The sequence below is a fragment of the Hibiscus syriacus genome, unplaced genomic scaffold (assembly GCF_006381635.1).
Source record: "Hibiscus syriacus cultivar Baekdansim isolate YM2019G1 unplaced genomic scaffold, ASM638163v2 tig00110548_pilon, whole genome shotgun sequence".
NCBI classification, from domain to species: domain Eukaryota; kingdom Viridiplantae; phylum Streptophyta; class Magnoliopsida; order Malvales; family Malvaceae; genus Hibiscus; species Hibiscus syriacus.
Window position 1 is genome coordinate 2,008,477 of NW_024062775.1, and position 72,089 is coordinate 2,080,565.

The following is a 72,089-nucleotide window of genomic DNA, read 5'->3' on the forward strand; positions in this document are numbered from 1 at the left end:
ATCCGATCGTGAATGAGCCATATGCCTTTCCGTTATTTTCAAGTTATCAATAGTAAATTTATTTTTAAATAATGTTTTCGATTATTATAGAATGACATATATATTGAATAGGTGGTCAAGTAATAGGAAAAATCATCGTGATATCCCACAAGAATTACAAGATATTCGATTACTCATTGGCCAGAAAGTTGTTGTAGAAGTACATTTTTTTATTTTTATTTTTTATTTAATTGTATTTGTATAATTTGAATCTCTTTTTAATTTTGATAAGAAATATATATTTTTGTTTTAGTTCAAATGGTTGCCACATTTGGATGGTGAATTGAGGGTTTGCATCACACTTAACCTAAGTGAGATATTGGATGTATAGGTGGCAGTTGTGCCCCATATTTGTTATGCTATTGTTGAGTGACATCTGACTGATCGTGTGTTTCGTCAGTTTGGGTTTACACAATTTATTTCAGAAGCACCAAGGAACCTAAAAAATATGCATAACATCTATATACAGTGCAAAAAAGAGGTGAATTGGTTGGTGAAGAATAAAGAGTGGTTGGCGATATGGGAGAACCGACATCAACACTTGTTCCATCGATAGTATATAACATAAACTGGTTCGATGGTTTTAGATGGCTATATTAAATGGTTCAGCGTAAACGAAAATCCATTCTTACTTTCAGCAGAAACACAATGGGTGTCAATTCATCGTCGCCGAAAAAAACGTCTGAAGTCACAACATCATCACATCCCACTACTGGACGAAGAGCATGTGCTTCCGGGGCATCCTCAGCTATGTCACCGAAACCATCACTCCAGCAACACCGGTTTACATCCCTAAAATTCTAAATCATATAGGGATACCACTTTACTTTAGACGCCACCGTAATCGGTTTAGATGCTACATCCGCAAGTCCAGATGTCATATTTGTCCGTTCAAATGCCACCACCGTTTGGTTATGCACAAAGCCCACAGGGTTTTGTGACACCCACTGGCAGATATTTTTCAACTATGCTTATGAATCCAACATTTAGTTCCTACGTGAATTATGTTGTGGGTGGTCCTCCACCACAAACACCTCAACCGCAGTATACGTCACAGACATCGATGTCCATTTTTTTTCACAATTTTTGCAGTTCTCAACGAGTGGTGGGATTGTCAGTAATACACCTCTAGGGTCCTTATTCTATAGAGGTCATATATCTGCATTCAGCCCTTATCGAGATAATATTGCTGAAAGTGATGATAACGATGAAAACGAGGAGGAGGAGGAGGACGACGACAACGACGAGGAGGAGGAAGAGGAAGATAACGACGATAAGGATGACAAGGAATAACATATAAGAAGAACCCTCTTAGAAGTAGACGACCACCACTATGTGGAACACATTCCAGGATACATCGACGAATCTGAAAACCATGTCAATCTTTTTATTTATTGTGTGTTTATTATGTATTTGCCTCTTATTTTTCCTTATAATTGGTTTTTACCTCTTATTTTGTTTCCTTATTATGTATTTATATAAAATAAGTTTTTGTATGATGTTTAATGTCTTTTTACGAACAAGGAAAAACAAGACACAATAATTTGGGTAGGCTCATTTTATAAAATTGTTTCCTAAGACCTATATATATGTGCGAGGTGAAATCTAATTTTAATCTATTCAGGCAAAAGCTTTAGTTGTTTAGCTAGGATGACTACTATTCAAGCAAATGTTTTTTATTGCAAATATTTAAGCATGTCTTTCAACAACAAAATCTTTCAGTTGAGGAGTTGAAGCTTAAAATAGAAAGAAAAGTTAAACTCGGGAGGAAAAGAAGAATCTTTTTGCTATATTGTAGATTTCTAATATCATTTAAGAGGTTTTTTCTAAGCGATGATATCGACCTTTGTGGTATGATTGAGACATACTACTCTCATTTTGTATCTTATGTGGATTTGTTTGTAGAGTTTGAGGATATTGATGATGCTTCGAGTTTGACTACCCAACAAATTAAGCATAATGAGTTTGGAAACACGGAGATAGATGATGAACACCCTGAAGCATGGTTCAAACGTAATTTGGCATCATAATATCATTAAGAAAAGTTTATTTTAGGTGTTTCTGTATTATTTTATTTACTGTTTAAGGTCTGTGAAAGATGTGTGGTATTTCTGGTTCGTTGGTTTGGTATGCTTCATGTCATGTTTAATAATTTGTTGTTTAATGTAATGTTTATAGTTTGTTGTTTTTATAGTTCATATCTATAACAAATCTCATATTGAATTTAATTAGTCCTACTAAGAACAAAATCCATTACAATATTGCTTTCACGGTTCCAGAAACATCAAAAGCAACATCTAAATGTGTCATCATATGAGCAATATGTTTGTAGAATCTTTTCGATGTACGAAACAGATAAACGTCTGGCAATAGTTGAGATAGTCATGCTTTTTGGTTTAGGCTGGACAACACTTGATATCCTTCTTGTAGCTTTTATTTTATGTGAAGAAATCATATGCCTAAAGCGTAAGTTGCTTCGATGAAACCCATGGTAGAGGCTTGCTTCAAGATATGACAACCAACTTCAACATTGGCACAATATTTGGAAAAACACTGAACTATACCCTCCCTAAACAATGCATCTGGATTTCTGGAAACATAAGCCTTTCGTACGAGCAATCATTTAGAAAATCCAAAGGTTTCAAAGCATACTGATGAAGTCAAACATTTGTAGATATAAATCTATAATTTGATGCCAAGAAAAAGTCTCATCAAGTTAAACAAAGGTGGAGAAAGTTCTCAATAGAATTAGAAGCAGCGCAACGTAGAATCTCAACTAATATATCATTTAGGAGATAATATAATGAATATTTAGTTGCATTGAAAACGATGGAAAAGTCTATGAAATTGATAGATAACATAATCAGAAAGATACACAGAAGGCAAAGTATTGAGGACCACTTGCTTCATCTCTCATATATATAGTGTATGACGCTGGATAAGATAAAATCTAAAGAAAAAGAAAGGCACATTTCAATATAAACACTTTCCCCATTTTCATATAATCTTTGCCATGCCATTTTATTATTATTATTATTCAGAGAATCTATGTCATGTCATGGTGTTTCATCTTATTCGAAATGAAAGGCGCATTCCTTGGGAAACGTTTTCCATTATTATTCAGAGAATCTCTACCATGTCATAGTGTTTCATCCCATCTGAAATAAAAGGCGCGTTCTAAGGGAAACGTTTCCATTATTATTTAGAGAATCTCTGCCATGTTATAGTGTTACATCCTATCTGAAATGTAAGACGCGTTCCAAGGGAAACATTTTCCATTATTATTCAGCCCATCCGAAAAGAAAGACGCGTTCCAGGTGAAGCATTTTCTATTATTATTTAGATAATCTCTGCCATGTCATAATGTTCTATCCCATCAGAAATGAAAGGCGTGTTCCAGGGGAAGCGTTTTTCATTATTATTCAAAGAATCTCTACCATGTCATAGTATTTTATCCCATCCGAAATAAAAGGCGCGTTCTAGGGGAAGTGTTTTCTATTATTATTCATCCCATCTGAAATGAAAGGCGCGTTCCAGGGGAAGCATTTTCCATTATTATTCAGAGAATCTTTGTCATGTCATAGTGTTCCATCCCATCCGAAATGAAAAGCACGTTCCAGGTGAAGCATTTTCCATTATTATTCAGAGAATCTCTACCATGTCATAGTATTCCATCCCATCTGAAATGAAAAACACGTGTTACATTACTATTCAGATAATCTCTGTCATTTCACATAATTGACATGAATTGTTCTCCGACCTTCAATATCTTAAACTCTTCAATCCTGAAACTATGTATCTTTGAAATCTCAAACTCTCAAACGTGTAAACTTTCAAACTTTGAAACACTCAAACTAAGAAAATGGCTTATATTTCAGTTGTTGTCTACTATGATAGAGAAATTGGGGAAGATGAATATGAGGTTATTTTTAGATCAGATCATTATATCCTTCTATCTTTCAGGAGAAACATCACTCTTCATGATTTAATCATAAAAATCTCAATAAAAGCTTGTGTTGGAAACAGTTGAAGATTGGCTAAACTTCAATACATATTTCTGACTGAAATTTTCCACTAATATATACATCATTCAATCTCTCAAATGACGACGATGTTACTATGATGGTTGATGCTTCCAGTCAAAATTTGAACTCTATTATAGAAATGTATGCCACTTTTGTTAACGTGCATCCAGTTCAGGGTATGTTCTTATCCTCCCACTATGCCTTGCCTGAACCAGTTGATCAAATTGACATTCCAACTGAAACAATATGTAATGATTTCCCGTCATTAATGGCTAACCCACCTCTTGTTATCATACCATCAAGTTCTAGGGGAAGGTATTCATCTGCCACTTTTTCCAACCTCAATATAGAGATGCCTTCTAGTTCCCGGGAGAGACATTCATCTCCCAGCACCTTCGACCTCGATATGGCAATACCTTCTACGCAACGTGGTGCTTTTGGTGACGTCGTAAAAAAGTTACTCTTTGACACGAGCTCAGTGGCTGAAGGAAACATTCTAGAGCAATGTGGTCATTTGCAGCGGGAAATTGTTTTGGCAGTGGTGAATACGCCAGTTGGTGTGGGACCTCGCACTGTTTCCCCTGATTTTGGCAGCGACCTCTTGTGGGTGTTTATAAAATTAATGTTGATGGAGCTCGAAGGGATGCGACAGGTTTTGCAACGGGCGGGGGTGTCATTCGAGATGCTGGAGGGAATTGGATTCGGGGTTTCTCTAAACCTATTGGTAAATGTTCGATTATTAACGCAGAACTTTGGGGTTATTTTGAAGGTATTTCTCTAGCTTGGAGCCTAGGTTTGACGTCGTTTATAGTGGATTCAAATAGCCGAAAAGCTATCAGTGAGGTTAATGCTAAGCCGGGCACGAGATATGTGCCCACACCTAGTAATATGGTTGTGTTTGCCCCTAGGGAAAGGAATATGGTTGCAGATTGCATGGCTCGGTTAGTATGGAGTCTGACTCCTGGTCTTCACGTGTTTCAGGAACCCCTGCAGCTGCTATAGTTTTTCTCCACAATGATGATGCTGTGTAGAAATGTTTAGACCCTTGGTCGTTCCTTTTATTCCCAAAAAAAAAATAAAAGTTTACTAAGTTATTTGATTCATCATTGTGTCTATTTTTAATAATGTATTACTTCAACACAATTATGTTATTTGATGATAATAACAATAGTAATAAATTTTGATTTTTTTCAAAAAAAAAATTCATGGATATATCTTATTGATATAATATTTTAAATTGTTTTAAATAATTATAATAAACGTTAGATATAATCACTTGAATATTTATTTCTATAAAAAGATAATTTATTTTAATACATTTTTAAAAAATAAAATGAATAAATTTGACGTTTTCAAAAATAGTTACAATAGAATTTTTTAAATTAATATTTGATAAATTAATAAATTTTTAAAAATAATAATTTTTCTTAACCTTGATTTGGGTCGAATGTCTAAATTAATAATTTTGATAAATTAATAGGATAATAATTTTTTGAAAGACCCTTATATAAATTTATGATCCTTTAATATATAAATTAATAATTATATAAAATTACAAATATAACTATGACAACTTAGTAAAATATGATTCTACTGTTGTTTGCTTCTTAAAATTTAAATCTAGTTGTATTTTATCTCAAGAATTACAAATGTTTGATATTATTTATATAGTGGTTGATTTCCCTATCATACATAAATTTGCATTAAGTTTTAACTAGTACTATGTAGTATAATGAATTTTTTTAGGTGTATGTATTGTATTTAATTAGTCATACTGTACATGAACATCATTCAATTAGTCAATACAACGTATATGTTTTATTCATGGAGATTAATGTAAGTTCATTGAATCATAAAAAATATCTTTAAATGAATAAATTATTAATTTATCGACTAATTAATACATTTTTAAATTAATAAAATTGTATGATCATGATATTATTAATTTATAGAGGTTTTATTGTATCTCCTTATTGTAACAATACTTTTTGAGTAAAGTACATAAATGACCCCTCAACTATTAAAATTTACAAAATAGTCATCAACTATTTATATGTTCTAAACTTGTCCTTTTCCATTAAAAAATGATATCAATTTGAGTTAGATGTTAACCTATTAATTGAGATATGATAACATATCATCCCAAAATTTCAAACGACTATCATATCACAGTCAGCAAGTTAACGTCTAGCTTAAATTACCATTAATTTTAACGAAAAAGGACGAGTTTAAAACATATAAATAATTGGGTGATTATTTTTTTAATTTTTAATACTCAATAGACTCAACAAAGTAACATCCTATAGTTAGAGGATTGTTTTATAATTTTTAATAGTTAGAAAATTGAACAAAGTAACACTTATACTCGGGGGACTGTTTGTGTACTTTACCCATTTTTTAGTTAAAGTTTCAAAACTTAATAAATAATTATTACATATTATAGTTAAATACTAAAATTTTAAATTTATTAAATTATTATAAATAATTTTTAAAAAAAGTTATTTTATAACATACAATGATATTTTAATATTTTGATAATTTTAATAATTATTCTACAGTTTTGAAATTATATATTTTTTATTATTTTAACAAAATTGAATGACTATATAGATACTTTATCAACTCTTGAATCGAATTCATAATAACATGCATGGACCCCACACATATGAGATTCGCCACGTGTTAAAATATATCACACTTGTCATGAAAGACACCTCCTCCGCATACCTGTTTGACCGATCCTAGTTATTACCGAGAATAAAAACATCAATAATAACATGTAGGGTAAATTACAAATTTCATCCTTTATTTTATTCTCTATTGTATTTTTTTACTTAACTTTACAATTATTCAATTCCATCATTAAACTTAATACATTGAATTTTTTTCACTCATCCATTAAATAGTTAATGGTGTTAAAATGATGTCGTTTTAAAAAATATAAAATTATCATCAAAATGTCGTGTTTTGCATCTATAAAAGCTCATTTATAACGTCGTTAGGAAAATGACTGAGTGATAAAAATTTTAATATATTAAGCTTAATGAGGAGATTGAAAAAAAATTAAAATATAATGAGTGAAATAAGATAGATAATAAAATTTAGTTACCAAATTTATAATTTACACTAGCATGTAACACGTACAATTTATATAGTACTATAAAACATAATAAATAGGATATGAATCAAATTATTTTAGTAATTAAAAAATTTGTTATTATTTTTAAAAATTACGAGTTCAATATTTTAGATTGTAAGATTGATTGAATATTCATCGTTAAATGATTAATAGTATTTAAAATAAATATTATTTTTTAATGATCTTTATTTAATAAAAAAATTAAAATAACATTTATTTATTATTATATTAGTGATCGATTGTTTGATTTAATAAAAAGTATTTAATTTAAAGAAATTTGAAACAATCCACACAGGGTGACGGGTACCTTCATATTAGATATTTCCTCTATAAATAAGGTTCATACTGCCCAGCTATGTATTTTTTTTTTAAAAAAAAGAAGGGCAAATATCTAGTTTGAGTTTCATTATCGATCTCACATCTCACATCTCAGTTAAATTTATTTTTCTTTATTTGGAGATTTTTAGAAAATCATCGCCGAAAGGAAAATGTTTATCGAGAGCTTTAAAGTAGAAAGTCCAAATGTGAAATACACTGACAAAGAGATTCAGTCTGTGTACAACTATGAGACCACTGAGCTGGTTCATGAGATCAGGGATGGAACCTATCAATGGGTTGTCAAACCCAAGACTCTCAAATATGAATTCAAGACTGATACCATCGTCCCCAAATTAGGGTTTGAATCTGAACTTCCCATCATTTCATTTCTTTTGTTTTTTTTTTTGTTTTTGTTTTCTGGGTTTGTTTTAAATCTTTGTTAATGTTCCAGGGTGATGATTGTGGGATGGGGAGGAAACAATGGTGCAACCATGACTGGTGGTGTTATAGCCAATCGAGAGTAAGATTCTTCCCACCCCCCCCCCTTTAGTTTTACCGATTTTGGTTATATTTTTCGATCTGCTTGATTTATGAGATTTCGTTAATGGATGTTCACAGGGGAATCTCCTGGGTTACCAAGGACAAGGTGCAACAAGCTAATTACCTTGGCTCTCTGACTTAGGCATCGACGATCCGAATTGGATCTTACAATGGAGAGGAGATTTATGCCCCATTTAAGAGCCTTCTCCCCATGGTATGCACCTGATGAACTGAGATTTCGTTTTGATTCTATATTCTGCTGTCTGTTTTAATCAGGGAATTCTGAATAAATACAGGTGAAACCAGAGGATATTGTGTTTGGAGGATGGGACATAAGTGACATGAATCTAGCTGATGCAATGGCTAGGGCCAAGGTCTTCGACATTGATCTGCAAAAGCAGCTCAGGCCCTACATGGAATCCATGGTCCCACTCCCAGGGATTTACGACCCAGATTTCATTGCTGCAAACCAAGGTGATCGTGCCAATAACATCATCAAGGGGACCAAGAAAGAACAAGTTCAGCAAATCATCAAAGACATTAGGTACCGTATTCAACTCTCCATTTTGTTCTGTTTAGAAAAAGGAATGTTCTTGCTGTACTTTTTCAACATTTTAACATTATCTTGTGTTGTATCAGGGAATTCAAGGAGAAAAACAAGGTGGTTGTACTCTGGACTGCAAACACCGAGAGGTACGGCAATATCATTGTGGGACTAAACGACTCCATGGAGAGCCTCATGGGTTCTTTGGAGAAGAATGTAGCAGAGATTTCTCCTTCCACTTTGTATGCTATTGCTTGTGTTCTTGCGAATGTTGCTTTTGTCAATGGAAGCCCTCAAAACACCTTTGTTCCTGGTATGTTCCCATTTCTTTTGAAATGTCATAAGGAAATATAATAACCCTTTAGAAGTGAGTATTTATTTGGGTTTTCCATTTGTTGTTGTCCAGGGCTTATTGATTTGGCTATTCAGAGGAACTCTCTGATTGGAGGAGATGACTTCAAGAGTGGCCAGACAAAGATGAAATCTGTCCTAGTGGATTTCCTTGTTGGGGCTGGTATCAAGGTGCAAATCTTTTGAACTTTATAAAGCTTTCACCTTAATTTGTTATATTGGCAGAACTTAGCAGCATGATCGATGCGATTTCATAGCTTATCTTCCAATAAAGATGATACTATGACATTGATGGATAGCTGTACTAATGATGATGATAAGTTAACACTTTGACAGCCGACATCAATAGTGAGCTACAATCATCTAGGAAACAATGATGGCATGAATCTATCAGCTCCGCAGACCTTCCGGTCGAAAGAGATATCAAAGAGCAATGTTGTTGACGACATGGTTTCAAGCAATGGAATCATCTATGAGCCTGGTGAACATCCTGACCATGTTGTCGTCATCAAGGTAATTAACTTCACCTATCATGTTGTCATCTCCAAGACCTTTGTCTGAGAATTAAATGTGGACTTCTGTCTGTTTTGTACTGTAGTACGTGCCTTATGTGGGAGATAGTAAGAGAGCCATGGATGAGTACACATCAGAGATATTCATGGGAGGCAAGAACACCATTGTGTTGCACAACACATGTGAGGACTCCCTTTTGGCTGCTCCCATCATCCTAGATTTGGTTCTTCTTGCTGAGCTTAGCACCAGGATCCAGATCAAAGCTGAAGGAGAGGTATGTTTGATGTCATTTACTATAACGCCCGAGCTGATGTTTTAAGTGATTAACATTGTGTTGACCTTTACATTTTTTATACATTCGATTAATATGAAATTTCATTTTGCAGGGAAAGTTCCACTCTTTCCACCCTGTGTCTACTATCCTCAGTTACCTCACCAAGGCCCCTCTTGTGAGTCCAAAAAGATGCTATTGTCTTTTCCTTTAGCAAATTAAGTTGGTATTAAATTACTGCTTGGACATAATGGGGACAGAATTGAGTAAACTTGATGTCATCTTTAATACAAGGATGTGAATAGAATGGTGGGAATTCAGTATAATCATAAGTTAGTGAATAAGAACTATTTACACCTTGATATCGATTGCATTCTTTTGGGAAAAACAGGTTCCACCAGGCACACCAGTGATAAATGCACTGTCAAAGCAGCGAGCAATGCTGGAGAACATACTGAGAGCATGCATCGGTTTGGCTCCTGAAAACAACATGATCTTGGAATTCAAGTGAAGAAGCTTTTGGTTCTTAGGAACTTTAGGATCATTTCCCGTTTCTGTTTCATAAAAGCTGTGGTTCATTCTTGTCACAGATTGTAATGGTTTATGGTTGGTGTATTATGGTGTTTTCCTCCCTCTTTCGGATGGCGCTTTTGTGGAATTAGATATGATAACATGAAACACTTTTTAAGTGTTTAAAATGCACCATGTCTAATGATACGACTTAACCAATCTTCCATGTTCTAGTACATGCATGTAGAGGTGCACAAAAAATTCGAATATCTGATTTTACGTAAAAAATATCCGAAACCGGATTTGGGAAAAATCGGATCGGATATTTTAAAACTGGATAGTATAACCGGTTTGGGAAAAAATTGGACGACCGGATTTTTTATCGGATTAAAAACCGGTTTGAAAAAATCGGATAAAAAACTAGTTTTTTATCCGGAAAAATATCCGGTTTGGGGTTTAAAAATCCGGTTTGGGGTTTAAAATATTGGATGATCGGATTTTTTACCGGATTTTTTTCAAACCGAAACCGGTTACATCATCTGGCCCTCCAAACAGGTTATGATCCGAATCGGTTTTTTTATAAATCGGTTTTTTGGTTTGGTGAAAAAACCGGATCGGTTTTTATTCTATCCGGATCGGATTTAAATCCGACTATGTGCATCTCTACATGCATGTATTGGATGTACTATGTTTGATGCATATTTAAGTTCACTTGTATCATTTTTTATACATACTATATCTATATGACCATAATTGACACCATAATTGTCTGACGATTTTGAAAAAACACATAGTTGAGTGACCAAAATGAAACTGCAAGAATAATTAACTCACTAAATACTTATTTTACCCAAAAAATCAAGATGCGAATTGAATCCATAATTCATAATATAAATTGGCCGACTCGTACTAACATGAAAGTCATAGTAAAAAAAAAAAACTTTTACCAATTCAGCAGCGGCGTTATTACTTTTGAAAAATCCCAAAATTAATTTTTTGAAACAGTACTCTGAAATTGCACTGCTCGCGTGATAATCACGAGTAAAATCCTCCCATTATATGGGCGAAAATATTTTTCAAAAAATATAATTTAATATTTTAGTTAATGATTCATGTTACATAAAACGTGAGGTCCCCGAAATAATAAAACGTCTCAAGAAATTTATCGCATATGATATTTAACATATCTCACGTTATATAAAACACGAGGTACGTAGTTTTTTTGTCCAATCGTAAGTGCTTATAGGCATCTTCAAGGGGTATTTACGGGCATTTAATCTCAAACTTTTCGTAATTTATAATATTAGAGGTGTAGTATTGACATTTATCTTTCAGTTGAGGTCAATATCAAGACATATTAGATATTGTAAGCGGGTTATAAATCGAGTTGAAAATGGTTCCAAAGTTTGTTTTGTGTATGAAGAAAATGCTAAAAATGGTTTGATAGCCATATTCGAGGGATTTTTTCGAGTAGTTAATATGAAATTTTTCATAATTTATAAGATTAGAGACATAGTATTGTAACTTATCTTTCAATTCATGGGAATATCAACACATATGAGACATTATAAGCGGAGTAAAATTTGCGTAACACGGCTTGATAGGCATGTTCGAGGCGGGGTAAAAAATCATATTGTTGAATGATAACTTAAACAAATTATAATTAAAATTTAATTAATAATTAAACAAAATTTAACATTATATTTGATTTGATGATATATTTAAAACATAAAATTGTCTTCATTTAAAACAAATTCCTACAAATACTGCATAGCTTTGGCTGTGGTTCATTCTCAATGTTTGACCAAATTCTCGTCACAGTAAATCCTTATTGATCGTAGATGGTCCTTTTTTCACGTCGTAGTACAAAATATGGTCGTATTGGGGATTCATTTCCAATGGGAGGAAACTTGTATTGATACACATTGAATATAGTTTCAAGTAAGTATACAATATCAATGAATTGCATGTAGTCAAATTGTATAGAAGAACAAGTATACAAGATCATTGAATATATTTTGCAATCGTATGTTTTGTCACGTAGATTAAGACGTATGTGTTGTGTTGTATGCCTTCCAATGGCCTCAAATATTCTGAAACATGGAATTTATTTTGTTCGCGAGAGATGCATGTCGCATTCATCGCGTTTGAGTGCTGCAAAAAGGTTTGCAATTTTGTGTGGAGGTCTGGGTGGATTGCGTGGTCAACTACATTCCAGTCAACTACTTGCTTTCCCAAGGTTGTAAATAGGGTTGCTAACTAGATGTTACTTTGACAATGGAAGTGATATGCAAATGTCACACTCCCTTCAGTGATGAATTGATCACCCCAACCAAGTTAGTTGTCATGTAACCATATCATCTACCCTCATCAAATGATCGAAGCAATTTCTCCCTCGAGACTTTAGCAAGATAGTTGTAGTCTTATTGATTCTCGTGTCTCAATTCTTGAAACAAGTCCTCAACCTCGTATACAGAATACAAGTGGCCTATCCATTAAAAATGCAACATTTAATTATAAATAATAAATGAAAAGATATCTGAAACCCAAAAGAGTGAAAGATGTACCCATTCAAAGAACCATTACGTGTTCATCTTAGTTCCTAAACTTTTGTAAATAATTTGCAGCAATATGACATAAACAATACTAGTGATAAAATGGGGAGGCTGCCAAGACGGTCCCATATGCTCGATTGCGTATTTGATCCTCTTACCTCTGTTAGAAATAAGATATATCCCACCAAAATGCTCACGCAAAACATGTGATAGAATATATTTGCTCAAGTACTTAATGAAGAATTCTCAATAGTCTATGTCTTCTTTTTTGACTATTGCGAAGGAGATGGGAGCAATTTCCTATTACCATCTTGTGCAACTATCAACAATAGTATTTATGTGTATCTGTCGTATAACCAAGTACCGTCGATCTGAACTATTGGTTTGTAGTGGCGGAATGAATTAACACACTACGGATATGTCCAAAATAACCTGTGGAATTGGCACATATCTTGTATGACAAGATCATTTTTATGCGCCCACTTAGTTTCCAATTTCACAACCATTCCTGGTATGTTTCTTCATCAATTTCAACCATGGTCGCAACTCTTTGTACGATTATTCCCATTGTTCATACACTTTTTGTTGAGCCTGAAATTCATTGTTATGATGTCAAAATAAATAGCCTTGATCCCAATAAAATGAATAATAATAAGTAGAATAGTAAGAAAAATAAAGTAACTTGAAAAATAAAAAAAGAAATTTTTTTTATAAATCTAAAGAAAGAAATAAACAAGAGAGTTTGAAAATGATTGAATGTTCAAGTGATGAGTTGAATATGCTTTGAGGCTTACCCCAATAGGGTATTTATAGTCCTAAAAACTCCTAGAAAATAATATTCAAAACAAAAGATAATTCCTAAAAATAAAAATAAGATAAATCCTAATTTAAAATAAAAAATTCGGCTAAGTATCATTCTCCACGCCACTACTGATTGGATCTTCTAGAAGCAACTGATTGGGCCTTTCAGAAGCTGTTGACTAGGTGCCACATCAGTTGCCATGTCATTGCCACATCAACTACCACATCATCGCCACGTAAACTACCACATTAGCTTCCATATCAATCGCTGACTAGACATCATGTCGGGTGTGTCATGTCCCAAGTTGTGCCCACTAATCCGGCCATGAATCCAAAAAAATAAAAAATTGCACGATTCGTTGTTCTTAGCATAATTTCTAGAATTCAATTTCCTGCATCAAAAATGAATGAAAAGGCCCAAGTTAGCAACTAAAATTATCTAATCAAAGAGTAATTAATCATAAAATAATGTATAATTTAAACTCTAATCAAAAGCCTGATACCTAGCATACTATGCTTTATGGCATGTAACTGTATAGCTGTATTGACATGTAATTGTAGCAATATTACTGGAAACTATTATACGTGGATTTGCTTTGACTAGTGGTATTAAGGCATCACAAAGCATGTGAACGTCTAAGTTTGGATGATCATGAGTTAGCCTACTGGCGGTGCATGTATGAGATTGGTCGTATTTTGTCAGCTTCCATAGGTTGTTCATCATCTTCAAGTGTGATATACGAACCCTCTAATTACATTCCTCGTACTTGTGGACACATTCAGCCATGTACTTGTCTGTGTATTTTTTTTTCATAATTGACGTAACCGAGTGATGTATATTATAGTTCTTAATGGCAGCCACATCGAGTTCTTTTGTTCTGAACGTCATTATAATATAGAGCTCACAGTCACCACGTTGGTTGTATTGATCAAGCTGTGGGAGTTGCGAAAATTTATGGAGCGTTGAAAGGTTCCATATCAACCGTTGTGAAGTGGGATGGTGGATGGTAATAAGAAACATGAGGTACAACATGTGGAATGTCATCATCATTCGCTCCCACTGGTATGTCAAGGTTCTCTGGTTCTTCATTAAAGGGGCCTACCTCATCATCATCAGGGCTGATCTCCCTTACCGATTCTTTGTCAGAAATATCACCGTTCAAATTGAAATAGTTCAGCGTCGTCAACTGCTGGGATAACAGGAGTAGCAATTATGCATCGATCACAAGACTGCTCACGACAACGCTCATGAACCATATTAGATCAAAGTTGACAACACCAACACAAGAATGTCTCCCCATAGATGTTGAGAAATCGTCAAATGGGTTAAACGCTTCATGTTCTTACAACCTCATTTCCTGTTGAAAAGATGATGCAGCCACACTAATACTATATGGATTGTACATTGCACTTACGTTGGTGATATATTCAAGTCAGAGTCCAAGCTAGCTACGCAATAATGCCTTGGAATCGAAGACGATGATGCACCCAAGTCATTGCCTAAACTTTGTGTACTTAATAAGTTAAAGTCGTTACGTAAATTAACTTTCGGACTAAGAACATTAGGCTTGAAGTTAAAATATGCCCGTCTCCAATTTGGAACACTGGTAGCATCATTATCATCAGAAAAATTTGCATATAGCTCAAAAGGTTCTCCTAATGAATATTGCATGTGGAAATCAAGCATCACGTCCACATCATCATCATCTTCAACGTTGTATATTGAGTATGTTAGTGGTTCCAACGACATCAGTAGTCAATACTTCATTGGTTTAAGTTTTTCTCTCGACCATTTGGAACATTATTCTTAACTTCTTTCATCAACTTCTTATACATTAATTTCTTCAACAACATTATCGTCACAATATGTGTAGTTTGAAATATGATGCTAAGAGATGCATCACGCATCATTTTTCCATTATAGTATACAAAAGTAGTAACACTTCCTCTTCGATATGTTTTGAAAATATCTATGAATCATGCAAAGTGAAGAAAAAATATTAGCAAAATTATAATGACTTCAAACTATGTATAATCGAGAAACGTCAAATAAACTTACTATTAAAATAGTTGCTAATCAATTAACTTATCCTTGCCTTCACTTCAGTTTTGTATGGTTTGTTTGTTATCTTCACTTGCTTGAAATAAGGATTCGAATGGAAGTCTCATTTTTTTCAAAAGAATATATTTTTGACTTGATTTGGAAGGGACATGTCCCTAAAAATATTCTTGAGGTGAAGTGGCAAGAAACTCGCGTTTTGCATAACACGAGTTCTGCAAAGATTCCTGATGTGGAAGCAACTGATTTGACATGACAATTTGTTGTAAAATAAAATTGACTTCACGTTTTGCAAGGCACGAGTTCACTGCCACATCATGTCGAGGTTCTTGGCCTATTTAAATTTTCTTTTGTTCCACCGAACCTAACCATTTTTGCGAAACCTTTTTCTTCCTTCATAAATGATTTATCCCTTCTCAGAAAACTTCTAGTCTAAAAAAGGTATACTCTTCTGGTGGTATCATTTCTTTATTCGCGCGAAGATAGGCACCATGAGTTCCTTTACAACATCAGATATAATCGATATTGTTCTTTTTGGTCAAGACAAATCTTCATGACGCATTGTGCAAGGCATCCTCTTCTAAGCCGCTTGGGCCTCTAGAGAAATTTCTTGATCCATCAATTAGGTCCAACCGAACACCGTTTGAGAAACATTGTTGACCTTTGTTCTATGCGTTTTGTACCGACGAGTTTCCTTTACATTTCTCTATCATGTTGATATTCCTTTATTATTAAAGACATCATCTTCTAGTGGCAACATCTACTAGTCTCGTGTGCTAAGATATTTTTGGAGATGTTTAGGCCACAACAAGTTATTTACAAAAATATGTTCATTAATTTTCAATCTCTTTTCATTTGAAAGCATTTTGAACACGATTTGTACCCTATTTACAATTTCTCATATGTGTCCATATCAATTTCAACTGAAATATAAGTTACAATACTACGCCTTTAAGCTTAAACATTACACAAATATTTTTATTAACTTTCCAAAAATACTCAACGAACATGTCTATCAATCCATTTTTGCTTGTTCTTCATGCACAAACCAAGCTTTGTTACCATTTTGAACGAGATTTTTACCCCACTTATAATGTCTCGTATGTGCTGATATTGGACTAAACTGAAAGATAAGTTCAAATATTACACACTAATCTTATAAATTACAAGAATTTTACAATTTAATATTTCGTGTTTTGCAACCAGCGAGGTTAATTCTGTCACGTTAGATTTTATTTGATTCAAATTCAACATACCTCCTGTCTTGTGTAACACGAGTTCCTTTCTAACACGTTGGATATTATTTGATTTAAAGCCTTACGCCTTTTCAAAGTACCTCGCGTCCTAAAAAACGTGAGTTGCATCGATTCCTCGCTTCAGGATGGGTGCGAGGGCTATTATAAATAGGAGCCCATTTTGGAAGGTTTCCTAAACATATTTCAAAGAAAAATGATAAATAAAATATGTTTTAATATTATAGAGTTATTCCCGAGGGAAGTATTATTAAATTTTTTGTGCATGTGTCTTCCAATTCTATTGTCAATTTCGTCATCGCGTAGTTGAGTTGCAAGACTTTTCATGAAGTTGCGGATCACAATTATATTTTTATAACGTTTCAATTAAAAATTTCGATGTCATGCCGTGGAATCAAGCTGAGAAAACGTTTCATGAAATATGTCGTGGTGCTAATAATCATAAAGTTTTATATAGAGATGGCATGTATAATTATTTTAATGGAAGGAACTCGAAATTAGGTCTGAATTGTTGAAGAAAGCAACCGATTAAGGTAATATCAATGTCATATATGTTTATGGTTTTATTCTAATTTGTTCTGGTGGCGAATTAAGAGATGAAAGACTTCGAATCGTGAAAGCTCTCGATCTCGCCAATTTAGAAGTTATTCATTCGAAGATGAATCCATTTCTAGGCTTAATGTCGTGGAGTCGTCACACCATTGCCTTTCCAGAAAAAAATCGAAGCATGCCCTAACAACTGTCCACGTAATTCATACCACCAAGTTTGGCAAATAGACTATAACAATCTATGTAATTGTTATGATTCTTGCTTTTGGAACCATGAAGCAATTTTGTTTTGTGACATTTTACATAGATATTGAATTTTAATTTTAATTAGTGTTGTTTATTTATAACGATATAGTTTTTCTATTATTTTATAATAAAATATACAATAAAAATATAATGATTAAATTAAATTCAAAAATAATGAAGGACCTCATGTTCGCAAACAACACTTGAAATTTATCGGGATGTTTCAGTATCTTGCGGACCTCACTTTTTTTGTAACTTGAGGTCATTAATTAAAATATTAATTTGCGTTCTTTGAAAAGTATTTCTACGTTGGAGAAAACTCACATCCTGTATAACACAAGACCTTTAGGACGTAGGGTAGTCCTACGTGTGCAGCTTGAGAGATATTTTTCTAACAAAACTGGTTTAAGGCACTGTTCCAAAAAATTACTTTCTTTTTTAACTGATAACGCCTCTAGCAGCTATCTGTTTTATTTTGTGCATGCCATAGCAGTAAGTACAGTAACAGCGACTAATACTCTTAGACAAAACAACAATCTAATAACCAAACACTATTGCCATACAACTTCCTTATCTTAACCAGTTAGTGCAGTTTTCGAAGTTTCCTGACATCATGTGAGCATGTGGCAGCACTTGGTAATTAAGGCAGTTAAAATCAAAGACATCTAACAGACAGCTTCATGTTTCACTCGGTTATTAGTCCCTTTTTTACTCTGCTTCTTTAATCTCATCATCTTTCCCTTTCACTGTCTCCCAGTCGTGCAGTGAATGAACATTAAAAGAGAGTGCATCCGGGATTTATCGACATTGAAAAACAACAGCAAGTGAAGAACAAAGAGGGAGGTGAAGGAAGAAAGAAAGAAACATGGATTTAACAAGTAGAAGAAGTAGAGAAATCAGCCATTGCATGCGGCCGAAGGTGCTGAAGCCCATCAGAAAAGTTCAAGTTGTTTACTATCTCACTCGAAATGGGCAGCTGGAGCACCCTTATTACATGGAAGTCACCCATTTGCTTAATCAACCGCTTTGTTTGAGAGGTAACATAAACTAAAAGCCTCTCTTATGTCTGTAATAGGCTTCGCCTTTGCATCATTTTTTTTTGTTGTTTTCCGTAGATGTAATGGAAAGACTCACTGCTCTTAGAGGCAAAGGAATGCCCTCTCTTTACGCTTGGTCTTGCAAAAGGTACATGGTCATTGCATTGCCATTAAATCATCATTTTCTGGTTTTGATTTGTTATATTGAGTTTAGTGTTTGGTTACTAGGAGTTGCAAGAATAGCTATGTATGGAATGATTTAGCAGACAATGACATTATTCCTCAATCAGATGGTGCTGAATATATACTCAGGCTCAGAACTAATTCCAGGTTGCTCTGGTTAGTGGTCATCCACTAAATTTACCTTGAAAGTAGTGCTTTTTACGCTTTTTTTTAAACAGAAACCAAGGATAATTTGAATGTTGCAGAAAGAATAGAGCAACTCCAAATCAGCAACAGGGTTGATTATTCTCAGGAACCAAGCCTAAGCCTTCACACCAAACAAAAATCACCAACTTCCACCTTGACTGGACACAGGGCTCCAGCGTATGGAGAGCAAGATTTCGATGAAGAGAAAGAGGATGAATACCTGTTAGACGAGGAGAAAACATGCTACACAAGCTCAATAACTCCTCACTCTCGCTGCTCCATTGGGGTTTCTACCGATGAACTTGACGACCAACAAGAGCCCCACAAAACAGTCTCCGAGTCAGCTCAACAACACTCTTAACTTTTATCCTCCATCGACAAAAAGAATCAAAGCAAAAACAGCACTTCCAATAGGTTCGAAGATGGTGAACCAGTCGGGACTGAATCAGCAGCACCGAGTCGAAGCTAGGTTCTGCTTCAACTAATTGCCTGTGGGAACCTAGCTGTTAATAAAGCAAAGAACGAGGCCATTATGAAGCAACCCCTGGTGCAAAACAAAGCGGTGGTGAAGAAGGGAGAGAATTTGCATCGAGGGGGTTCTTTGCAAGTGTGCGGTGAAAAAGGTTGTTGAAGACGAAGAGATGATAATAAAGCACATGTATGAGAATCCAAGGTTTGGTACTGAAGAGGAGTATTTCAGTGGCAGCATCGTGGAGTCCATAGGTTAGAGTATGCCCAAAAACTAATCATATGATGATTGTAATAATATATTTATTTACCGATTTTATTGAATAAAGGCATTGTCACTATTATTTTCAGTTATGTGTCTGTTTTTAATATAAACTGAAAGATAATAAAGTACATATAATAACATTATCAAAAGATCAATAGTCAAGTATTATTATGGGCATGGACAATAATAATACGCTTAAGACTAACATGTTATTGATTGATGACAAGGAGTTGTCATTGACATATAGATGTCAGAATTGATACAAGATTATATTGTTAGAGAACAATGTAATGGATTGACCCATCATGAGCATATGTCTTGGATTATTATGTAACGGGCATAACATTACTCATGGTGATGACTATATGTATGATCCTCAGACTTGAGATCAATGTCATCTCAACATATATTGTTATATGTTTTGATACAGTTAAACATGCTCCGTAACTGGTTGCAATATAAAGATTGTCATTGAATATATTTCGATATATGTAGTGGGGTGTATATGGTTAAGATAGGATTTGTCCTTCCTACACAATAGGAAATATATCATAGGCCACTTGATTGAGTGAGACTAGAAATGCATAGCAATGCTAGAATAAGTTGATATGTGATATCATATTCGTTAATTATAGTCTACTCTAGATATCAAGAAACAGTAGATGAGCTATACAAGTGTGATTATTCTAAGAATTATGCCTATTCTAGATATAAAGGACAAAAGGATGTAATACATAAAAGAGTTAATCACGAAGATGATATGTCCAATCATAATTTCTTGTAACTTAGGTGACAATGATATATTGCTAGATGTCATTCATTATATGTAATATTAGAATTGTTCTAATAATTACTACTAAAGTTACAAGAACATACAAGGTCACACCCTAGGATTGAAATGAGCAAAAATGTACAATTTGTTATATATTACTAAAATATATCTAGAGTTATGATATGTATACTTGATATACATATGATTTTAATTATCCTGAATATAGTAAGTAAGCATTAAAAGAATGTAATTTAGATTACAACTCTTTTAATTGGTATATATAATTCGGAATAATTAAATAAGTTTTAAATAAACATTAAATATTATAATTTAGATTATAAGTCTTTAATGTATATTTAATTGAATTAATTAAATAATATTTTATTGTTAATTCAAAAAAAACTTTGAAAACCATAAGATGTTAGGATAATGGATATAAAAGGGTGTGTTAGGTCTAGCAGCCGTTTTGAACAGACACACATAAACCTTCAACCATTTTCTCTTAAAACAGTTTTGGGGAAAACAAATATTTCTCTCAATCGGGTGAACTGAGTAGAGGCCGAGACGTGATTTCATGGAGGCTTACGATTCGAATCGATCTACACCACCAGTATTCAATGTTGTTCTTGCTATTTTTCAAGGAACTCGTTGTAAGTATTTGCATCCCTTCCTCCCGATTTCGGTTTTATGTACTTGGATCGCTGGTGAGACCGTCGAGTTTTGTTTCTGCTGCGCCGTGGGGTGCACCGATGGTCCCAACAGTTGTGTCAGAGCCACTTGTACGATCCGAATTCGGGTTAAATTCTTGGATGATACGATATGTATGAGATGCATATTCTAGTTTTATCGATTTCGGTAAATATGTTGATATCATTGTTCGAATCGATAACTGCAACGATTAATATGTTAATTTGTTAATATGTTTTTCAATCGATTTATTGCTGCAAGGATTTTACAAAATTCATATGTCAATCGTTGACATGATGATCCGTGGGAGTGCGATAGCAGATCGCGTTTGGCAGGGGAACAAAGGTTGTTCCGATGCAGGAAACCTTCGGGATTGAAAATCCCAAAAGCACGATTCTGTTGATAAATGCTATCAAATCGTGAGGTTTTTTCTATAGAAACGTAAATACTATTTTTCAAAAAATCCCACCGCATCAGCAGTACAAATTGAAGGCTTATATTAATTTTTTTTAAGAAATGAGTAAGAACGTGTATATATATATGATATGTTTGTTTTTCATGGTGTTTGACATGCATGGTTATAGCCCTTGTTCACTTTATAATGGTTTAATTTGAAATACGGTCTGCAAGCCGTGTCTTTCTACATCTATGTTGTATTTCTCTTCTTATCTTACTCCCTCGTATGTAAAACGAGTTTCTTTTAAAATTGTAAACCTATGAAGAGTCCAAAGGAGCAGAAGAATGGCAAGAAGATACTTAGAGAGCAGTCTTAGGCTTTAGGGTTCTTGGTTCTCCCATTGGCTTGGGATGGGCCACTTTAGTCATTATTTTTGGGCTACAAACATTGCATCTTATTTATTGCTATATTTTTTATGTATGCAATGCATCAAATGATAAAATAAGAATGAATATTGATGAGATCAATAAGGGCCTAATATTAAAACGAACAATGATGAGATAATTACGCAAATCCCTCTTTATAATCTAAGTTAACTTAACCGTCCAATATTTACCCTCGTTAAGGCTTCGATCGATATTGTGTGGGCTTTGCCAAAGCATTGACACATAAATCTATCTTGGTTCAATGCGAAGAATAAGCAAATGATATTCACCGGTTGAAATATTGGTAATAACTTAGCTATGTCATTTTAATATGATTAGAAACCTAGAGGTTAAATATTTGGATTAGTCATGAGATGACTTGAACAAAAGTTGTTCACCAAAATGAGGAGTTACATGAGATGTAACTAATAAAGTATTACTTACCTAAATAATCACTATCCTAAAAGAAAAGCCAAAACTGATTTAGGAAATTGATGTATTATTGATCCTCACCCACTAGAAAAATTTCATTGAATTTTTCCGAAATTAAAACAGAGAGGGTTTTTAATTTTGAATAAAATAGCGGGAGTAATTTGTAAATAAAGTCCTATTTATAAATTTTAATTCGGTAAATTTACTTACTTTAAAATTTCCATTGTTGTAGATTTAATGGAAACAACACTTTATCATTGCGATCATTCCTTGGGAAGGATAAACTTAATGACATAAACTTTCTTGACTGGTTTCGTAATTTGAGAATTGTTCTCAAACAAGAAAGGAAGGAATATGTCATTGAGAAACATGTTCCTGATGAACCGACAACTAATGCTTCAAGAGATGGCAAAGATAAATTCAAGAAACATATGGATGATATGTTAGATGTTGGATGTCTAATGCTTGCCACCATGACTCATGAGCTTCATAAGCAACATGAGGACATGGTTGCATATGAGATGATTCAACATCTCAAAGAAATATGTGAAGGGCAAGCACGTAAAGAGATATATGAGACCTCTAAAGCTCTATTTCAATGCAAAATGGCAGAGAGAACTCCTGTAGGAGCTCATGTCATCAAGATGATGGACTACATCCAAACGTTGGAAAAATTGGGATTTCTTCTCAAAGATGATTTGGCTATCGAAGTTATCCTGCAATCACTGTCAGATAGCTTTAGCCAATTTGTCCTTAATTTTAACATGAATGAAATTAACAAGACTTTGCCACAGTTTCTTGGCATGTTACGAACTGCTGAAAGTAACATGAAAAAGGTTGGACCTAAGCCCATTCTGATGGTCCACAAGGACAAAGGAAAGGGAAAGAAAAAGGTAGTGGCAAAGTCTAAGGGAAATAATAAGACCAAACTAAAAGGGAAAATTGCATTGAAACCTAAAGGGGGAGTTAGCAAGGAAGGAAAATGTTTCTATTGTGATAAGACCGGACACTGGAAGAAAAACTTCCATGTTTACATTGAAGAGGTCAAGAAGGCAAAAGCAAACGGAACGTTTGTTTCAGGTATTTATGTTATTGATGTTAATTTGTCAACATCTACTTCTTGGGTATTAGATACCGGTTGTAGTTCTCATATTTGTACTTTTGTACAGGGACTGCAAAAGAGAAGGAATCTGGCTAAAGAAGACGTGAACCTACGAGTGGGAAATGGAGCAAGAGTTGTTGCATTATCTATAGGGACATATGTTTTATCTTTGCCTAGTAGACTTGATTTAAATTTATAGGATTGTTATTATGTGCCTAGTTTGACTAAGAACATTATTTCTATTTATTGTTTGGACAAGATTGGCTTTGAGATTATTATTAAGAATAATTGTTGTTCTTTTTATCTCGATAGTGTTTTTTATGGTTCGACACAATTGGTTAATGGTCTCTATATTTTGGATCAAGAAAACATCATTTATAACATAAATACTAAGAGATCAAAAACAAATGACTCGAATCAAACTTATCTTTGGCATTGTCGTTTAGGCCATATAAGTGAGAAACACATATCAAAACTCTATAAAGATAGATTCTTAGATTCATTTGTTTTCGAACAATATGATGTATGCGAATCTTACTTGTTGGGAAAAATGACTAAAGATCCTTTTAATAGTAAAGGTGAACGATCAAGTGATTTATTGGGGTTAATACATAGTGATGTATGTGGACCAATGAATACACAAGCCAGAGGTGGATTCCATTACTTCATTACTTTCACCGATGACTTCAGTCGGTATGGGTATATTTATTTTATGCACCATAAATCTGAAGCCCTTGAAAAGTTTAAGGAATTTAAAAATGAAGTAAAAAATCAACTAGGCAAGAGTATTAAGGCACTTCGATCAGATTGAGGTGGAGAATACTTAAGCATAGAGTTTGATGAACTCCTAAAAGAACGTGGGATTATCTCACATCTTATACCACCTGGTACACCACAGTGGAATGGAGTTTCTGTAAGAATAAATCGAACACTATTAGACATGGTTCGATCGATGATGAGTCATAGTGATCTTTTGACTTCTTTTTGGGGACATGCACTTGAAATAGCCGTTTTCACACTAAATTGTGTTCCATCTAAATCGGTTCAAAAGACACCATACGAGATATGGACTGGAAAACGTCCTAATATGTCTTTTATGAAGATTTAGGGTTGTGAAGCTTATGTAAAACATCAGATGTCTACAAAGCTTGAACCTAAATCTCATAAGTGTATATTTGTTGGATATACTAAAGAAACTAAGGGATATTATTTCTTCAACCTTAACGAGAACAAAGTGTTTGTTGCTCAAACAGGAGTTTTTCTCGAAAGAGAATTTCTCTCAAAGAAAGGGAAGGGTAGAAATATTGAACTTGGAGAAGTTCAAGAACAACAGATAAATGAACCTTGTGTTTATAAGAAGGCTAGTGGGAGCATCGTTTCTTTCCTAATCTTGTATGTAGACGACATACTCATCATAGGAAATGACATAACTACTTTACAGTCTGTTAAGACTTGGTTAGCTAGTTGTTTTTCTATGAAATATTTAGGTGAGGCAGCGTATATCTTAGGAGTTAAGGTCTATAGATATAGATCAAGACAACTTCTAGGATTGAGTCAAAGTACATATATAGACAAAGTGTTGAAAAGGTTCAGTATGAAAGAATTCAAGAAAGGATTTTTGCCTATAAGACATGACATTTATCTTTCGAATGAAATGTGTCCTTCAACTCTACAAGAAAGAGAAAGGATGAATAAGATTCCATATGCTTCGACTATTGGTTCTATCATGTATTCCATGATATGTACTCGACCAGATGTATCGTATGCTTTAAGCATAAAGAGTCGGTATCAAGCGAACCCTGGTGAAAATCATTGGGTCACGGTTAAAAATATCCTTAAGTACTTAAGAAGAACTAAGGATAAAATTATTATCTATGGAGGGGAGGAAGAGCTTAGTATAAAATGTTATACCGATGCCAGCTTCCAAACTGACAAGGATGACTCACGATCGCAATCGGGTTTTGTGTTTTGTCTTAATGAAGCTGGAAAAGTTCGAAGTAAGACATAGTAACTGATTCTACAACAGAGTCTGAATACATTGCAGCCAGTGAAGCAGCAAAAGAGGATGTTTGGATCAAGAAGTTCATATTAGAATTAGCGGTTTTTCCTAACATATCAGATGTTGTAGAACTCCGTTGTGACAATAATGGAGCTATTGCACAAGCAAAGGAACCTAGATCTCATCAACAATCCAAACATATTCTTAGGCGTTTTCATCTCATTCGAGAGATCATAAATCAAGGAGATGTGGAAAATATGCAGAGTACACACTGATGACAACATTGTTGATCCCTTGACGAAGCCTCTTACAAAGCAGAGGCATGATCGTCACACTGAGTCACTCGATATTAGATATATGAGTGATTAGTCTTAGTGCTAGTGGGAGATTATTAGAGTATGCCCAAAGACCAATCATATGATGATTGTAATAATATATTTATTTACAAATTTTATTGAATAAAGGCATTGCCACTATTATTTTCAGTTATAACTGAAAGATAATAAAGTACATATAATAACATTATTAAAAGATCTATAGTCAAATATTATTATGGGCATGGACAATAATAATACGCTTAAAACTAACATGTTATTGATTGATGACAAGGAGTTTTCATTGACATAGAGATGTCAGAATTGATACATGATTATATTATTAGATAACAATGTAATGGATTGACCCATCATGAGCATATGTCTTATATTATTATGTAACGGTCATAACATTGCTCATGGTGATGACTATATGTATGATCCTCAGACTTGAGATCAATGTCATCCCAACATATATTGTTGTATTTTTTGATACAGTTAAAAATGCTCTGTAACTGGTTGCAATATAAAGACCATTATTGAATATATTTTGATATATGTAGTGGGGTGTATATGGTTAAGATAGGATTTGTCCTTCCTACATAATAGGAAATATATCACAGGCCACTTGATTGAGTGACACTAGAAATGCATGGTCATGCTCAAAATAAGTTGATATGTGATATCATATTCGTTAATTATAGTCTACTCTAGATATCAAGAAACAATAGATGGGCTATACAAGTGTGACTATTCTAAGACTTGTGCCTATTCTAGATATAAAGGACAAAAGAATGTAATACATAAAAGAGTTAATCACGAAGATGATATGTTGAATCATAATTTCTTGTAACTTAGGTGGCAATGATATATTGCTAGATGTTACTCATTGTATATAATTAGAGAATTGTTCTAATAATTACTACTAACGTTACAAGAACCTATAGGGTCACGCCCTGGGATTGAAATGAGCAAAAATGTACAATTTGTTGTATGTTACTTAAATATATCTAGAGTTATGATATGTATATTTGATATACATATGATTTTAATTATCCCGAATATAGTAAGTAAGCATTAATATAATGTAATATAGATTACAACTCTTTTAATTAGTATATATAATTTGGAATAATTAAATAAGTTTTTAAATAAACATTAAATATTATAATTTAAATTATAAGTCTTTAATGTATATTTAATTGAATTAATTAAATAATATTTTATTGTTAATTTGAAAAAACTTTGAAAACCCTAAGATGTTAGGGTAATGGATATAAAAGGGTGTGTTAGGTCTAGCAGCCGTATTGAACAGACACACATAAACCTTTAGCCGTTTTCTCTCAAACCAGTTTTGGGGAAAACAAATATTGCTCTCAATCGGGTGAACTGAGTAGAGGCTGAGACGTGATTTCGTGGAGGCTTACAATTCGAATCGATCTACACCACCAGTATTCACTTTGTTATTGTTGTTTTTCAAGGAACCCGCTTTTAGTATTCGCATCCCTTCCTCCGATTTCGATTTTACGTACTAGAATTGCTGGTGAGACCGTTAAGTTTTATTTTCGCTGCGTCGTGGGGTGCGACGACGGTCCCAACACCATAAACTCTGAGAAACCAGAACCATTGCTCAAGAAATCCAATTCTTGCAATGAAAGAAAGGTGATATTCGTTTTATTCATGTTTAACTAAAAAAATCAGATATGTTATGATATTGATGAAGTTTATATTGATTGAACAGGAGGTACAAGCTGGTGGGTGAAACTGTGGAAGAGAAGGAAAATGTATTACCAGGAAGAAATCATCAAAGCAAAACCAGAAAAATGAGGATTGACTAGACACAAAGACAGACTATTAACTGTTAAGCTTCAAAAATTTGTTTCAAGTAAAGGGTAAAATCTTGGGGATGCTATGTTATGTAATATAATGTAATGGTGAAACTGAAAAGATGCTATCATATTTAGCTAAATTTATAACTTTTAATAAAAAGTGTTCAACCCAATAAAAATTGTTTGGAAATTAGATTATTTAATAATATTTATCTTTATAACATCGAAATAATCTGATTCTAAACATTTTAATATTTTAAATTAAAATTAAAGTATTGTCTTGAAAAATCACAAGTTGCTTGAGGAAGTTCATTTTAAAAAGGTATAATGACACAATTACTCCAAATATTTTTATAAATGATCACTTTATCTCTTATTTTTTATTATTTTTACCATTTAATGTTTTAATTTTTGGTCAAAAACAGGCTCTGTTGAATAAAAATCATAGTTAACTAACGATCAATACATGTTATTGACATAACATTTTTATATGTGATCAATTGATGATGTTGGGAGGTGCAATGGTCCAAAAAAAAGAATAGAGGGCAAAGTGATCATTTGTACTAACATTGGCGGTAATTGTGTCATTGTGCCTTTTGAAAATGATATCCTTTTAAAAAATAAATGACAATTTTAAACAATTATTACCTAGGGGAAGGAAAGGAGAATTTTATTCTTAGTGAATATTGAACCTACAATATAAGAAAAAGGATATGTGTTAACTTAGAATTTTTAACCAATTGCTCTAGATATTAGAAGTTTTTGACAAAAAAAATAACAATTTTAAGAATTAAATTGTAAAGAAGATAAATTAGAGTTATGAGGGATAACTTTTGTAACTCCTTGAATCTCGGGTCAGAAGTTTAGGGTTAACCTGAGTGGGCCTTAGAATAAATCCCATTTTTTTTCCCATTAGTTTCGGCTTGTTTCCCAACATTTGAAAAAGTGTGTTTTTAAACTAAACTATATCAAGCTTCATTTCAGGCCCTTAATCTTTATATTTCATCAAGGTATCCTAAAGTGGGTTTAGTGGGGTTTTAGAAACCTAAGTCATTTTATCTTATTTTTAAGAGATTTAGGTCTCTAGAAATGTTCTAAACTCATTTCTAAACTCTCGAGCAATGTTAGTAATCTGTATACTTGAGTTTTGTCTAGTGAGAGATGTTGGAGAAAGCTCCAAGGTTAAAGGAAATGAGAAGCTAGTGCTTGGTTGAGCCTTGGATACTTCCACCAACTTTGGAAATCAAGTTAACTCACTTATAACTCAACTCTACCACATGAAGGTCATTAGATGTGGTTTGGTACGTTGCATGAGATATGAAGTATATTCATGGTAGGAATCAGAAATCAATGTTTTCCAGCATGTTTATGAATGGACTCCTTCTGTTCCCAAAAATCATACATAACACTCTAATAACCTTTGGGGACCTCATTATGACAGTTGGAAGTACTGGAGAGGCATTTTCATGTTCACAATAAGGTATTTTTGGGCACATGTATCGGTATTAGAAGAATAATATCGATAATGTTCTTTAAGTGTTAAAAACAAAGGGGTTTTGGGCTAAAAGTATCGATACTCATGCAATAGGTATCAATATTGTAGGTGAGGTATCGATACTCGCAAGGTGATATCGATATCGAGATCACTTAGTATACATATTAGCCAAATTCGTATTGATACTCATGGGAGTATCGATACCAATGGTATAATACCGACACTCCCAATAGAAGTATCGATAGTTAGGTATTTTTTCAAAACACTGAAGCTAGATTTGGTATCAATACTTAGGAAAGTATTGCTACCATATACTAGAAGTATCAATACTCAAGAAGGAGTATCGATACCAGCCCTTTGTTATCAGTCTTTAATAAATCAATAGTATCGATACCCATAGGATAGTATCGATACCCATAGGTTAGTATCGATACCTAAAGGATAGTATCGATACTGAGGAGATTAGTATTGGTATCCACAAACAATTTTGGGTAATAAACCCAAGGGTTTTTAAGGGATAGAATTGAGGGAGCCAATAACACCAGAATACCATAAAATAAAACTACAAGTGAGAATTATAATAATATCTGAATAGTTAGAAATAATAACAACTAAGGTCACATAAAACTAGACTTATTTGACGCTCGGTGCACATTCAGGACACCAAAGTTACTCTAGCAGTTACGATTATACAATTAGATATCTCAGTCAGTGCTAACACGCTTCAGTCGTCAGCTGGACGCATATGCCCCAAGACTCGACGGAGTAAGTTGGTTGGGTGTACATTTCTGATGCAGCTTCGGATCTCAGCCAAATACCCAACGGTATTTTAGAAAGGCTAGAGGGGTGTGTGAGCTTTGAGATACAAAACCCTCAACCATACCATGATGCCTACTACAACATGTTAAATCAATATTCACATGTCTTTAAACATGTTCCACTAGCATGCGCATTTAGTGAATGCATATAGTATATTACAGTTATTAATGAAGAATTGAGCTTGTAAACTTAACATTCAGAATGTGTTTCTGTGCCAGGTTCTTAGGAGACCGACCAAGGACCATTATCATCGCTAGCAGTTCTAGCTCAGTAGAGACTTCAGAGTACATATTTATTATTATTAGAGGGCATGTACTATTGTAAAACCTTTGTATTCAATCATAACTATATTTGGTTTTAAACCCAGTGTATTATTTTTGGATGTTTTGGAAGTTCCCCCGTACCTGTTAAACATATTTATTATGTTTTATTTACATGTCTATGGATGACATTTTATATAATGGTTTACAATGTTTTAAAAGAAAATTTTTTGGGTTAGCCACTTCGATGATCACATATGACATCATGATTATGTGATCTTTGGGTCAGACTAGATTAGGGTGTCACATTTAGTGGTATCAGAGTTTCAAGTTTAGTCATTCCTAAGATTTTTGGGTTAGAGTCAGTCAGCTTCTACAAGTACACATGCCTCTAAAAAGTCTAAAGTACTTTAAAGGCTGGAATGATGATAATAACCTCATTTTCTTTCTAACATCAGAGAAAAATCTAACGGTAGATGACCTGACTTTTAGTCAGAATGGTAGCATGCCTCATTAGTAGTTGGCACTGGTGACAAGTTTGTCTTGGATAAGACCAGCAAGAGGTACCCGTAGATGTAGGGGTTGAGGAGATGACCTTCTTTAGGGACATCATCTCAGCTCTTAGGGAGATCATTAGGGCCACACTTCAGGCCTCTACTGCACTGCCTCCCCTACCAGCATCACCAACCCAGTCTACAGTAATACCTCAAGAGTCCCCAATAGAAAGACCCTACAAATATAACCATTGAGTTCTTCGATTCTGGGGATGATGATCCCATAGCAGCATACCATTGCATAGGGAGACTCTTCGTACCCTCCGAAAATTACACCTTACCCCATAGGGTAAGCTTGAGTGCTTTATGACCCTACTTAAGGGTGATAATATAGACTAATGAAAGACTATAGAGTTGGTGCTAGAGCCAATTAAGCCATCTTGAGAGCAGTTCCTAGAAGAGTTCTGTCAAAAATACATCGGTGAGGCTCACACTGATGACTTGAGGGAGTAGTTCATGCACTTGACTTAGGGGACATGACTGTGATAGAGTATGAGAGGGAGTTTCTCAGGCTGATCAATTACACCCTAGAGTTAGTATCAAAAGAGGAGCACCACTGCAATAATTTCAGGGAGAGCCTGATTTTCGACATTATTTCATACCTTACAGCCGACCCTTCCAAGGTGTTCGTCTAGTTGTTGCATTCTACGTAGGTAGTAGAGATGGTCTTAAGTATAAGGGCCCCATAATCGAGCTAGGTTATTGGAAAGTATAAGAGGGTTACCGAGATAGCGGGGTCATACTAAACTCTGGCCAAGAGGACCAGAGATAGTCAAGGTTCGTGGAGACCCCCAATAGCGTTATCGATGATGATTGGGAAGAGTTTGGACTGAAGGGATATATCTGAAGTTAGGAAAAGACCTCTGACCTTAGTCTCAAAAACTAGTGCCAGCAATTTAGCGATATTCTTCACTCACCCTATTTATGCTCAGTACGGGAGAAGACACCCGGGGGGACATGTAAATAGGGATTTAGGGGTTGCTTTAGTTACGACTCCTTAGACCACTTTGTTCGAGACTGTCAAGGGACTTAGGAAGTGACTCCAGTGACGAAACAGAGGTTAACACTGTCCTTACAGAGAGGTTGAAGACCGATGAGAGTTGGTAGTACCGTATCTGGACAGCAGAGTAGAGGGGAAGTTAGGTCAGTAGCCGGTACAGAGCCAAGAGTGGCATCCAGATAGTACGTAGTGAGAGCCCACGAGGAGTGTGATGTAGTCGATGCGATCTCAGGTACTTTCACATTATTTTCCCTTTCAGTTACTTCTTTGATAGATCTCGGTTCCACCCACTCCTATATCTACTCCGACATATTTCAAAAGATAAAAATCCCAACAAAAGACTTAGAGATAGGAGTTTGAGTATCGAGCCCTCTAGATCTAAATGTCCTAGTAGATAGAATTCATAAAACATGTCTAGTAGAAATTCAAAGTCAAATATTCTTAGCTGAATTAATTGAGTTACCTTTTTGAGAGTTCAAAATGATCTTAAGTGTGGATTGGCTAACCTAGCACGATACCACTTCAAAGTGTAAATTTAGGCATCTTAAGCTTAGGACAGATGATGAAACCAAGTTGGTGATGACTAGCGAGAAGTCGGGTCAGTCGAGGATATTGTCACTATAAAAGCTCAATAAATGATTGATCAGGGTTGTCAGGCCTTCTTGGCCCATGTGGTTAACACCCAAACCGTAATTCCAACACTCGAGGATATTCGAGCAGTGAGTGATTTTCCCGATGTGTTTCTTGAGGAGTTGTCAGGTTTACCACCTGGCCATGAACTAGAGTTTAGCATCGAGGTAATGTTGGGTTCATCTCCGGTGTATATTGTTCTCTACTAAATAGCACCGACAAAATTGAAATAGTTAAAGTCTCAGATTCATGAGTTTTTGGAGAAGGGCTTCATCCGACCAAACATTTCTCTATGAGGAGCGCTGATCTTATTTGTCAAAAAGAATGATAGGTCAATGAGGTTGTGCATCGACTACATGAGTTGAACAAGTTAACCATTAAGAATCGTTGCCCACTTCCTAGTGGAGCATGTGTGTTCTCCAAGATCAACTTGATGTTAGGCTATTACCAACTGAAGGTAAAGGATGTTGATGTGGCAAAGATAACTTATAAGACGATATACAGTCATTATGAGTTCCTAGTAATGTTGTTTGGACTCACCAACGCCCTGGCGGCATTCATGAACTTGATGAACCGAGTCTTTTAACCATATATATATATTAGTTAGAGTGGTGTTTATAGATGATATCTTAGTGTACTCCCGATCAGATGAAGAGCATGATCAGCATCTCCGCATCGTTCTTCAGACACTTTGAGACTGTCAGTTGTATGTCAAGTTTTGGAAGTATGAGTTTTGGTTACCAGAGGTTTTTTTTTCTAGATTATATCGTTTCAACATACGACATCTAAGTAGACCCTCAAAAGATTCAGGATATAGTTGAGTGACAGCCACCTAAGAATATATCAATGGTATACAGATTTCTAGGTCTAGTCGGGTATTACTATCAATTCCTTTAAGGCTTCTCGATGATAGCTACCCACTGACTAAATTGCTTCAAAAATAAGTCCACTTTTTGTTGGATGAGAAACGACAGTAGAGCTTCGAACGGTTAAAGACCATCTTAATTCAAGCCCTAGTTTTGACTCAACCGGAGTTGGGTAAAGACTTCACAGTTTTTAGGCTTCATTGAATAGTCTTAGGTTCATCTTGATGCAAGAAGTAAAGGTTGTAACTTACACATCTCGCCAGCTTAAACCTCATGAGTGCAACTACCCTACCCATGACAATTGAGCTAGCATCAGTTGTGTTTTCCTTGAAGATTTGGTGACACTACATTTTTGGTGAGAAATTTCACATCTTCACCGATCACAAGAGTCTTAAGTATCTACTCATATAGAAGGATTTAAACTTGAGACAATATAGGTGGGTTGAGTTACTCAAGGACTACGACTGCGTGATAAACTTTTATTCAGGTAAAGAAAACATTGTAGTAGACGCCTCGAGCAGAAAGTCGATATCAGAGTTGCAAGCTCTAGGACTATGACTGCGTGATAGACTACCATTCGGGTAAGGCAAACATTGTAGTAGACGCCTTTAGTAGAAAGTCGATATCAGAGTTATGAGCTCTCTTAGCATGGTTGAGCTTGTCTAGTAAAGATAGATTATTAGCTGAGTTTTGAGTCAAGCCAAAATTGGTAGGTGAAACCAAGAGACTACATAGTTCAGCAGATCGGCTAAGGGCCAAGGTTCAACAGGCTTACAAATGTGAGGCACTAAGCTTTAAGTTATGTGATGAAGGGGTATTATACTTTAGAGGTCGGTTGTACATACCCACAGACGCTTAGTTACGTAGTAAAATCCTCCATCAGGCATATTACAGCCCACTCTCGGTTCATCCCGACAGTAACAAGATGTAGCAGGAGATTTGGCAGTTGTACTGATGGTTGGGCATGAAAAAAAAAGTATTAGAGTTTGTCGCTGGATATCTAGTGTGTCAATAGGTTAAAAAAGAATACCAGGTTCCTTCAGCCCATTCAAATTCCTCAATGGAAATGGGATAAAGTAACCATGAACTTCATGACCGAGTTACCCAATACTAAGTAGAGACACAATGCAGTTTAGTAGATCATTTGACTAAATCAGCTCATTTTCTCCAAGTTAGGATGGATTATACCTTAAAGAGGTTAGCTCAATTGTACATCCATGAGATAGTGAGATTGCACGAGTACCAATTTCCATCATATCTTAAAAGGATCCTCGATTCACTTCCCATTTTTAGAAACCCTTCATGAATCCTTAGGTACTAAAATAAACTCTAGTACCATTTTTGACCCTCAGGTAGATAGTTAATCAGAACATGTCATTCAGATCTTAGAGGATATGCTAAGGTGCACCATCATATACCTCGAGGGTATTTGGGAGGATCACCTGCCATTAGCAGAGTTTGCATACAACAATATTTTTCAGTCAAGCATCCAGATGTCTCTATAGGAGGCATTGTATAGGTGCAAATATAGAACTTCACTATGTTGGTAGAGCATAATGAGGGTTGGATAGAGCTTAATGAAGATAAAATAGTGGGTTTAGACTTGATCAGAGAAACTGAAGAAAAATTTTAATTAATTTAGAGCCAGTTGAGAAAAGCCTTAGATAGGTAGAGAGATCCTACGTAGAAAGAAAGTTGACCTTGCACTTCATAGGACCTTACGAGGTAATAGAGAAAATTGGACCAGTGGGTTACTGATTAGCCTTACCACCAGAGTTAGGGCGTATCCATAATGTGTTTTATGTATCCAGGCATATGAGATATTGATCTGATTCATCTCACGTCATACCTCTAGAATTGATTGAGGTAATCTCAAACATAACGTACAAGGAGGAGTCGATCAGAGTCTTAGCCAGAGATGCAAATGAGCTAAGGAACAAGAGAATCCCTTTAGTGAATATGTTGTGGAAGAACCATGGCATTGAGGAAGTGACTTGGGAAGTCGAGGAGGACATGTGGCTTTAGTATCCTCACCTCTTTTATCCAGGTAAATTTTGAAGATTAAATTTCTAATTAGGAGGTTAGAGTTGTAACGCCCCAAATCTTGGGTTAGCAATTTCAGGTTAACTAGAGTGGGCCTTAGAATAAATCCATAAACATTTTAGTAAGTCTTAGACCAAGTGGGATTGGTTTGGGCCCAATAGTTGAGAAAAATGGGTGTTTTAAACTAAAACCAAAGTTAAAGTGACCAAGGGAGTTATTATATCATTTTATCTTTGAAAGGATGAAAATCCTTAATTGTTGGATGATCTCACATTTTCCTCCCTTCTCTTTTCCACCACTATTCTTTATTATCTTCTTCTCCCAAAAGCCTTCATCTTCCTCTTTAATAACCTAGACAAAGGTGGAAACTTGGTAAATAAACAAGCTTAGATTGAAATTTTAAAGGTAAGAATCATATCATACTCATCTCAAGCTTCATTTCAAGTCATTAATCTCTACATTCCATTAAGGTAGCCAAAAGTGGGTTTAGTGGTAGTTTTAGAAACATAAGTGATTTCAATTGGTTTTTTAGAGATTCAAACCTCTAGAAATGTTCTAAACTCCTTTCTAAACTATCTTGCAATATTGATTTTTGTCTTGTGAGAGAAGTTGGAGAAAGCTCCAAGGTTAGAGGAAAGGAGAAGCTAGTGCTTGTTTGAGCTTTGGACACTTCCACCATATAATGAAATCAAGGTAACTCAATTCTAACTCAAGTCTACCACATATAGGTCATTAGATGTGTTTTGGTAAGTTACATGAGTAATGAAGCATGTTCATGGTAGGGTTCAGAAATTATTGTTTTTTCAGCATTTTTATAGACTCTTTATGACCCCAAAAATCATACATAACACTCTAATAACCTTTGGGGACTTCAATAAGAAAGTTGGGAGTGTTTAAAAGGCATTTTTTTGCTCAAAACAATATATTTCTAGGAATGAGTATCGGTACTAGAAGAATAATACATATATTGTTCTCCAGGTGTTAAAAACAAAGAGGTTTTGTGTTAGAAGTACTGATACTCATGCAATGGGTATCGATATTATAGGTGAGGTATCGATACTCGCAGGGTGGTATTGATACCCGAGTTCACTTAACAAAGATCAGTAGCCAAATTCGAATTATGGGAGTATCGATACCAAGGATAGGGTATCGATACTCCCCAATAGGAGTATCAATAGGCCTTTTTTCATAACATCGAAGCCAAATTTGGTATTGGTACTCAGGAAAGTATCGATACCACAAACCAGAAGTATCGATACTCAATAAGGAGTATCGATACCGACCCTTTGTTATCATCCTTTAATAAGTTAGTAGTATCATTACCCAAATATTAGTATCGATACCCAAAGGCTAGTATTGATACTGATGACCTTAGTATCGATACCCACGAACAGTTTTGGGTAAAAAAACCAAGGGTTTTTAAGGGATAGAATTGAGGGACCAAAAAACACCAAAATACCATGAAATAAAACTACAAGTGAGAATATTTAGAAACAAAAACAACTAGGATGGCATAAAACTATCCTTGTTTGATGCTCGGGACACAGTTAGAACACCCGAGTTACTCTAGCAGTTACGATTGTATAGTTGGATATCGTAGTCAGTGCCAAGGCACTTCAATCATCAACTGGGCGTAGATGTCCCAAGACTCAATGAAATAAGTTGGTCGTGTGTACATTTTAGATACAACTCCGGATTTTACCCAAATACCCAAGGGTATTTTAGAAAGGCTAGAGGGGTGTGTGAGCTCCGAGATGTAGAACCCTCAGCCACACCATGATGCCTACTTTAGCATGTTAAATCAGTATTCCCATGTCTTTACCGGTTCCATTAGCATGCATATTTAGTGAATGCATGTAGTGTAATACAGTTATTAATGAGGCATTAAGCTCGTAAGTTCAGCGTTCAGAATGTATTTTCGTGTGTAGGTTCTCAGGAGACCAGTCGATGAGCATTATCGTCGCCAACAGTTTTAGCTCAGTAGAGAATTCAGAGTATGTCTTGATTATTATTAGAGGGCATATTATATTGTAGACCATTTTTGTATTCAGTCGTAACTATATTTTGTTTTAAACCCAGTGTATTATTTTTGGGATATTTTGGGATCTCCCCCGTACATGTTAAACATATTTATTATGTTTTATTTACATGCCTATGGATGACGTTTTATATAATGGTTTACAATATTTTAAAAGAAAATTTTTAGGTTAGCCACTTTAGTAGTCCCGTGTGACATCATGATCCAATGATCTTTGAGTCGAACTGAATTAGGGTGTTACAACTTTTTATTATATCATATTATGTTACATAATTTTGAATTTTAATAATATCTTATAAATAAAATTTTCTTTTGAATTTGTCATTTTAATATTTTTTAGGAACTCATCAAGCTATCTTAATGGTAAAATGGAATGTTGTTTTTCCTAGAGATCTTGGGTAGTCAAGTTTAAGTAGCTACGTTTGTGTGGTGTATGCGTTGCCAATGACTAAGGGATATAATAAACAAATATTACCTTATAACCACTCTAGACTATTGAAAAAGAAATAATAACTTTTTAGGATAAAATATATAAATAGTCACTGAAATATGAATAATTGTTTTTAGTATTGAAGTTTTAAAAGTAACAAAAAGATTACTAGTTCTATTGTTTTATAATAAACCAATCATTTGATCGTTTACTATGGTTAGACAATAACGAAAAATTGATTTGACACATTAAATTGACTTAACATCCATTGGTAACACGAAACAAGATTTGATCGACCTTCGAATCTAAACTTTGTTCATGATCTTCTCATTCTCACTTCACATCTCCAATTTCATTATTCTATTTCCCTTGTTTATGCCATAAAACAACGTACTTTGAGAATGATCTTTGTTAAATGATCATATTTCTCTGCATCTTCTTCTTTTCCCTCAGAGCTCTCTTCAGCTAAAGGATAATCTCTGGCTTGACGCTTAGTGTCATCCACGAAATAGTCACCATATATGCCATCATAGTCGTAGAGCCGATGGAACATATTATGTGCTGCCACACCGATGATACCATCACTTTCAACTCAGTTGCTCCCTGAAATACTCCCAAACATTTCCTTGTCCACGAAACACCTTTTCCGCCTTCCATTCTGACAGTTATAATCTCCTCTTATTTGTTAATGAACACCCCAAATTACCCCATCAAACACCCTTACATTAACAATATCATTACCCAAAATAAGATTAATTCCAATCATTACTCCAAAATAAGATTAATTCCAATCAATAAATCTTAAAACGCAATATTAACACATAATGTACACACAACTAACCAATGTGATTTATAAAACCACCTAACCATAACCACTGTCGACACTAGATAGAAGCATTCTGTCTTTTGGAAGTACGAAGTAAAACAGAGTGACCTTCATATTCCCAAAAACAATATAAATACCCATCAGAACTTCCACTACATGAAAGATGGAATGAAACCGTTAGAATCTTGAAGAGAGAATGTGCAGTCATAATTTGATAACGTATAAGGATCGCTCGTTTTGCTCCATATTCTTAGGGTTCAATGTAGATAATGTTTCATATCTCTCGTGCATATGCCATTTATGACTCGGATAATGCCATTAGAAGGGACTGTTCCTTCTTATAATATTCCACCAACATATACAAACGACTCTCTCTCTTTTTCTTGAGGATGAAATGTTCTGTCACTCTATTAAAAAATTTTGTAGAAAACGATGACTTTGTCATAGAGTTCGATAACATTCATTTAAGTCCAAACGTTACTAACTAGGGTAAAATATCCATTAATCACCTAACTATTTAGCCCTTTCGCTTTTGTCACCGAGTCACTCTATTAAAAAATTTTGTAGAAAACGATGACTTTGTCATAGAGTTCGATAACATTCATTTAAGTCCAAACGTTACTAACTAGGGTAAAATATACCATTAATCACCTAACTATTTAGCCCTTTCGCTTTTGTCACCGATCTTTTAATTTTGTCAATCAGACCACCTAACTATTTAAATGATGTCAATCAAGTTACTAACAGTTAAAAGTTGACGTGGATGTTAACAAAATTGGTGTAATTATACATTTGATCCTCAATACTTGTATATTCTATCAATTTGGCCCTACATTTAATTTAATTCAATAAATTTAATCTACCAATTAGATGGTGATACATGTCACCATTAGATTAAATATTTTTCTATTATTTAATATATATATATATATATATATATATATATATTCCAATCAGATGGTGATCAAATAGTAAATGAAGATAGAATAAGAAAGGGCTTGAGAAGAATTGAACTTAGGGCCTTAAGATGATTTTGCACACACCTTACCACTACTCCTTGTTTATGTTATTAATTACACAATAAACTATATATTTTAGTTAACTTTTATTAAAATATTTAGTTCAAAATGTATAATTTAAAGTTGATTTTAATCATTAAAATAAAAAAAATAAAATCATTAATTATATTAAAAAATTTTTAGTTTGAAATTATATGTAATCCTTATATTATAAATGTGAATAAAAATATCAAATTTATTTTAAATGAATATAAATATTAAATTTATTTTTTCAATATTGTATAAACTATTGTTTAATATATATATAAAAAACCTACCCATCTATTTCTCAAATGTAAGGATTGTACTAGTGGTTTTGTTCACTTTAAATTTTTCATGGGGCCTAGGTTCAATTCTCACTATTTTTTTTTTTTTTGGAATTAACTAAAATATATAGTTTATTGTTTAATAACATAAACAAGGGGCTTGGCTTAGTGGTATGGCATGTACAAATTCATCCTAAGGTCCCAAGTTTGATTATTCTCAACCCTTATGATATTTTATCTTAATTTAATATTTGATTTTTTTCAATCAAATGGTGACACGTGTTATTATCAGGTTGAAAGTTAAATATATAAATTAAATAAATTTAAATAATAGAAAAAACATTTAATCTAACGGTGACCCATGTATAATTATACCAATTTTGTTAACTGTCATGTTAGTATTTCCGTCAACTGTTAATGATATAATTTAAATAGTTAGGTGATCTAATTGACAAAATTAAAAGATCGGTATCAAAAGTAAAAGGGCTAAAGAGTTATGTAGTAAACGGTATAGTTTACCCCTAATAACTATCTAAATTTTCTTAACATGAAATTTTTTTTTTCATGCTTCCGTCTCCATTAAGTTCGCATTTGCACCTGCCTATTAAAGTTTCGGGCAAACGATGAAGATCTAGCATTGAGATGTTCGATATTTTTCATTCATATTTTAATACAATAATTTTCACCATTTAAATGTAGAAGAATTCATTCGTGAACAATAAAAATTAAACTTGAAAATGATAATTAATTCATATTAGATAGATAATAAACAGTCAAAGGGAGCCAAACGACATCAAATGTTTAGTATATATTCGAGGTTAGCTTAATGTACTTGATCAACGGTAATTAATGGCCTAAAGGCTTTGCTTTTTCATTAGATTATAGGATTGGCCTAGATATGTTTAATCGTAAAAATCTTCATGTTTATTACATTATTTGTGTATTTATTAGACATGTAGTAAATAGTAATTACTTTATCAAAATTATTATATTTTGTATAATTAAGAGATAATATTTTTTTAATAATTGAAATGATTATAAGATAATATTTATTTAGAATATTTTTAATTATTATTTATTGACAACGTATAAATATCTTACAGAAATATTATTCATTTCTAAAATCTCTAAAGATAACAATAGAAAAATGAGGAGCCACTATAGACGATGTGTTGTGGATCAAAATTTCCATACATTGATTGTTAAAAGTAGTGCAATATATTTATGTTATACAGAATGCATATGGCGCAAACCAAGGATTTGACAACTTGGATCTGATCCCAACCTGCCCATGTAATGCAAAATTTGAGAAGACTATCATATTTTTGTTGAAAAATAAAAAACACATGGGCTGCTAGTTAGCAGCTAGCGGCTTTAAAAAATTATTAAGCCAATTTTGTTGAATATTTGCTAAAGGGGATAATTGCATTTAGTCACTGAACTTTAAGATATTTATAAGATTAGTCCTTAAGCTTCAACTATAAATACCTTAACACATTTAGCTTTAAAATCATCCTAAAGCATTCTAGCTTTCTCCCAATACTAGATAATTTAGAGAGTTTTCTTGAGAGTTGTTTTCTCCTTTTTATCAAGAGAGAATTATCATTGTTTTCTCATTGGTAGATCGAGAGAGGTTGTAATTCCTATTTTCTCATAGTGAAATTCTTTTACCGTTGCCTGTGGTTTTTTACTCTATATTATTTAGGAGTTTTCCACGTAAATTTTGTGTCTTCTTTATCTTCATTTTTATTTTCTCAAATTATCAGTTGTGATTTTGCTCTATCCGATAGTCGTCTTCCGCAACAATTGGTATATCTCCCACTTAAAGATATGATTGAAGATTTGATTGAAACAATCATATCTTCACACCATTCTTTCTACCTTGTACCATCATGTTGCTTTCGTTTCTAACAGGCCACAAGAGGATCGACACCAAGTAAATTTATCAGCATTGATCGCCTTCGTCGTGAAATCTGCTATGTTGTCTTTGGTATGGATCTTCTGCATATCTACCGTCCCTTCTTCCACCTTTTCACAAATGAAATGGTACTGAACTCGTATGTGCTTTGTCCTTGAATGAAATGATGGATTCCTTGCTAGATGCAAGGCACTTTGACTGTCACAAAACAGAGATACATGCTCTTGATTGTGCTTAAGCTCCTCCAATAGCATCTTCAACCAGATTACTTATTTACTGGCTTGTGTAGCTGCTACATATTCTGCTTTTGTTGTGGATGTAGCCACAACTGACTGTAATTTTGAAACCCAACTTACAGCTCCACCAACAACTTTGAACACATATCTTGTAGTAGATTTGTTTCTATCCAAATCCCCTGTATAGTCAAAATCGACATACCCATTGATAAGTAAGTTTGATCCTCCATAACATAATGCAACATTTGAGGTCCCTTTGATGTATCTCATGATCCTCTTTATTGTATTCCAATGCTCTTTGTTTGGATTCGACATGTACCGACTAACCACTCCCACTGCTTGTGCAATGTCGGGTCTTATGCATATCATAGCGAACATTAAACTTCCCACTACTGATGCATACGAAACTCGAGACATCTCCATCCTCTCTTCTTCACTGCTATGACTCATACTGGAGGATAATTTGAAGTTAATAAGAAGAGGAGTAGAAATTGGCTTACAATCTTGCAAGTTGAATAGTGACAAGATCTTCTTCAAGTAATTCTTTTGTGAAAGCCAAATCTTCCTATTACTTCTGTCTCGGTGAATTTGCATCCCTAGAATCTTGTTTGTTGATCCTAAGTCCTTTATTTCAAATTCCATAGCCAGTTGTGCATTCAATTCTTCAATATGATCTTTGTTGAGTCTTGCAACCAACATGTCATCCACATACAACAACAATATAACAAAATCGTTATCACCAGACCTCTTGAAATAAGCACAATGGTCTGCATTAAGTTTGTTGTATCCAAGGCACATAATGAATGAATCAAATCTCTTATACCAATACCTCGGCGCCTGCTTTAGACCTTACAGAGATTTGTTCAACCTGAAAACCAAGTTCTTCTTTTCTTTTTCTTCAAAACCTTCAGTCTGGAGCATGTAAATCTCTTCTTCAAGATTTCCATGAAGAAAAGTTGTTTTAACATCTAGTTACTCTAGATGTAAGTTCAATGTCGCACACATTGTCAAAACTACTCGAACTGTTGTTAGTCGAACCACAAGAGAAAATATTTCATTGAAATCAATGTCTTCTTTTTTAGAATATCCTTTGACCACCAGTCTTGCACGATACATCTCCACTTGATCATCACCATTTCGCTTGATTTTGAAGATCCATTTGTTACCAATTGGCTTCCTTCCTTGTGGTAGTGGCACAAGGTCACATGTATTATTTTTATTAAGGGCTTTGATTTCTTCTTGCATCGCCATCATCCACAGTGAAGCATCTGAGCTATAATTTATTGCCTTCTGGTATGTTGATGGCTCACTGTCCTCTGTTAAAAGGCAGTATGCAATATTACCTTATATAACATAATTTGAGTGTCAATTGGGACGTATTTTCACACGATATGATTGACGAGTTGTTGGATCTTCATAACTCTCTGGTTCTGCTTCAGAAGAATCTCCCTGTTCAAACTCCTTTTCCACATGTATATGTGTAGTATCTGACTTTTCAGCGCTACCATCTTTTTCTTTTCTTTGTAGCTTAACTTCTTCAAAGATAACATCCCTGCTAATGATCACTTTACAGGCAGTGAGATCCCACAAGCGATACCCCTTTACACCATCAGCATACCCCAAGAATTTGTATTTCCTGGATTTTGGATCCAGTTTTGAAATTTCTTGGGAGTTGTACATCACGTGCACAATACTTCCAAATACATGGAGGTTTGAATAATCAGCTAGTTTACCAGTCCACATCTTCATTGGTGTCTTTAGTTCTATTGCAATTGATGGGGCTCGATTCACCAAATAACAGGTTGTATTGACTGTTTCTGCCCAAAATAATTTTTCTAGGCCTGCATCCCTCAACATTGCTCTTGTTCTTTCTAACAAGGTTATGTTCATCCGCTCTGCCACTCCATTTTGTGGAGGAGTTTTCGCCACTGTGAACTGTCTTTTGATGCCTTCTTTCCTGCAAAAGTCATCAAATTCTTCACTTGTGTATTCTCCTCCATTATTTGTTCTGAAACACTTGATCTTATTTCCAGAATCAAGTTTCACCAACACTTTGAAGTTTTTGAAAGTTGAAAACACATCTGACTTCTTCTTAATAGGATACACCCAACATCTCCTGGAGTAGCCATCCATAAATGAGACAAAATATTTTGTTTCGCCTAGGGATGTAACTGGTTCTTGTCATATGTCATAATGAACCAATTCTAGAACACTTTTGCCTCTAGAATTTGACGTGTTGAATTTTAACCGGTGATGCTTACTTGTTATGCAATGCTCACACAAAGTAAGTGATATATTTGTTAAGCTTGGAAGTAACTTTTGCTCCACAAGGACTTTCATTCCTTGTTCTGACACGTGTCCAAGTTTCTGATGCCATAGCATTGCAGAATCTGAACTACATGAGGCAATAGAGGCTTCTGCTTCTAGCAAAGTCTCTCCCTTCAGCGTGTACAAGTTTGCAGCTATCTTTTCACCTTTCAACACCACAAGTGCTCCACGGAACACCTTCATGATTCCTTTCTGTGTTTCAATCTTGCTTGCATTATTATCCAACAATCTGTAGGATAATAAATTTTTCTTCAGGCCTTTCACGTGTCGTACATCTCGAACAACTTTGATTGTTCCATCATACATCTTCAATTTGATGGTTCTCACGCCAATGATCTCTAAGGCATGATCATTGCAACTATACACAGATCCTCCTGAGACATGTTCATGATGATGGAACCATTCTCTTCTTGAGGTAATGTGATATGTTGCTCCCGAATCAATGAGACATATATTTGCATATCTCTTTCTTCCTTCCACGGTGGTTGGTGCTTTACAACATAGATCATCTCCATCAGCTGAAGTGTTTGCGATATTGCCTTGTGGATTGGAGTTTTTATTTAGACTCCAATAATCCTTATTTAAGTGACCCTTCTTTCCACAGTTGTAGCACTTTAAATTCTTCTTGCTTCTTGACTTCGATCTACCATGTTTATGACTGCTACTTTGGTCACGTTCTGTTGATCTACCTCTCATCGTTTTCAACGTTTCTACTTGTTACAGATTTACTTGTTTGTCTTCCTTGTTCTTGCGTCGATTTTCTTCTTATAGAACAGTAGTTGCAACGTCATCGAAGACTAGACTGGTGACATTACTGTTTGTCAAGTTGATGATGAGTTGATTATACGAATCAGGTAGACTTTGAAGTAGAAGTTCAACACGTTCTTGTTCTCTTATTGTACATCTTAAGGATGTAAGTTGAGAAAATAAAGTGTTCAGTGTGTTTAAGTGCTCCGTCACTGAAGTAGATTATGGCATACGGAGAGTGTACAATTTCCTCTTAAGGAAAATTTTATTGTGCAACGATGTGGCCTCGTACAATTTGGTGAGATGATCCCATATCTCCTTAGTTATCTTCTTCTCCTCGATGCTTGACAATACTTCATCTGCTAATGCTAGATGAAAGTTTGTCATAGCATTTTCGTCCATTTCGATCCATTTGTTGTCATCTGTTAAATCTACCAGTTTTTCACTGATAGCGGCTAGACATCCGTCTTTCCTCAGGATGACCTTCATCTTCAATTTCCACAATGAGAAATTTCTCCCATTGAATTTTTCAATATCAAATTTCGTTGTCATATCTTCTATTACGGATAGCTCCCACTATTACACTATCGTGAATAGTTTTCTAGAACCTTCAAGGAAAGGGTAATACATTCTTACTTTCTTATGTTGGATGATCCACCTTTTAGTGGAAACTATAAAAACAATAAGCAGATATTACACACTCTAATCTGGCTCGGATACTAATTGTTGCGAAAGACAGCTATCGGATAGAGAAAAAAAAATTCTGCATGAACAATCCCACTATAAGATGTCACTCTCCTTCCCCCCAACCCCAACAAGATTCACCATTTCCAAGTTTCTTTCTTCCTCCTTGCTCTCTGAAATCAAGGCAATGGCTACCAAGTTATTCTTGTTGCTTGCTATCTGTGTTCTCCCGGTTCTCGTTAACGCAAACTGCCAACCTTTCCAAATCTTCGGCAAAGTTTACTGTGACACCTGCCGTGCTGGTTTTGAGACCATTAAATGCTCTTACATACCAGGTATGGTTAAACCAAACTCTCACCATTATGTCTTTTTTTTTTTCTTGAATCTTTGTCTCTAATCAAAGATTTTTTGTTTTTAGGTGCGAGGGTGGAAATCAAGTGCTACGATAGGACCACTTTGAGGCTGAAATTCAGCGTTGGAGCGTAGACGGACGCCACCGAAACATATAGCATTTTAGTTGAAGATGACCACCAAGACCAAATATGCTACGCCACACTTGTTACTAGCCCCATTAAAAGCTGTGCAGTTCCCGATACCAGGCGTAACAAGGCCACTGTTATCTTGACCCGCAGCAACGGTGCCCTTTCCAACATTCATTTTGCAAATGCAATGGGATTCCTCCGGGATACGGCGGCCGCCGGTTGCGCAGAACTGCTCCGCAGTTTACTGCAGGATGATGAATGAAATATCATTTCATACTTGATGTTCGTGCTTTAGCTTTTCCCTTTTTCTTGATTTTAGGATGTCATAATGAAGATGGTGGTGTTGTAGACCGATCCCTAATTCACCCGTCATTTTCTTGATGATTGGTGCATGCAATCTCTTGTGCTCGTTAAAGAAGATGAAACTGTTTTACATTATGTCATTTTCACTTATTGGAATATTTTGAGCTTTAATCATTTAATTGTGGCTTTCTAATTTGCAATTCCTTGTTCGATAAACTACTACTTAATTAATCTCCCAAGTTTATAATAATATTAAATAAACATTTAAAGAACAACCAAATTAACATATAAAAGGATGACGTGTCGTAAAGTTCTTAAACAGACAGAAAAGGCAATGTTAAAATTTGCTGTTATTTATTTGTGAACTTCTTTCCCTCGCTTCCTTATACTCTCCGAAAGAACTGGCGCCAATATCTCATCCTAATCAAACAGATCAAATAAAATATTAATTTTCAATTATTTTTACTCTAAAAATTTATAAAGTGATTAAAAGAAAATTAGTAGAAAAAAACATCATTAATCATGACACAAAGACCCAGAATTTGTTCTTCCTACCCAGATTATTTTGTTATGAATTTTTCGCTAATTGATACCCAAGACTAGTGGAAAATTGGACAGTTAATTTTCCTGTAATAAATTTATTAAGTAACCTAATGAACGGAAGCCAATTCGGGGACGATCAAGGCCAATGCATCGACCGCCCTACCACCCCAACCGCCACTTCTACCTCTCTTGATAACTCCGTCAAGAATGACAAGAAAAAGATGGTACAGTACCAATATATTTCTTGGTTTACTTTAAAACAATTGATCCTAGTTTATTGATTTTTCGTTTAATATTTTTTATTATCGTTGCGGGGTAAAGTCCTTTATCCCAAAGATATTTTCTTACAAGAGACGAACTAGAGGTGGCTCATCAGATGAGGAATTTGTATTACCAGATTGTGGAGTTTCTCCTACAGGTACCACCTTCATACTATCTCAAACACATCTTAATGTTCTTTATAGTTCAACCTTTGACGTGACACATCTCAAAGGAGTATCAGAATTTAATCATCTGATGCGATTGTAACCTTTAATCTGTTGAGTTTGATGAATTGGTTGTAATAGGTGTTATTTTCGACTGTATGTACTTTTTTTAATCTACTTAGATCTAGGTTTCTAACGAGACATATAATTCGGGTTTCGATTTTTATAAATAAATAAATTATTGACAAGCGAGAAAAAAAGAATAGATCCATATATAAATGAAGAATGTATTAGGTTCAATGAGGCGTAAATTTATAAAACATTGGTAGCTAACCTAACAAGAGAATGTTTGAAGGTGAAGAAAATATAAATGGGAAAGTGGAAGAGTTTCATTTCTGACGTTGACCCTTTGGCTTTGCGAAGGACAAAATTATTGGTGTTGGAGTCTAGAACTGGTAGAAAAAAGAAAACAATAATGAGACTAATTTTCTTATCTGCTCCTAGGAAGAGAGGAAGTTACTGGAGGTTTAATCGAAGGGCTGAATCTCTCAGATTTCGGCTGTTCCATGGCTTCGCCAAAGACTGAACCTCGTGATTTCCGGTACCGATATATAATTTGGACGTCTATGTTTATATCTTGCAGCAGTAAAATATATGTAAATTTCACCATTTTCAGGGTGTTCGTTGCAACTTGGAATGTGGGAGGGAAGGCACCAAATCTTGACATGAACCTTGAAGATTTCTTTCTAACGGAGGATTCTGCAGATATTTATGTCTGTGGGTATGATTGTCTCAGGCTTCATTTGATTTCTGTAAAATGACAGGATTATGGAGCTTGTTTTTACGTTCAACATCGATTTCCCAGGTTTCAGGAAATTGTTCCACTCAATGCCGGAAATGTTCTAGTGATTGAAGACAATGAACCTGCCGCAAAATGGTTGGTCCTTACAAACCAAGTACTTAACAAGCCCGAATTCGGTTTCACGCAGCCATCTTCAGACTGTGGCCGAAGTTTCAAATGCTCCCATTCCTTATCGAAAGAGTCAAAATCTCCCAACAGTCACTTCTTCTACAAGCCCTCACTCAAAATCCTTAGTAAGAATTTCAGGGCGGAAAGTAGCCTTCTCAAGACCTGTAACTGTCCGATCCAATCCACACATGGGACCAAGAGAGGCCAAAAAAAGCTTAGGGATTTAGCCTGCAAACTAGACCTCCGTCCCCTACCTGCACGTCGCTATGGTGCTGCCGATGATGACTTGGTTGATCTTTCTAACATGCCCCAAAATTTTTCAACCGGACGAATGGGTTACCGGCTCGTAGCCAGTAAGCAAATGGTTGGGATTTTCCTCTCCATATGGACTCGAACTGAGTTAGTGCCATACATTGGTCATCTACGAATTTCCTGTATAGGAACAGGAATATTGGGACGACTGGGCAACAAGGTTAGAATATAAATCTTCCTTGAACTTTATCTTCTCCCTCGCCTTATATGGTCACTTTGTTTCATAAACAATGTGGGCATTGCAGGGATGTATAGCAGTAAGCATGACATTGCACCAGACCAGCTTTTGCTTCGTCTGCAGTCACTTAGCTTCGGGCGAGAAGGAAGGCGATGAGCTCAAGAGGAATGCCGATGTTAACGAGATACTCAGAAGCACACAGTTCCCCAAGATGTGCAAAGCTTCCAATCCTCGAGCACCGGAGAGAATTATTGAGCATGAGTACGTTTGATTTCATATAATATTATGATTATAACATTCTGATATGTGTTTTATTTGACAATTATTATCAATATTGCAGCCGAGTAATATGGCTTGGAGACTTGAATTATCGTGTAGCCTTGAGCTATGAGAAAACCAGGACTCTGTTGGAGGAGAACAATTGGGGCGTCCTTCTCGAGAAAGATCAGGTAAAATTCGCCATTGTTAGATGAATAATTCTCATCGGCGTAGCTATATATATATATATATATATATATGTATGTATGTATGTGTGTGTTGTTTTTGTGTAGTTAAACATAGAGAGAGATGCCGGAAGAGTCTTCAATGGATTCCACGAGGGACGAATAACCTTCGCTCCTACGTACAAGTATTCTCAGAATTCAGATTTATACGCCGGCGAAACTGTTAAATCAAAGAAAAAACGACGAACCCCTGCATGGTACTCATTCACTCTAAACAAATCAGCTGTGATAAATATGAAATCACATAATTAATCGATTTTTGTACCGGCAACATTTCAGGTGCGATAGGATATTATGGCACGGTTACGGCATTGAGCAATTATCGTACGTTCGCGGCGAGACGAGATTCTCCGATCACCGGCCTGTTTCCTCATTGTTTGCAGTGAAGGTCGAAGTAATGAGGAAATCCGATAACAGATTCAGAAAAGGTTATTCATGTGCGGTAAATAGATCGGCATACGAAGATTCTATACCTAAACGACATAGTTTCTATGAGTTGTAACTCCAAGTTTCGTTTGTTTATTCGTTTAGATTATTATAAAGAAATTCCACCGCATCTAAAATCTCAATTTATTTATTTATTTTTTCCTCTCTTCACAGCCACAATGACTAGAAATCTAGAACAGGATATCTTTATATAAAAATCTGTAAATTTCAAAATATTAATACTTAACCTTGTAAATACAATTATATATATAAATAAATTTATTCTTCATTTGAGTTTCTTTATCCGTATTTAAATTTTTATATACAAAGGTTAGTGGATTTTCAGTTTAAATTTTATTTCATTTTAATTTAAGTTATCGTGTATATATATACTATGTTTTGAATATAATCTAATTATTAATTTAACAACTATATCACCATAAGTAATATCGTGTACAATATGATATCTCGATCATCAATGATAATTCAATCTTTTTTGTTATTAATTCATGTGATGAAATTAGACTATATTATTCTTTTCAAATCGGTTATGCGCATGAAATTGAATTTTTATATTTTTTAGAGTCGTCGTACTCATGGCTTTCTTATTTAATATGAAATCTTCCTCTACTTGATTCAGTCAAGACAATTCTACCAGTAATTTCATCATCTAGCACAGAGGAGGAAATGACAAATGTATCGCCTAAAACTATTGATCCATTCAGAACGAAAAACTTGGTAATATTCTTCTTTTCTTTTATCACAACAAGAGGGTTTTTATAAATTTTCATAGCTCAACCTTCGTTGGGGTATATGTACCCTTTTTGAATCCAAATTACCTAACGAAATTATATTTTTCTCAAATTTGTCCCAACTTGAATCGAGTGTTGTGATCCAACAATGAAATTTCATACTTCAGAGACACTATTATCGTGAATTCGCGATTAAATCAAACATGAATATGTTCTAATATCAATTTGTTAGAAGCTAACGACATGTATAATGACCACACAATCAAATAGATACCAAGATTCTAAGTGGAAGTCCTTTAAGAAAAAAATATAGGCAAAAGAAAATAATTTTCACTAAAGTCGAAAAAGAATAATACAATAGAATTTTCAAAAACACTTTTTCTTTTAAATTAATAGAGATAGTTATTTGATTACAATAGAAACATATTTAGTAGAAATCTATTTAAATTACATTTTATATCTTTAATAAATATAAAATATAATAGACTTTCTACGTTCAATCAAACTAGATTCTATTTTTTCTCAGTTTTCTCTTATTTTTTGCAGCTTCATAGATTTGAATTAGATCAAATTCAGATCAAACTCTAATAATCTCTATTTTTACACTAATTATGAAAGATTTATTTAACGAAAAATATCATACTAGCATGGCAACTTAACTTTCATTAGTTATTTAATGGTCCAGTGATGCAAACCAAAAAAAATCTTAACATCAATGATTTTAATAATTTTTTTATTTTGATGACTAAAGTACAAATGTTTTAAACATTTAGTGACCATTAGTGCAATTTATCCTATTTTAATTATAAATTTATCATTAAACTCAGTGATAATAATTTTTAAACTATAGTAGAAAAATACTTGGTTTTATATGATTGTTGGGCTACATAAAACCTTGAAACACCATTTACTTTATTACTTAACGAGTAAAATCTTCGATAAAAAAAAAAGCACACTTCCAACAACATTAAAATTTGATAATGGCATTTCAAATGTATCATCAATTGAAAAAACATAACATTTGTCCTATTTTGATATTATGAGAATAGTTTGCTACATCTTTTCTATTTTAGTAGCTGAATTTGAAGTAAAATTTATTTTACCGTAATAATTCATTGTAAAAATTTAGGTTTCACCCTAATAAAATGGAGTGTTGTTTTCTTAAAAAAATTTAAATTCGAACATCTTTATTTGTATGTAGGGAGGGCAAACAGGTGAGATGGGTGCAAATTTCTCCTATCCTCATACCTATTATTATTTTTGTATCCAACACCTAACCATCACCCATGACGGGTAAAATATTTTTACCGAAACATGTCCACGTGGATACATTCTCAAATCCACCCCACACCCACTATCCAAACTGGATATCCACCACCTATCTCGTACACATTTGTATCCTCTAATACCTGCCTGGCAACAACCTCAATTCTAGAGATTGAGGATTTGATATAGGAAAAACGACGGTATTCAATTCTAAAAATATTTATATTCTAACATTTAGTTAAATTACAAGTCATATCCTATAAAATCTTAAAATTTACATAATAGTCTCTAAAATTATAACTAAATTCATAATTTTTCAAAATTTATATGATGGGTAGTTAGGGAGATCTTTAATGAGACTCTCAACTTAGGTCATTTTTATTTATAAATAAATTCTTGCTGAGAAAAATATTAAGATGCATTGGTCATATAAGGCATCGGAGGTTATATATATTCCTGGATAATGCATGAGATATTTATCAAATTTTACAGCAAAATTTCTGTAATGCAACATCAAATCAAGATGAGAGCAGGTTATTAGATGATGCTAAAAAGTCTGAATCAAAATTGGAAGTGAAAGCTGAAAATTGGTTGGGAGCTTGGGTAAATAAAGAATTTGATAACAAAGGTTATATGGGTAAGGCTGCTAGTTACTGCCGTGAAACCGAACTCTTAGGTTAGAATTTTTTATTTTTTTAACTTTAAACATGAAAATTTTCTTACCGATTACCAAATCATACATTACTATATCTTTTCATGCACATGTTAAGTTAGAGGTCGAACAAATATTTTTTTTAAAAAAAAGTTTGGATCGCATAATATAGTGTTCGTAACATTTCAAAATAGGTGGTACTGGTACACTAAAATGGAGAAGAAAGGGAAGAAACGACATCAACCGGAGGGTCAAAGGGTTCCGATCCATCCGAGACGGTACTCATCGGCAACTTTGGCGCAGCAGGTTGAACCGAAAAAGAGAAAATGCAAGTGAGAAACTGGGACTAGTGGCGCTGCTTCACGCCCTGCCTACATACCTCTGGCATTTAGAGAGACGAAGAGATATGCCTATGTTTAATATAAGTGAAATTTGCAACCCAGCTAGTAGGCTAGCTTGTGTTGATCATCCCATTTTGGATTTTTGGACTTTGAAGTTTCTCTTATGTTTTGACGTTAATTAAAAGCTATAAGTTGATCGTTTTTCTTGGTTTTTCAATATTTCAATACTTGTTATCAGGTATCCAATTTTTTCAATATTTGTTTTGAGGACAATGCTTTTAAAAATTTTAATTTTTTTTAATATTTACTTGTTATGAGTCCAATTTTTTCAAATACTTTTTATTAGAGGTCCAACTTTTTTAATATTTGTTATTATGAGCGTACTTTTAAAATTTATATTTTTCAATACTTGTAATTATATAAGGTGCTACTCTTAAAAGTTATTTTTTTCAACACTTGTTATTCTGAACACCTACTTGAATAATGATTTGTAACCGTAATAATGACTGTTATGCAGTAACGATATTAACGACATCATAAAAAACTGTGATATTCACAATCGTTATGTTCACAATTGTATATATTATTAAAAATCCACAACCACGATATTTGTAGTGATTGCAATATCATCCATTATGTCCGCAAAAGTGATAAACACAATACGTTTGCGAATGGAGTAAACTGGGTTGGGAGGATCACCCTCACTTCTACATTATCCGATCTAGATTAGTCGATTAATATATTGGATATCAATGATTAATTAAAAAAAGGTCTAATTTTTTATTTTATCCAAGACCATTAAAATACGGACTGAAGATAATATTAGTAATTTGTAGAATTTAAATTAAATGAAACTTTTTACAAACAATCAATTTTATCTTTAAAATATAATATATATTCTCATAATAAAAAGAATTAAACTCTAAACTCTATAAATAATAAAAAAAATTCTACAAAATGGGAAATTTAAGAATATTTAACTTTGGGTGGAAGCGGAGAAAAGGTAAAGGCATTCACCAAAAAGCCGGATTTTAAGGAGCCGTTTGATGGTACATCGGCAAACATAAAAGGGTTAGACAGTCAATATCACAACTTCCGATGCCCAAAAACAGGAATTCCTCTCACCTGAGGCATCACGAAAAATAATTTTTCTTTTAACATTTTAAATTATTAGGTAAATTATACATTTAATATCAAAACTATCAATTTTAATCCGTTTTAACACTTAAATTTTTAATTTTTTCAAAATCATATATAACATTTAGTTTTTGTTTCACTTTAGTATCACACCATTAAATAATACGTTTAGTACCTAAACTATCGGTTTTAATCTATTTTAATACCTAAATTTTTATTTTTTTCAAAAATTAAAGTTAAATTTTGAACAATATTGCTACAATGAAATAAAAACTAAACGCTAGGTATAATTTGAAATAATTAAAAGTTTATACACTAAAACAGACCAAATTTGATAGTATATGAACTAAACACATAATTTACTCTAAATTATTTCATATTACATTTTAAATATTATTATTCAAATTTAAATTATAAAAAATCATTTTTAACTAAAAGGCTTAACATAAAAATAAATACCTAAACTATATTCAAAATTGACTTTTGGTGTTTAAAGAATTTTCGTTAAAAATATATGCTAATATTTTATCTGTTACAGTTTTAAGTGCATACCGTTAAGTGACACGTGCCCGTTTATATTTTAAAAATATTTTAAAAATATTTTAAATTAATATTTTATTTTTAAAAAAATTAAAAATATAAATATGACATGTGTCACTTAACGATTTTTTAACGGTATACACCTAAAATGTAACGAATAAAATATTAAACACACATTTTTAACAAAAAAGTCTTTATACACCAAAAATGAATTTTAACTTGTTTTTTGTATTAAGGCGGACTAAAATCACTTAATGAATTTAATCTTTTAATTATTTATAAAATACTAAATGTTATATATAATACAAATATAATATTTTTATTTTATTTAAAATTATTACTATTAAATATGAAAAGTAATTTTCTAAAATTATAAAGAGTTTCTTTTACCAAATAAACTTTTCATTTTAAAAATAAACTGAATAAATTTTTTATATATTTTATTTTTTATCTAGTTATCTTAATAGTATAAATATAAATTTATTCTGTTAAATCGTATCTATATAATTACAAAAACATAAATTCTTCTATAAAAAATTGAATAAAGTTACATTCACAAGATTTTGTATCTAAAATTAAAAAATAATATATACTTTGATTTGTTTTAAGTTCTCATCTAAACACCATATTATTGTCTTATTTCTATATTTAATAGTTGAAATTATTTTGACACTATTTAGATATTTTTTGTAAAAAGTTATCTTTATAAGAAAAAGAATAGCTAAGTTTTATTATTAACACTTGTATTATATATATTATAAATTATATATTTAGTCATTATATTTTATTTTAATTGTTTTTGTATAACTTTAAGATGTGAAATTTAATGCCAACAAGTGCATGTTGGTATAAGTCGTTAATGTTCAGAAATTTGAAATGTAAATCCAAATTTGAATCCTACTACTGTTATTTTTTGTGGACATTCTGTAAATTCTCAGTTGGATCCTAGATATGTATACCCTAACTTGAACTGAGAAACCTCGCTTGATATAAACTCTATTGTACAAAAAAAAGTGGAATTTAAGTCTCATTTGGATAATAATTATAAAATTTTTAAATTAAGTGATGTCAATAATACTTATATAAGTATTAATTTTAAATTTAATTTGTGTTGTCTGATTTAATAAATTAAAATTATTTAAAAGTTTAATAATATTAATCAATCAATATAAAACTACGGGGTTGTGTGTTTGGCTCTGAATGGAACCATTTAATGTTGAATGCTGAATCATCCAGTATTCACCGTGTTTGTTTCTCACCTCTAAATGATTCTGTGTTGAATGATTCAGCATCAAAGTACATTCTGAATGATTCAGAACCATTATCAAACAATATGTTATATTCAAAGCTAATTCATACAGAAGCTCTGAACCATTTAACATTTGAATCATTCGACGTTTAATTATTCTGAAATAAACAAACAGTTCCTAAGTGGTATCTTGCGTAGGTTTTCCTATTCTTTATTATTATTTTATTTGATTTCATAGTATTTCAACTTTACTCATGCAGTGGAATAGGCAAAACTTTAGAGATAATGTTCTAGAAAAAATTAATTCACGAGATAAAGCACTCCCAAGATTAATTGCTCAAATAAGGTGAAATCCAAAGTGTTGGTCGTAGGTCGCCATGTCTTCCGGGCGACCTACTAGGTCGCCATGTCTTCTCGGCGAGCTACAAGAGATTACATGTGCCATGCACGTCCCAACACTGGGCATCCGATGCCATCCAACCGAGGCTAATTGCTCAAATAAGGTGAAATCCAAAGTGTTGGTCGTAGGTCGCCATGTCTTCCGGGCGACCTACTAGGTCGCCATGTCTTCTCGGCGAGCTACAAGAGATTACATGTGCCATGCACGTCCCAACACTCTGGGCATCCGATGCCATCCAACCGAGGCCATCCGACCGAGGCCATCCGAGAGCATCCGAGGCCATCCGACCGAGGCCATCCGAACGAGCTATGCGAGGGCATCCGATGGCAACCGAGCGAGCTATGCGAGGTAATCCGAGGGAAGCCGAGCGAGGGTAGGTCGCCCGGAGGGCATGACGGCCTATGTGTTGGGACGTGCATGTGCCATGCAACACGTTCATTCTCTCTGTTTGAGCAAGGGTAGGTCGCCCGGAGTGCATGGCGGCCTACAAGGTCGCCCGGAGTGCATGGCGGCCTACAAGGTCGCCCGGAGTGCATGGCGACCTACGGCCAACACTGTGGATTTCACCCTATTTAAGCAATTAATCTAGGGAGTGCATTAGCTCGTGAATTAATTTCTTTCAGAATATTATCTCGAAAGTTTTGCCCAGTGGAATGTATGACATAAATCGAGGCAGTCTTCTCCTATCGGTAATGCACTCTATCACATTTCTCTTTTATCACTGATTTTCCTCTGTTCTTGTTCTTTTCAGTTTGATTTCACAATCTATGCGAAATTTAATATGCAAAATTTTCCAAGTTGATTCAGCTTTCTTTATTAGCCTCAAACTTGGAATTCAATTTTGCCTTCTTCATCCATCAATGTGCTCTATTTTACTACGCTCCAACCATACTTTCTTCTGCATTTGCCTCTGTTTTCTTCTCTCGTCTCTCTCTCTCTCTCTCTCGGTCTTGTTCAAAAACTACTCCTCCGTTTTCTCTTTACTATTTTCCCACTGTTTAAATCCAAAAAGTATATCTCTTTCGTTTCTCGTTTTCGCAGTCTTGTCTCAATCGTCATTGAAAAAGCATTTCTTCAACTGGGTTCCTCGTTTTTGTTGTTATCCTTCTGCATTTTGCACCGGAAAGAAAACCCAGTATATTCCCTATGTTCTAGATTTCAACTCCAAAAACTTGTTATTTATTTATTTATTTATCATTGTTAAATGAGTTTAATTTCATGAACTGGGTCATTTTAGTCGAGGCAAAAATGGGTTGTGGAAGCTCAAAAGCTGATAAAAATGAAGCCTTGCGTCTATGTAAAGAAAGAAGGAGATTCATAAAGCAAGCTATTGATTCGAGGTACGCTCTAGCGGCTGCACATATTTCTTACATTCAATCTCTTAGAAACATCGGTCTAGCTTTAAGAAGATTTGCCGAAGCTGATATTTTGATAGAGTCCTCTCAATCAACCTTAGCTACCGAGCTTGATAAAACACCTTCCCCTTCCTCATACCCTTCACCATCTCTTTCTCATTTACGAGCTGACTCGCTGTTGAATAATGAGAGACCCATTTCATTAGCAACGGCGAATTTGAGTTATATGAAAGCAGGAAAGAGTGCTGCAGTGACTTTTATGATTAATCCTCGTTTTGTGGAGGATGATGAGTCATTGGCAATGGCAATGCCCCCGCCCCCACCTCCTCCTTGAGAGGAGATAAATAATGAATGGATATTGATTTTGAGGATTTGAGAGAGTTTAGGAGCATGGGGATTGATCATGTTGGTTTTGATGAAAATAATGAATTGAATCAAGGGGGTGGAAATGCAGATATAAGGCAGAAAAATGGCAAGGAACTGAGGCAGCTATGTGCGGAGAATAATGTCAATGGACCAGGTGAATCTTTGATAGGCAAATGTGTTCTTGAACAATCAAGTTCAAAGGATGCTGAAGATGATGATTTATCAGCAGAGAAAGATGACCCTTCTGAGTTTATTACCCATAGGGCCAAGGATTTTCTTTCGAGCATAAAAGATATCGAACATCGCATATTTCGAGCCTCGGAAGCAGGCAGAGAAGTCTCCAAGATGCTTGAGTCAAACAAAATCAGGGTTGGATATTCTGAAACCAAAGGTAATCAGTTATATCCATGAGAGGCTGTTTATTTCACCTTGAACTTCTAATTTTGGCTGCGAGTATATTATGAATAAACTACTTCTTGTAGGGCGATCCTCAACTTTTATGGCAGCTTTTTAACTTGCTTGCTGCCGAAGAAAGACGGCTTTTGTTTTTTATATTGATCAGTCAAGATAATGTATAATCTAATCCTGAAAAATATAAATAAAAAAAGAACAATCTAAAGATCGATAGAGAATATAAAAAATGTATCAAAAGATAAAAGAATTCGTATCATAAAGGTAGATAAAATCATACATAAAAAAAGAGTTATTCAAAATTTAAAAGTAAAATAAGAATAAAGATATAATATAAAAATAGATGAAAAATAAAAAATAACTAACACTAAAACTAATGTCGCCGTACCTATAAACCAAACTATAAACCAAAGAAAGAAAAATCAAGCCGCACAGCGAAAAAGTGAAAACCTTAGGAGAAAATAATTGATCTATTTTGAAGAAAACTATTTTTTATTTACTATATCTATCCATTCATAAATAAAAGTTTATAATTAATTCAAACATATTTTAATGGGTTAATACTGCTTAGTAGAATTTGTTTCTAAAGACTGTTTTTCTGTTAATCTAAAGTTATCATCGGTAATATTTGTTATAAAGACTTTTAATTATTTAACAATGAATCTTCAAATATATTGTTATCATTGATATTTGAACCTGAAACCTCTAGAGATAACAATTTTAATTCTAATTACTGAGATCGCTTAGTTAACATATTTTTAAAAATGTTAAGAAATTGAGATAGACTTTGTATTAATTAATCATTTTTATGATAGATTTAATATATAAATAAAAAAGAATTATGTTATTAGATCTTTTATATAATATGTTAATAGTATGTAATTCGAGATATATTAATTTAATTAGTGGTAAAAGATGTTCATATTATCTTATTTTGTGTGAATTCAAATCTTATTATTTACCTTTAAAATATAATACTTCTCTACTTAATCAAAAAAATAATGACTAATACACATTATCTATAAACATAACAATAATAAATCATACGAATGAAATCGATTAAATTTATTTTTTATATTTAATTAATTAAATGGTGGTTTAAAATTTTACAATTTAAGCTAGTAGTCATTAACTATGTTAGGAAGGCTGTTTGTAGAAATAAATAAATACCAAAAGGTTTAATGATATTTAGCTCTATTTTTTATTTATTTTTATTTTTACTTTTTTATTAAATTAAAAAAGAAAAAGTACTAATCATAGAAAATTGACGTCAATCATTTTTTTTAATATTGACATCGATTATTCCATTTTTTATACAAAAATAAAATAAAATTATAAAATATTTAAAATTTCAAAAATATCAATATATATATATATATATTGTTAGAAATTATGAAAATGAAAATTTGTAAAAATATAAAATTATTAAAAATTTATTTTATTTTATTTTTATAAATTAATTCAATTTGATAAAAAATTATAAATTGAAATACTTTTTTTTTTTAAAATGAGAGTTGAAATTATCATTAATACATAATAAAAATGTCGTTAATGGATCAAAATGCTGAGCATGTGTGGTAATATTCCACAAAACAATAACTTGAAAAGGCAAATTAAAACGTTTTGACCTTTGGTTCTTATGTGGAGTACTTGGATAGTCATCCTCTAATTTGTTTTTAATTTTTCTCTCAAAATTATGTTATTTAAGATTTATTTAAAATGATAATATTAATATCTTAAAATTTTGAATATTTATATTTAAATTTTAGAGTTATCTATATGATTGACCATTTATGTTTGTGTTTTGTCTACTTTTCCTCACTGGTTTGAAAAACATAATATATATGATCACTTTCGTTTTTATTTAATTAAGATGTGGTCACAACAAATTAATTGTCGTTATACCATTAGCAATTTGCTAAGCTTGGTAAAGTAATTAAATAAAATATAAAATACATCATTTCCATATGGATTATATGTGGATTAAGTTTTTAAAAAAATGATATAAACGTGAAATAAAAAGGTGTCGTTAATTATCATTTTTTTTCAAATCGTCAGTGGTTAATTTCATTATATTCTTCTTTGTCGGTGTGTTTTTTTCTTGTTTTCTTAGGATTTTAAGGACCGCCAAAGATATCAAAAGGGTGTTGTTTTAGGGATTTAAAGAAAAGTATTTCATAGGTGACTTTGTTTTAGGGATTTGAAGAAAATAGATAGTTGATATGACACCTTTTTATTTGACGTTCATATCAATTATTTTTTAGAACTTAATCTACGTATAATTCATATGAAAATGGCGTATTTCCTATTTTATTTAATTATTATGGCAACTTAACAAATCATTAACGGTCTAACTAAACTCGTGGTGACCACAAATAAAAATGAAAGTGACCATATATATTATGTTTTTTGAAATCAGTAGGGAAAAATGAACAAAACACAAACGTAAGTGATCAATCGTATAGTTAACTCTAAATTTTATTATTTTAAGCTTTATTTAAATTTATATTTGATTTAAATTTTGTTATATACAATCAATTACATATGCAAAATTTTAATTTTAGGGTATGATACCATTCAAATTAAAATGAAATTAACAAATGATTGAATTTAAGCCTATAGAAGGAAACTGAAATGGTATATAACGCTATTTCTGAAAGAGCCTCTATCTATCTCTTATAAAGACATGGTTACAGGTGCGATGAAAGACCCCTCATCAGATACCCATGAAAACCAGATTCTGGACATCGAGGACGAAGATATAGATCTCCTAGAAGATGATGTCAGAGTAGGAGAGCATGATGGAATCTCTTTCATCGACTTTTAGGAACGGGTTCAAAATCTGGCGATAAAAATCATGGATTTCACTTTGATTGTAAAAGTTCTTGGCCGCCGAGTTGGTTACAATACGCTTCAAACCCGTATTTACAGCATTTGGAAGTCATCCCACCCAATTAAACTAATCGATATTGAAAATGATCATTTTCTTGTGAAGTTTTCTTGTAGACAGGATTATTTATCGGATGGTTCATGGACCATTTTTTAGCATTATCTGATGGTGGAACCATGGTCCGTCGACTTATACCCAACTCAACTATACCCCAACAGGATCATGGCTTGGGTAAGGTTACCAGGCTTGCCGATTACTTGTTACAAATGAAGCATGATCAAGGCCATTAGCAGTTGTATTAGCTCTATTGTTAAGATTGATTACTAGATTGATTATGGCTGTCACGGACCTTTTTGTTTGTATGGTGGTTAACATCAATTTACGCAAACATCTTTTCGCCCTTGGATGATGGTCGAAAGGCGTCAAGGAATGCCTCAAAAGAAAGTTGCATAACAAACTATTGGTGATGCTACCATTCAGATTGAAAACTGCTCATTTAGCCCGCTTGTAACGGATGTCGAGACATCTCTCGATGCTGGAAATGCTGTTGAGGGTGCTGCTACATGTGCACCTCAAATCGATGAGACAACAGTTAGCACGCTAGCTCAAAAGAAAATGCCATCCAAGCCTAAAAATTCTAGCAAAGTCGTTGCTGCCCCCAAGGTATACGTATCACACCCCCTGCAAAACAAGGTGAAACAAAAAGGGAAAGAAGCTTTGTCTTCCAGGAAAGCCCCCTCCGTGCCTATTCAACTGATTTATTCAAATATCATTTTGAACCGTGTTGTTGGTTCTCAACATGTGAGCTCGTCCATGGACCCTTCAGTCCGAAAACCAAGTGTCGTTTTGAACCCCAAAAAACATTCTGTTGTTGCTATTGACGTAAACCTCAATCCCCAGCTGCCTCTAAATTCTATTTCAAAAGAAAATATTGGAAGCGCTTCCCATGGTAAGCCACCGGACACTAACCTACAAGCTCTGATTGCTAATGTTGTTTTAGTATAAGCTGATGATTCATCAGCTATGGTCGAATGACCGTCCTTCCTCTCTATTATTTTTATGGATTTACGATTCTTTAAATTCCAAAAGCTGATGAGCCAAAAAGTCCACATCTAAATAACAATCAACAATTTTTTTAGCCAATCAAAATCTAACACGTGTAAGAACATCGTGTTTCATACCGACACCTGCCGGTTAAAGTTAATTGCAAAATTCTCATCCCATCGAATAATGGCATCTTCGAAGTTGACGAGAAAGAGGGCGGTAAACTAAATCAATATTAATTCAGTAATTAAGTAATGATTAACAATAAATTAATTAAAAAAGGACAACAATCTATGGGTTGTGAGAGAGAAAGCACATGGAGGGGTAAAATCCAGAGTTTTATATAAGAAGAGAGAAGACGATCCTCCAAATGCAAGAGAGCAAACACCAAAGTGAGACCACCAAAAACAAGATTTGAGAGAATTTCCAGATTTTTCAACAGTGCTTGATCATTCCAGTTTTCTTCAAAATTTCCCCTTTTTCTGTAATCCCCCGCTTCTCTGGCCCCTCTCTGTTTTCGTCCGTCTTTCAAGCATTTATAAACATAGACCAGACCAGGTTTTTTTTTTTTAAAGCCAGATGTTCCAGAATAGAGATCCAGGTTTCTGTTTTTAAAATCAATTACAAAGTTTTAAGCTTTATTTTCATATGCTAAGAGGGTTTGTTTTTGTTCCCTCGAGGTCTTTTTTTTAATCAAACTATTGCCTGTTCTTTTAGTTTTGGTTAAGAACCAGGTTGTAACTTAGTTTTTGGATATGGCAGGAGCTATAGATATGTATAATAGCAGCAGCAACTCAGTTTTTTCAGATCCTTTTAGTGAAGAGTTAATGAAAGCACTTGAACCTTTTATGAAAAGTGCTTCTTCTTCTTCTTCTCCTTCTCCACCTTTATCTTTCTCATATTCTCAACTTTTATCTCCTTCACAGCCTAACATGGATCCTGGCTTTTGCTCCCCATCAAGTACCCACTTGTTTTCTAATCATGGGTTCTTTAACTATAACAATCCGATGGGTTTTGAGCAAACAGGTTCGGTTGGGCTTAACCAGCGCAACCCTTCTCAAATCCTTCAAATTCAAGCTCAATTCTATCAGCAACAACAGCAGCAGCTTGATTCTATGGTTCCAAAAACATCCCTTGGAAACCAGAGGCTCAACTTTCTTTCCCCAAAACCTGTCCCTATGAAACACGTATCTTCAACTCCTCCAAAGCCTGCAAAACTGTACAGGGGAGTGAGGCAGAGGCACTGGGGGAAATGGGTTGCCGAAACCAGACTCCCCAAGAATCGAACCCGACTCTGGCTCGGCACTTTCGATACAGCCGAAGAGGCAGCTTTGGCTTATGACAAGGCTGCTTACATGCTCCGAGGAGAATTCGCCAGGCTCAATTTCCCCCACCTCAAGCATCAAGGACTCCATCTTTCTGGCTTCAAACCTCTCCATTCCTCAGTCGATGCAAAGCTGCAAGCCATCTGTGAGAGCCTGGGGAAACAAGGGAAACCAGAATCAAAACCCAAGGTGAAGAGAGAGGAGTTGGATCAGTCTCCAAAGTTACCCGATCCTAAAGTGGAGAATTCACCGGATTTATCCGATGGATCACTGGCAGGGTCTTCTTCACCAGAATCCGGTATCACTTTCTTGGATTTCTCTGATTCAAGGTGGGGAGACGATGAGAACTTCAGTTTGGAAAAGTTCCCTTAAGTAGAAATTGATTGGGAAGCCATCAGGGAACTCTTGAGTCTTGAAAACAAAATTACAACTACTATCATGTAATCTTTTTCTACTACTATTATCTCTGGTAGCCTCTACATTGAAATTTTTGACATCTGTAGAGTTGCTACAGTATTAATTAGGTGTTTTAAGTTTAGAATCTATGTCAATATGTTGTAAGAGCGGTCTTGCTGGTACTTTTTATCCTGGCAACGCCCCTTTGCAGACCTTCCAAGTTTATGTTTTGCTGTATTATAATAGTTCCTGTGTAAAGTTCAGCAAATTATTATCAGATGACTATGTATAATATATTTTATGCGTCAGTGTTTGATTCTCCTCCTTGACATGGTGTTGCCCTTAATCAGTTCAGATATCTCTCTTTTCTTGGTAAATAGTGGTCCTCAAACAAAATTTTGACATAATCTATGAATTGGAACCAAGCAGGATAAACAATAAGCCCTGGAATAAAACTATGAAACTTTAGAATGACTTTCGAATATGAAAAGTTATTGTGAAACAAAGATCCCTTGTAAACGTTAACCTCAGAAGTTGCTAAAGCAAGTAAATTATGTCATTTGCAGAAATTGTGAATTTCTTTTTGCAGAAATTGGACGTATATTTTTCGGATTTCAGAGAATGGATTGATTCAAATAACTCCAGGGTTTAAATAACGTGTAAATCCTAATCTCTTATATATATTTATATTTATAGAGATAAATTTCTTGTTTACAAAATAAACTTGTATAATGAGAAATCTATTCAAATTGAGTTTCATCAGCATGCAAAGGAAAAAAGTAGAGTTTTATACAAATTAACCATCTCACAAATCTCTCTTAATCTTTACTTTAAATAATTTTTTAATAATATAACGTGATTATAAAATAATACGTGTTCGTAATTTTTAAGTAAATTTCTTTACTAACAAATAATTTAAACTTCTAAAGCTAATTATTGAGCACGCATTGGACAATTCTTTTAGCAAACATCCTCCATTCCAACAAGGTCCATGAATTTCAGGATTGTAATCTACATCAGTTAGGAAAATTTTGACAAGCTTTCAATGAACAAGTTGCATGCCAGTGTCTTTCAAATGTCTAATTGGATGGGGCAAGTGCTCAATAATTGAATACTCTTTCCGGAAGCATCTGGGACTTTAGGGGGCCTTCTCTGCCGGGGCTGTGACAAAGTACGCATGATGATTATAACAAGGAATGGATCCAAGGAATAGAACAATTGTCGTCCTAAAATTTTATTAGTTTCTCTCATACCATAAAAATTTTCCATCCCATCATTGGTACACTATACTAGACAATACAATACACATGATAATTTTAACATTAAAATATAAAATTATTTGATTTATATCCATATGAAATTGTTGAATGAAATAGATGAAGGGATTCACAAATATGGACTATAAAACATAAGAATCTTATCACTTGGTAGGAGGCCTGAGACAAGGGAATTTAGAAGTGGTGGGTCGAAAAATATCAGACTTAACAATATTCTGATTCTTTACTCCTTGTAAGGATGTAAAGACAAGTTCACACAAATGAAGGAGAGGAAGCCTCTTCTCCAGCCATTTCGAATCCTTCCAAAGCTTAAGAACGATCTTCCCCAGTGCCCATACACCCACAATTTTTATCAATTTTTTTCTATTTTTACAATAAAAATATACCATCTAAACATCAAATCAATTTTCCTTTTGGATCGTTCATTACTTTTTTTCTGAATTCTATCTAAAGCATTGAATAGGAAGGAAAAAGCAGTGTGAATGCATGAATGCAACTTGCATCCCTCTTAAAGTATTCTGAGGTTCCTTAGGTTGAAGAAAAGTCTAAGTATACGAATCTAACTCTTAATTTGTTTTTCTATAATGGAAAAGTAAAGGAATAAAGAGAAAAGAGTGCAACAATAAAATGAAAATAAATTCAGTATACTTGAAAAGAGATTAATTACTTTTAATATAATACATAAAAGTAAATCATTTTAAAATTCAATAATAAGAGGAACAAACTAAGTGTGTACTCATTTTCTTTCTTTTCATTTTTCTTTTAAAATTAATAGTAGTTTATTCTCTTTAAATGTAATGGTTGTACGAATCAAGTGACTTCCGTCATAAAAGAATTATTCATAATCCTTGAGGAGTTGGGTTTGAGCATCAAGAATACCGGGAGTGTATGCGTTCAATGTTAAGAGGTTGAGAGTTATTTTTAAACAGAGACTACCTTATACTTAACTCGGATTAATAAAAAAAAGTAATGATTTTTTTAATTTTAGAATTTTGTTTGTTGTTTTCTGACAATTTTTCTTTAGTTTTATATATTTTTAGAATGGTTAGATGAGTAAAATAAACAACTGATTTTTTTTTAATAAATATATTCTTGTTTCTTATTGTTACTATTAACTATTTATTTTAAATTGTATCATTTTACCCCGAAGTTAATTATATCTTCCCACTTTACATTCTCTTATGTTGTGGCTTTGAAGGATGCTTTTAAAACTTCAAGATAAGCTAACCATAAACTAAGAAGAGTTTGCATCGTTTTAACTCAAATTTTTTTATGGCTTTAAGGTGCTTCAACCCTAGCTATTAGATTCTTTAGAGAGGAACCATAATAATAATAATAAATAAATAAATGTAATAGAGGCCAGCCATTCCATCTCCATGATAGTCTAATATAAAAGGGGAAAAACTATATATATCAGCACTTAATTAGTCAAATAAACCAAAGAAAATAAATTAGTGTATTTGGGGAGAAAAGGAATCAAATAAAATAACATGGAAAATAAAAAATAATTATAATATATATATATATATCAATATTGCCTTTAAATATTTAACGGTCGCGACTAAAATAAGATAAAACAAATAACATATGTGATACTTTTATCATAAAAATATTCAATGACTGAAATATAAAAGAACCAATAGATTGACGATTACTTACATGTTTTACTCGAAGAAAATACGAAGATGAAAATGAATTATAACTTGTCCCAGTGAGGAAACAAAGTGTAATGGGGCTCAAGGGTATTTTGGATAATGCGAGGTCCAAAGGCATATTGGTCATTTTAGAATTGGAGGTTTGTTTTTTCAAATAGTTCGTATACATGCTGTTGAAAATATTTTGATGTTTCGATATAACAAACTAAGTATAAATGAATTTTAAGATTCTACAAAGATTTTTATAAGTATATTCGATTCAATTAATCGAATATCAAATTATTACTCCAAGTCTTTCAAGATCAATTTCAAACCTTACTAAATGTGTAAAATTGTGTTTTATACTTAATATATTTTTGAAACAATTTTCACAAAGTATTTTGAACCAAAATCAAGCCTAAAATCAATTTTTCAAAGGAATGCACCGATGCACCAATCCATGCATCGATGCACCATTGAATAAATTGAACTTCGAATGCATTTTATGCATCGATGCACATACCATGCATCGATGCACTCAGGGTTTTATGAAAACATCGAATACATTTTATTCATCGATGCACATACCATGCATCGATGCACTCTGGCTTGTTTGAAACATCGAATGCACTTCATGCATCGATGCACTCTTAGTGCACCGATGCACTAAGGGTCCAACGGTCGAAATATTTGAATTTTACACATAGTGTACCGATGCACTAGCCTTATGCATCGATGCACCAGATGCTCTCAACTATTTTATTAATTGTTTTCACACTTAAACGGCTCTATTGACTCCACTAATCATCCTCAACGTTCATAATCAATTGAAGGAGTATTTAAACAAGCTTAGAAGCCATTGATCAATAACAAGAAACAACAATCAAGAGAGAATCAAAGAGAAAGCATCAAACCTCAAGTTTGAGCATTTTCAAGCCTATTTCATTCAATATTCTTTTTTTCTTTCAAGAACACTTATTGTGCTCAATTGTATTATTTTTTAGTGTTCTTTCTTTGTTCTAGAATTGTGCAAGCATCTTGCCTTGTGAGGATTTTCTTGTAAGTTTGCAAAATTTTTATTGTTCTCTTTGGGAGAGAGTGTTCTCAAGAATTTGGGGTATAATTCTTGAGGGATTTGTAAGGTTACTCTTTGTCCTCAAAAAGAAAGACAAATGACTGAATTTGTGGAAAATCCTAAGTGTGGATAGCTAAGGTAGTGGACGTAGACTTTGGTTGAGAAAGTCGAGCCACTCTATATCGCTGTGCAATTACTTTCAATTTTCTACAAAAGCTTCCACCAAAATTTTAATTGCCAATTCACCCCCCTCTTGGCCATATTAGTCAATCGATTAACTCAACACATGCAATACTTACAATAAATTGGTTTTCAGATAAACCTTCTTAAATTAGAATATCCCAGTAATTTGCAATCTCGAAGTCTAGGAATTGATTACCTGGATTTTCTAATCAGATCATAAATTTAACTGATATTTTTGTAGTTCTATCCAACCAAGAATGAATTCTGAGGTCATTTCCAATGTCAAGGGATATTCAGTTCTTTTTTATATCAAGGGTATTTCAGTTATTCTATCCAATTTTTGTCATATGCATTACTTATAGTAATTTTGTCTTCATGTGTTTACACAAGATTCAGGATTCTACGCCCTTTGCCATCTTGGGAGTCATAATCAATTATCTGAATGTTTTTAAATCGAACAAGCACTTATTAGGTGAATTCAGTGGTTTAATTGGGTCAAGTATAACTTTCCATGGTTATTTTCCACTTTTGGGCACAATTTTCGTCTTTTTACATCATAATGGTGTTTTTATAATTTTACCTAGCAGGATTATTTTCATAATTTCTTTTCCAAGTATTTCCGGCATTTAACCTTTCTACAGAAGTAATCAGAATTTACGGATTCTTACGTTACTTGAATTACCAATTAACCACTGAACTTGATATTATTTCTTGTTAAGCTTTTAGTTCCTTACACAAGTCAATCGAGTCTTATTCAATTTACCTCCTTTATATTGTATTCAGTATTAGTTTCATAAATCCTCATAAGCACGAGATAGATCATTTTCATTAATGGAATTATCAATTATCAACGAGTACGATAAAAAATTCATAAGGTAGTAAAGTATTACCACGATTTTTGTGCCACAAAGATCAACCATTTAAAGTTCATTTGATCGCCCTCGAACTTGGTAAAACAATTTACGTTAGAAACAAAACTTAATCAGGAAAACTATTCGAATCAAAAGATAAAATGCTGAAAAATAGCTTACCCGATTCAAATTTGGTGAAACATACTTCATATTTGGGCTCGGGAATTCGAAAAGCATAAAATATGACTTTTCGTAATATTTGAATTTTTGGTCAAAGTCAACGGTCAACCTTGGTCAAAGTTAAAGTCAACAGGTCAACAGTTCGATCAATGGTCAGGTCAATGGTCCAGTTTAACGGGTTGACTCGGCTCGGTCTAAGTTGACTTGATTGACTCGATCTGAGTTGACTTGGTTAACTTAGTATGAGTTAACTTAGTTTCCAGAAAATTTGATAGAAATGAGGACCACGCGCGACAGTGGCGTGTGGTGGCGCGTGCGGCAGACGAAGGGGACGATGACGACGACCGAACACTCCAGATGCAACCAAACACCATCAGTCCATAACCACTCTATATCAGGCCAAAACTTGATGAAAATTAACAAAAAAAGAACAAATTCTACGGACGACGGAGAATATGATAGAAGGGGATGATACCAGCCGGATTACAGTCAGAACAGAGTGGGGAACCAAATGATGGTGACGGTAAGGCCAACCGATGACGGGATCTGTGCGAAATCGATTAAAATCACGTCGAGGCTCGAGATTTCCGACGAAGCTTTGTCGGTTGATTCGCGACGAACGACGACAAATTACTGAAAGAGGCATACTGGGTTTTGCTCGATGTGAAATGGTGAGTCGAATGGTGGCGGTGAAGTCGCCTACGGATGACTACGGTGGTCGAAATCGGAGAAGAGACAAAACAATAGGTTTAGGTTTCGACGGGACTTCAAAGGACCATCCTTGACGTTTGACGATGATCTTTGGGAAATTACCAGAGGGGTTTCGATCGGGGCACGGTAGGGAGCGCCGTGGTGGTGGCGGCGTACGCCATCACTGGATGGAGATAGGGTGTACGGTGACGAGGCTATGGGTTTGATTTTGGGAAAGGCTTTTTTTTTCTCTCACAGGAAGCTGATTTTGTTTTCAACATTTAGGGTGTGTTTGGTTGGGGGAATGTGAGATTCCCATGGGAATAAAATCCACATTCCCCTATTTGGTTGGTCGGGAATGTCATTCCCGGTAATCTTACATTACCAATAGTGGATTTTTTGGGTATATTACCGGGAATGTCATTACCTCCCTTTCCTTAGGTATTGTTGGATTATCGACGTTTTGGACTAAAATACCCTTAAAAAAATTATTTTAAAAATATCCTTATTATGTCATTGAATAATAAAAATTCTATGAAGGTTAAATTACAAATTTATCCTTAAACTATTTTAGATTTACAAAAAAAATCTATAATTAAAATTTTATATGAAGTTCAGGAGTTAAAATAAAATTATACCATTTCATTAAACCTTTTTTATATTTTAAATTTTGTATATATATATATATAAATTTTATGAATTTAAATTTTTTAAAGAAAATATATAAATATTTTCCAACTTGTTAAAAAAACAAATATATAATAAGGACAATTTGATCAAATATACATTACAATAACCTTTTATTCCTTTAACCAAACACGATAATCTTACATTCTTTCTAAACCAGCCAAACACAAAATACAACATTCTCAGTAATCTTATTCCATGGTAATCTTTTATTTCCACTGATAATCTTACATTCCGTGAACCAAATGCACCCTTAGGGATTTAGTTTCCAATTGGGGAGTTAAAATACCAACCACACAAGACCTTTTTTTTAAGATTTTAAAGGAAAAATGGTAAATTAAGAATCAAGCCACTGAACAAAAAGGAAGTTCAAAACGGATCTCAAGTTATAAAAACTCTCAAACTAGTCCTTCGAATAAAATTAAAGTTCCAAAAATTTTCGGGTGTCACAAGAGAGGTTTCTTTTAATACATTTTGTAATAAAAAATTAGTCTTTACCTAATTTAGCAGGTTACAATTTCTTTTTCGCTATGTTGTCTTTAAATTTGTTGTTATTCGTAAATTTCATTCTCTTAGGAAAAATCTAGATTGGACCTTGTACATTAAAATTTATCATAAATTTTAGGATAAACTACTTAAATGATCATTTAATTATAGAGTTACTGTAAATAGAACTACCACTTTCAAAATTTCGTCAACATGATCACTTAACTATTTAAATTTAATTAGTTTAAATATATCCAGTCGTTAACATTTAACAGAAGTTTTTATGTGGCAGCTAACAAAATTAGTATAGTTACATATAGGGACGGAACCGGAATTAAATATTGGAAGGGGCCAAAATATGAGAATATTTAAGAAAAATATAAAGATTTATTAGGTATTTGAACTCGAAATTCAACATAAACCAAGCAACCTTAATGATTAAGGGATTGTTGTTATACTTGAGGTCCCGAGTTCAAGCATGTATGTAGGGGTATGAGCGTTCATTGTCAAATAGTTGAAAGTCTTTGTACATATATTACCTTGTATTCACCCTAAATTAAAAAAAAAGCTCAAAACTCAAAAGACAACTAATTTGTCTAATATTTAAACTTACAATGACTTAAATTGTAATTAGACAAAAAATTTGTGAACACAAACTTATCATTTTTTAGTTCGACCCCTACTTGATTAAATATTTAATAAATTTTTATATTTTTTAAATTTAAATATTTATTTTTGCATGAACCAAAATAT

General features: G+C 33.7%; 3 protein-coding genes and 3 pseudogenes across 3 annotated transcripts; all 6 read left to right on the forward strand.

Annotated features, from left to right (window-relative positions):
• The first annotated feature begins 639 nt into the window (after window positions 1-639).
• LOC120130996 (nucleolin-like) lies at window positions 640-1,332 on the forward strand. The gene is made up of 2 exons (XM_039148122.1): window positions 640-821; window positions 1,188-1,332. Exons 1-2 carry the CDS (start codon window positions 640-642, stop codon window positions 1,330-1,332), a joined length of 327 nt encoding a protein of 108 aa, XP_039004053.1.
• Window positions 1,333-7,628: 6,296 nt separating this feature from the next.
• On the forward strand, window positions 7,629-10,369 carry LOC120131062 (annotated as a pseudogene).
• Window positions 10,370-18,578: 8,209 nt separating this feature from the next.
• LOC120130997 lies at window positions 18,579-19,847 on the forward strand (annotated as a pseudogene).
• A 26,263-nt stretch (window positions 19,848-46,110) lies between these two features.
• Window positions 46,111-46,904, forward strand: LOC120130998 (annotated as a pseudogene).
• A 618-nt stretch (window positions 46,905-47,522) lies between these two features.
• LOC120130572 (type I inositol polyphosphate 5-phosphatase 5-like) lies at window positions 47,523-50,269 on the forward strand. The gene is made up of 9 exons (XM_039147785.1): window positions 47,523-47,559; window positions 47,657-47,758; window positions 48,282-48,361; window positions 48,437-48,541; window positions 48,626-49,202; window positions 49,288-49,481; window positions 49,561-49,669; window positions 49,772-49,920; window positions 50,003-50,269. Exons 1-9 carry the CDS (start codon window positions 47,557-47,559, stop codon window positions 50,223-50,225), a joined length of 1,542 nt encoding a protein of 513 aa, XP_039003716.1. The 5' UTR covers window positions 47,523-47,556; the 3' UTR covers window positions 50,226-50,269.
• A 12,649-nt stretch (window positions 50,270-62,918) lies between these two features.
• On the forward strand, window positions 62,919-64,523 carry LOC120130482 (ethylene-responsive transcription factor ERF060-like). The gene has a single exon (XM_039147720.1). The coding sequence runs from the start codon at window positions 63,308-63,310 to the stop codon at window positions 64,247-64,249; it is 942 nt and encodes a 313-aa protein (XP_039003651.1). The 5' UTR covers window positions 62,919-63,307; the 3' UTR covers window positions 64,250-64,523.
• Window positions 64,524-72,089: the final 7,566 nt, after the last annotated feature.

Bases quoted from the DNA above. Each gene is read 5' to 3' on its own strand.
- LOC120130996 (XM_039148122.1), top strand. From the start codon at position 640: ATGGTTCAGCGTAAACGAAAATCCATTCTTACTTTCAGCAGAAACACA. The intron at 822-1,187 runs GTTTACATCCCT...CTTATTCTATAG, and splicing joins CCATCACTCCAGCAACACCG to AGGTCATATATCTGCATTCA.
- LOC120130572 (XM_039147785.1), top strand. The intron at 47,759-48,281 runs ACCTTCATACTA...GAGGAAGTTACT, and splicing joins GAGTTTCTCCTACAGGTACC to GGAGGTTTAATCGAAGGGCT. The intron at 49,203-49,287 runs GTTAGAATATAA...TGGGCATTGCAG, and splicing joins TGGGACGACTGGGCAACAAG to GGATGTATAGCAGTAAGCAT.
- LOC120130482 (XM_039147720.1), top strand. From the start codon at position 63,308: ATGGCAGGAGCTATAGATATGTATAATAGCAGCAGCAACTCAGTTTTT.